General features: G+C 41.8%; 2 protein-coding genes across 6 annotated transcripts; one reads left to right on the forward strand and one right to left on the reverse strand.

The window, feature by feature from the left end:
- Positions 1–18,314: 18,314 nt before the first annotated feature.
- LOC106563753 (alpha-2Db adrenergic receptor) lies at positions 18,315–20,336 on the reverse strand. The gene has a single exon (XM_014129592.3). It carries the CDS (start codon positions 20,045–20,047, stop codon positions 18,692–18,694), a length of 1,356 nt encoding a protein of 451 aa, XP_013985067.3. The 5' UTR covers positions 20,048–20,336; the 3' UTR covers positions 18,315–18,691.
- A 22,960-nt stretch (positions 20,337–43,296) lies between these two features.
- Positions 43,297–60,059, forward strand: cnot6 (CCR4-NOT transcription complex, subunit 6). 5 transcript variants are annotated; one of them, XM_014129537.3, is made up of 13 exons: positions 43,297–43,548; positions 45,397–45,518; positions 46,314–46,397; positions 47,872–48,058; positions 48,801–48,886; positions 49,158–49,259; positions 49,475–49,543; positions 49,692–49,849; positions 50,104–50,258; positions 52,727–52,881; positions 53,789–54,022; positions 54,121–54,323; positions 54,520–60,059. In XM_014129537.3, exons 2-13 carry the CDS (start codon positions 45,407–45,409, stop codon positions 54,730–54,732), a joined length of 1,758 nt encoding a protein of 585 aa, XP_013985012.3. In that variant the 5' UTR covers positions 43,297–43,548; positions 45,397–45,406; the 3' UTR covers positions 54,733–60,059.
- The last annotated feature ends 12,030 nt before the right edge of the window (positions 60,060–72,089 follow it).

The following is a 72,089-nucleotide window of genomic DNA, read 5'->3' on the forward strand; positions in this document are numbered from 1 at the left end:
AAACTGGGACATGCTTAACACCCCGGCCATCCTACAATTTAAGCTTGATGCCCTCAATCTACCACACAAATGATCAATGAACCTACCAGGTACAACCCTAAATCTGTAAACACAGGCACCCTCATAGATATCATCCTAACTAACTCGCCCTCCAAATACACCTCTGCTGCTTTCAACCAAGATCTCAGCGATCACTGCCTCACTGCCTGCATCCGTAATGGGTCTGCGGTCAAACGACCACCCCTCATCACTGTCAAACGCTCCCTAAAACACTTCTGCGAGCAGGCCTTTCTAATCGACCTGGCCGGGGTATCCTGGAATGACATTGACCTCATCCCGTCAGTAGAGGATGCCTGGTTATTCTTTAAAAGTGCCTTCCTCACCATCTTAAATAAGCATCCCCCATTCAAAAAATGTAGAACTAGGAATAGATATAGTCCTTGGTTCACTCCAGACCTGTCTGCCCTTGACCAGCACAAAAACATCCTGTGGCGTTTTGCAATAGCATCGAATAGCCTCGTGATATGTAACTTTTCAGGGAAGTTAGGAACAAATACACACAGGCTGTTAGCAAAGCTACGGCTAGCTTTTTCAAACAGAAATTTGCATCCTGTAGTACAAACTCAAAAACGTTCTGGAACACTGTAAAGTCCATGGAGAATAAGAGCACCTCCTCCCAGCTGCCCACTGCTCTGAGGCTAGGAAACACTGTTACCACCGATTAATCCACTATAATTGAGAATTTCAACAAGCATTTCTCTACGGCTGGCCATGCTTTCCACCATCCCAGTCAACTGCCCGGCACTCTCCACAGCAACCCGTCAAAGCCCCCACCATTTCTCCTCTGAAAGAGCTGCAAAATCTGGACCCCTACAAATCAGCCGGGCTAGACAATCTGGACCCTTCCTTTCTAAAATTATCTGCCAAAATTGTTGCAACCCCTATTACTAGCCTGTTCAACCTCTCTTTCGTATCGTCTGAGAATCCCAAAGATTGGAAAGCTGCTGCAGTCATCCCCCTCTTCAAAGGGGGTGACACTCTAGACCCAAACTGCTACAGACCTATATCTATCCTACCCTGTCTTTCTAAGGTCTTCGAAAGCCAAGTTAACAAACAGATTACCGACCATTTCGAATCCCACCACACCTTCTCCGCTATGCAATCTGGTTTCAGAGCTGGTCATGGGTGCACCTCAGCCACGCTCAAAGTCCTAAACGACATCATAACCGCCATCGATAATAGACATTACTGTGCAGCCGTATTCATCGACCTGGCCAAGGCTTTCGACTCTGTCAATCACCACATTCTTATTGGCAGACTCGACAGCCTTGGTTTCTCAAATGATTGCCTCGCCTGGTTTACCAACTACTTCTCTGATAGAGTTCAGTGTGTCAAATCGGAGGGCCTGTTGTCCGGACCTCTGGCAGTCTCTATGGGGGTGCCACAGGGTTCAATTCTCGGGCCGACTCTCTTCTCTGTTTACATCAATGATGTCGCTCTTGCTACTGGTGATTCTTTGATCCACCTCTACGGCTAGCTTTTTCAAACAGAAATTTGCATCCTGTAGTACAAACTCAAAAACGTTCTGGGACACTGTAAAGTCCATGGAGAATAAGAGCACCTCCTCCCAGCTGCCCACTGCTCTGAGGCTAGGAAACACTGTTACCACCGATAAATCCACTATAATTGAGAATTTCAACAAGCATTTCTCTACGGCTGGCCATGCTTTCCACCATCCCAGTCAACTGCCCGGCACTCTCCACAGCAACCCGTCAAAGCCCCCACCATTTCTCCTCTGAAAGAGCTGCAAAATCTGGACCCCTACAAATCAGCCGGGCTAGACAATCTGGACCCTTCCTTTCTAAAATTATCTGCCAAAATTGTTGCAACCCCTATTACTAGCCTGTTCAACCTCTCTTTCGTATCGTCTGAGAATCCCAAAGATTGGAAAGCTGCTGCAGTCATCCCCCTCTTCAAAGGGGGTGACACTCTAGACCCAAACTGCTACAGACCTATATCTATCCTACCCTGTCTTTCTAAGGTCTTCGAAAGCCAAGTTAACAAACAGATTACCGACCATTTCGAATCCCACCATACCTTCTCCGCTATGCAATCTGGTTTCAGAGCTGGTCATGGGTGCACCTCAGCCACGCTCAAAGTCCTAAACGACATCATAACCGCCATCGATAATAGACATTACTGTGCAGCCGTATTCATCGACCTGGCCAAGGCTTTCGACTCTGTCAATCACCACATTCTTATTGGCAGACTCGACAGCCTTGGTTTCTCAAATGATTGCCTCGCCTGGTTTACCAACTACTTCTCTGATAGAGTTCAGTGTGTCAAATCGGAGGGCCTGTTGTCCGGACCTCTGGCAGTCTCTATGGGGGTGCCACAGGGTTCAATTCTCGGGCCGACTCTCTTCTCTGTATACATCAATGATGTCGCTCTTGCTACTGGTGATTCTTTGATCCACCTCTACGGCTAGCTTTTTCAAACAGAAATTTGCATCCTGTAGTACAAACTCAAAAATGTTCTGGGACACTGTAAAGTCCATGGAGAATAAGAGCACCTCCTCCCAGCTTCCCACTGCTCTGAGGCTAGGAAACACTGTTACCACCGATAAATCCACTATAATTGAGAATTTCAACAAGACACCATTCTGTATACTTCTGGCCCCTCTTTGGACACTGTGTTAACTAACCTCCAGACGAGCTTCAATGCCAAACAACTCTCCTTCCATGGCCTCCAACTGCTCTTAAATGCAAGTAAAACTAAATGCATGCTATTGAATCGATCACTGCCCGCACCTGCCCGCCCGTCCAGCATCACTACTCTGGACGGCTCTGACTTAGAATACTTGGGCAACTACAAATACCTAGGTGTCTGGTTAGACTCTAAACTCTCCTTCCAGACTCACATTAAGCATCTCCAATCCAAAATTAAATCTAGAATCGGCTTCCTATATCGCAACAAAGCATCCTTCACTTCTGCTGCCAAACATACCCTCGTAAAACTGACCATCCTACCGATCCTCGACTTCGGCGGTCATCTATAAAATAGCCTCCAACATTCTACTCAACAAATTGAATGCAGTCTATCACAGTGCCATCCGTTTTGTCACCAAAGCCCCATACACTACCCACCACTGCGACCTGTATGCTCTCGTTGGTTGGCCCTCGCTTCATACTCATCGCCAAACCCACTGGCTACAGGTTATCTACAAGTCTCTGCTAGGTAAAGCCCCGCCTTATCTCAGCTCACTGGTCACCATAGCAGCACCCACTCGTAGCACGCGCTCCAGCAGATATATTTCACTGGTCACCCCCAAAGCCAATTCCTCCTTTGGTCGCCTTTCCTTTCAGTTCTCTGCTGCCAATGACTGGAACGAACTGCAAAAATTACTGAAGCTGGAGACTCATATCTCCCTCACTAGCTTTAAGCACCAGCTGTCAGAGCAGCTCACAGATCACTGAACCTGTACATAGCTCATCTGTAAAGAGCCCATCTATCTACCTCATCCCTTTACTGTATTTATTTTATTTATCTTGCTCCTTTGCACCCCAGTATCTCTACTTGCACATTCATCTTCTGCACATGTACCATTCCAGTGTTTAATTGTTATATTGTAACTGCTTCGCCACCATGGCCTATTTATTGCCTTATCTCCCTTATCTTACCTCATTTGCACTCACTGTATATAGACTTTTTGTTTTATTTTTTCTACTGTATTATTGACTTATGTTTTGTTTATTCCATGTGTAACTCTGTGTTGTTGCATGTGTCGAGTTGATATGCTTTATCTTGGCCAGGTCGCAATTGCAAATGAGAACTTGTTTTTTTAAATGGTTTAAAACAGTGAACTGGTTTAATAACAGTTCTAGTGATGTGGATGTAATCGATCTCATACCATCCTAGTTCTTCTTCCACACTTTCAACAAATCATTCTTCCGATGAGAAATCTGATCCTTCTTGTTCATATTTCTCAAGACCAACACCATTTATGTGCTTGGATTGAAGAGATGAGCGCATTGGATCTTTCTGCGTTATTTCAGGCATATTGGAGACCTTGGGAGCACAAAAAGTGACCTGGTTATGGTCAGGTGCAGGAAGCTTTCATCTCTGCTGTCTGTCTGCTATCGTGTTTAGTTTTACTCTGGCTGGCTACCATGAACTGCAGGAAGTAAAGAGACTACTACCTGACTGACTGGTAGGATGACTGACTCTCTGGCTGACTGACTGGCTCACTGACTCACCCACTGGCTGACTAACTGGTTGACTGACTGACTGACTAGCTGTCTGACTTGTTGACTGGATGGTTGACTGACTGGCTACCTGGTTGACTGACTGGTTAACTGACTCGCTGTCTGACTAGCTGGCTGACTATGGTTGACTGGCTGTCTGACTGGTTGACTGACTGACTGACTGACTTGTTGACTGGATGGTAGACTGAATGGCTGACTGAATGGCTGGTTGACTGGCTGGCACTTTGACATCTGCTGACGTAAAAGGGGATTTATAAATACATTTGTTTTGAAAAGAGAATAGAGAGTGCAGGAATGTCTGAGTATGGAAGGAGGAGATGTGAAAACAATGGGATTCAGGGACACAACATTACCTTTCTAAGTTATTAATGTCATTTAATGCAGAGAGAAATGTCAACGGATGGATGAACTAAAGTAGGGCCTCAAAAACACTGCCTCTGTGAATATTGCAAGTGAAGATAAGTCTTTTCTCAATTAATGTTAGACAGGAAGAGGTGCAACGCTCGCTCACCATTAAATGTGTCTTGTTATTAGACAAGTTTAAAAGATTGATGTTTCGGACTACGATGGCCTTCCTCAGAATAATCACAAAGGGAATGGACAAGTTCATATAGGGCATGGGGAAGACAATTAATGTTAGTAAATATTAATGTTATTAAATATCCTGTGTGGGTTCAATTTGCAATTGCAAACAATTGATGCAGTGTAGTAAATAGGCAGGTGTGGTACAATGTTGTCAATGAGATGTGTCAAACCACGATGATATTAGACCTACAGTTGAAGTTGGAAGTTTACATACACCTTAGTCAAATACATTTAAACTCAGTTTTTCACAATTCCTGACATTTAGTCCTAGTGAAAATGTAACTTAAAATGATGTGTTTGCGCAAATTCTCTCATATCTTCAACTATATATTATTATTTGGACATCTTACCTAAAAAATTATGTGGAACAAATTACAAACAGTGCTTTTAACTTATGTTTTCAACTTAGTGCCTTCAGAAAGTATTCACACCCCTTTACTTTTTCACATTTTGTTGTGTTACAGCCTGAATTTAAAATTGATTAAGTTCAGATGTGTTTGTCACTAGCCTACACACAATACCCCATAATGTCAAGGTGGAATTATCTTTTTTTAATATATTATTAAAAATGAAAATCTGAAATGTCTTGAGTCAATAAGCATTAAACCCCTTTGTTATGGCAAGCCTAAATAAGTTCAGGAGAAATAAAGATGTGCTTAACAAGTCACAATAGTGTTTACCAAGATGTTTTAATAACTACCTCATCTCTGTACCCCACACATACAGTACCATTATCTGTAAGGGCCATCAGTCGAGCAGTGAATTTCAAACACAGATTCAACCAAAAAGACCAGGGAGGTTTTCCAATGCCTCCAAAAGAAGAGAACCTATTGGTAGATGGGTCAAAATAAAAAAGCATACATTGAATATCCCTTTGAGCATAGTGAAGTTAATTATACTTTGTATGGTGTATCAATACACCCTGTCAGTGTCAGTATAGTGGAGGTGAGGAATAAGTGCAGGACACCGAACTGAGTAAAATAACGTAATTTACTCTAGAAAAACTCATTAGTCAAAATCCACGCAGGGATAAACAATATAGACAAAACACAACTAACACGACAAACAATAACGCACAAAACATCATGAGTACCAGAGGGTTTAAAAAGGGAAATAATCATAACGAGATGGGAACTAGGTGTGAACAATCAAGACATAACAAATGGACAAAGAAACATGGATCGGTGGCAGCTAGAAAGCCGGTGACGATGACCGCCGAACGCCGCCCGAACAAGGAGAGGCACCAACTTCGGCAGAAGTCGTGACAGGGAATTTTGGGCCATCTCTGCCCAGGGGATAAACCCCGACCACTCCCCCGGCCGGTCCTGGCAATAAGACTGCAGAAACCTACCCACATCCTGGTTAACTCTCTCCACCTGCCCATTACTTTCGGGGTGAAAGACTAAGGATGTGGGTAGGTGGTGATTACTTTCGGGGCACTAACCACTCAGCGCCTTGGTCTACTCTCTTCAATGACGGCTGTTACAACTACATGATTCTTTTTGTGTCATTTCATAGTTTTCATAAATAAATAAATAAATAAATAAATAAAAAGAACAAGCACATCATTTTACATTGACTGCATTTTTGCCTGTGTTTTGTTTAGGCCAAGAATGTTTTATTTTCTTATGTTAACACTTTGACCCGAAAAGTTGAGTAAAAAAAAAAAGATTGCCATACCAAGGATAATATTTAGCTATTTGATTTATAATTTGAGAACCCCTTTAGGAATATAAAAAAATATATAATTAAATGAAACATTGAATTTGGCCTGACTGCTATTAGCCCATAGAAATGAATTGAATAACAGATTCATGCGTGGAAAAACAGTCATAAAATGAAAGGAAGTTTGTTTCCAAGTGTCTGTCCCATCCACCTAATTTTCAAATGTTGCTGTGGGCACATCCAAAGCCAATGACTATAGTGATACACTGTAGGCCACGTAACTATAAAATGTTGGTGAGCATCCAGACTAGAGGAAAGTCGATCATTTATCATTCTGCAGTCCTACACCTGTCAATCAACTGATTAACGCATCGTACTGCACGCTGCCTCTTAAAGGCGCTGCATGTCAATACGGTGTCTGCATTGGCCAGAGCCACACATCTTGCACTTCATTGTAATCAGAGGGATAATATTAACTCTATGCATGCCAGTCTCTTTTGGCTGAGAGTTGAGGAAAAACTGACTGTATCACTTCTTGTTCTTAAAAGAAATATTAATGTGTTGGAAATTCTAAATTGTCTGCATAGTTAACTTACACACAGCACTGACAAACACACTTACCCCACCAGACATGACACCGGGGTTGTTTTCAGTCTTATGGCTTGGGGGTAAAAGCCTCTTGGACCTAGACTTGGTGCTCCGGAACCGCTTCCTCTGAAACCGCCTGGTATAGAGGTCCTGGATGGCAGGAAGCTTGGCCCCGGTGATGTATTGGTTCACTACTGCCCCGTCGATGAGAATGGGGGCGTGCTCGGTCCTCCTTTTCCTGTAGTCCACAATCATCTGCTTTGTCTTGATCACGCTGAGGAAGAGGTTGTTGTCCTGGCACCACACAGGCAGGTCTCTGACCTCCTCCCTATACGCTGTCTCGTCGTTGTTGGTGATCAGGCCTACCACTGTTGTGTTGTCGGCAAAATGATGGTGTTGGAGTTGTGCCTGGCCGTGCAGTCATGAGTGAACAGGGAGTACAGGAGGGGACTGAGCACGCACCCCTGAGGGGCCCCTGTGTTAAGGATCAGCGTGGCAGATGTGTTGTTACCTACCCTTACCACTTGGGGGTGGCCCGTCAGGAAGTCCAGGATCCAGTTGCAGAGTGAGGCGTTTAGTCCCAGGGTCCTTAGCTTAGTGGTGAGCTTTGAGGGTACTATGGTGTGGAATGCTGAGCGGTAGTCAAGGAATAGCATTCTCACATACAGTTGAAGTCGGAAGTTTACATACACCTTAGCCAAATACATTTAAACTCAGTTTTTCACAATTCCTGACATTTAATCATAGTAAAAATTCCCTGTCTTAGGTCAGTTAGGATCACCAATTTATTTTAAGAATGTGAAATGTCAGAATAATAGTAGAGAGAATGATTTATTTCAGCTTTTGTTTCTTTCATCACATTCCCAGTGGGTCAGAAGTTTACATACACTCAATTAGTATTTGGTAGCATTGCCTTTCAATTATTTAACTTGGGTCAAACATTTCGGGTAGCTTCTCACAATAAGTTGGGTTCATTTTTGCCCATTGCTCCTGACAGAGCTGATGGTGTTCTTCACCTTGCAAGCGTCCCCCCTTTTCCTCCAAACATAACGATGGTCATTATGGCCAAACTGTTCTATTTCTGTTTCATAACAGATGAACGTGGTACCTTCAGGCATTTGGAAATTGCTCCCAAGGATGAACCAGACTTGTGGAGGTCTACAATTGTTTTGTCTGAGGTCTTGGCTGATTTCTTTAGATTTTCCCATGATGTCAAGCAAAGAGGCACTAAGTTTGAAGGTAGGCCTTGAAATACATCCACAGGTACACCTCCAATTGACTCAAATTATGTCAATTAGCCTATTAGAAGCTACTAAAGCCATGACATCATTTTCTGGAATTGTCCAAGCTGTATAAAGGCACAGTCAACTTAGTGCATGTAAACTTCTGACCCACTGGAATTGTGATACAGTGAATTATAAGTGAAATAGTCTGTCTGTAAGCAATTGTTGGAAAAATGTATTGTGTCATGCACAAAGTAGATGTCCTAACCGACTTGCCAAGACTATAGTTTGTTAACAAGAAATGTGTGGAGTCGTTGAAAAACAACTTTTAATGACTCCAACCTAAGTGTATTTAAACTTCCGACTTCAACTGTAAGTGCTTCTTTTGTCCAGGTGTGAAAGGGCAGTGTGGAGTGCAATAGAGATTGCATAATCTGTGGATCTGTTTGTACGGTATGCAAATTGGAGTGGGTCTTATGTTTCTGCGATAATAGTGTTGATGTGAGCCATGACCACCCTTTCAAAGCACTTTGTGGATACAGACGTGAGTGCTACGGGTCGGCTGTCATTTAGGCAGGTTACCTTAGTGTTCTTAGGCACAGAGGTCTGCTTGGAACATGTTGGTATTACAGACTCAGACAGGGAGAGATTGAAAATGTCAGTGAAGACACTTGCCAGTTGGTCAGCGCATGCTCGGAGTATACATCCTGGTAATCCGTCTGGCCCTGCGGCCCTGTGAATGTTGACCAGTTTAAAGGTCTTACTCACATTGCCGGCGGAGAGTGATCACACAGTCGTCCGGAACAGCTGGTGCTCTCATGCATGTTTCAGTGTTATTTGCCTCGAAGCTAGCATAGAAGTAGTTTAGCTCGTCTGGTAGGCTCGTGTCACTAGGCAGCTCTCGGCTTTGCTTTCCTTTGTAGTCTTTAATAGTTTGCAAGCCCTGCCACATCCGACAAGTGTCGGAGACGATGTAGTATGATGTGACTTACATGTTGTGTGTATGTACTGACATGTATGTGTAACTGATAGAGACACACACACACACACACACTTAAAAACATTAATGTGTGTGTAAGTAATTTGTTAAGTCCTTTTTTTGGGGTGTGTAATGTCTTTTTTATTATGTGTCTGACACCGGTAAGACTAGCTGTCACCATTAGCTTCAGCTAATGGGGATCCTAATACATCAAATAATTTTGCATTTACTGCAACGCGGCCTCCGCAGATGTCAGAGCAAACATATTTTTTTGCGCTTTGTGGAGCACCGCAGAGCTGTTGTGAAGGAAGTTGTCAAGGTTATGAGTGTGTTTATACAGGACTTCCCGCCCTCAACTTCCGTCAACAAATCATGTCAATGCAGAGCTAAACGGAGCCCTCCTAATTGTTACACAGTTTGCGAGGCGCAGGCGATGCGCTACGCAGCTCATTTGGCCTCTGCATGTCTTCGGAGGCTCCGCAATTGTGTCATACGGTGCCTCAAACCACATTTTCAGATGAAGCATAAATTGGCTCTTACACTGAACATAAATATAACATGTAAAGTGTTGTTCCCAAGTATGTCACTTCCCTCTCACTTGGTCATTGGTTAAAATAACTAATGTCAAGCCTGGCTCTTGACAAATTAGCTTTTTTTAGTGAAAAAGAAAGCCCCGGAGTTTATTGATATTTGGGGTCCGTTTTTTTGACTTTTTGCAAACCGGTGATATCGTATCTACATATTTTTTTTTATTTGAATATTGGCTTTAGCTGAAGCGTAATCTGCATTATATATATTCTGTATTATTATTGGAAATGTGAGGGCTTTATTATTTTTTTTCTATTAATGTTGGGTTGTTCTGTTTTTGTCTTTGGGGTGGGGGGACGAAAAACAAGAAAATGTCTGTTACTGTTGATTGTCCTATTTGGAACTAATAAATATGTGATTAAAAAAATAAAGCGTTGGTCCCATGTTTTATGAGTTGAAATAGATCCCAGAAATGTTCCATATGCACAAAAACCTTATTTCTCAAATTTTGTCCACAAATTTCAAAACATCCTTGTTAGTGAGCATTTCTCCTTTGCCAAGATAATATATCTACCTGACAGGTGTGATATATCAAGAAGCTGATTAAACAGCATGTTCATTACACAGGTGCACCTTGTGCTGCGGACAATAAAAGCCCACTCTAAAATGTGCAGTTCTGTCACACAAAATAATGCTACAGATGTCTCAAGTTGAGGGAGTGTGCAATTGGCATGATGACTGCAAGAATATCCACCACAGCTGTTGCCAGATAATTGAATGTTTACTGTCTACCATAAGCTGCTTCCGTCGTTGTTTTAGAGAATTTGTCAGTTCGTCCAACTGGCCTCATAACCGCAGACCATGTGTAACCACGCCAGCCCAGGACCTCCACATCCGGCTTTTTCACCTGCGGGATTGTCTAGACCAGCCACCCAAACAGCTGATAAAATTGTGGGTTTGCACAACTGTAGAATTTCTGCACAAACTGACAGAAACAGTCTCAGGGAAGCTCATCTGCGAGCTCGTCGTCCTCACCAGGGTCTTGACCTGACTGCAGTTCAGCATCAGGCAAATGCTCACCTTCGATGGCCACTGGTATGCTGGAGAAGTGTGCTCTTCATGGATGAATCCCAGTGTCAACTGTACCCGGTCAGATGGCAGACAGCGTGTATGGCGTCGTATGCAAAGAGATACCGTGAAGAGATCCTGAGGTACATTGTCGTGTCATTCATTCGTCGCCATTACCTCATGTTTCAGCATGATAATGCACTGCCCTATGTCGAAAGGATCTGTACACAATTCCTGGAAGCTGAAAATGTCCCAGTTCTTCCATGGCCTGCATACACAGACGTCACCCACTGAGCATGTTTAGGATGCCCTGGATTGACGTGTATGACAGAGTGTTCCAGTTCCCGACAATATCCAGCAACTTCACCCAGCCATTAAAGAGGAGTGGGAAAACATTCCACAGGCCACAATCAACAGCTTGATCAACTCTATGTGAAGGAGATGTGTAGCGTTAAATGAGGGAAATGATGGTCACATCAGATACTGACTGGTTCTGATCGACGCCCCTACCTTTTAAAAAAGGTCACCGATGCATATCTGCATTACCAGTCATGTGAAATCCATAGATTAGGGCCTAATGAATGATTTCCTTATATGAACTGTAACTCAGTAAAATCTTCGAAATTGTTGCATGTTGCATTTATATTTTTGTTTAGTGTAACACAAGACCATTCACGAGGTCTCTAACCCACAGATACTGGTTCAGACCATCAGTGCTTTCAGGGTGTGTTTGTTTACATGAACAGTAAAAATTCGATATTAAACTGATTATGGCAGTAGGCAGATTATGGCAATAGTCATGTAAAACACCTTACTCTGTTACTCAGGATTATCTTAATCTGTGTAAAGTCAAAATAGAAGTAAGCATATGCCGATTGAAACACATGGTTTTCTGAGAAATCTTTTGAATTATAGGACATGTAAACAGCTGTATATTTGATCTGTGATTTGCCAGCACCGGGTAGTGCAAGGCTGCCTATTTAGCACGAGTGAAGTGAGTTCGGAACAACTGAATGTATGCTTTTATATGTCCGAACTCAGAATCAAATAGTCTTCGCAAAAATACCAGTGGTGGAAAAAGTACTCAATATTCATACTAGAAAAGTAAAGATAACTTCATAGAAAATTACTCAAGTAAAAGTCACCCAGTAAAATACTACTTGAGTAAATGTCTAAAAGTATTTGGTTTTAAATATACTTAAGTACCAAAAGTAAATGTAGTTGCTAAAATTTACTTAAGTATCAAAAGTAAAAGTATGAATAATAAAAAAAATCCTTATTAAACAAACCAGATGGCACAGGTTCACACTCAAACACATAATTTAAAAACAAAGCATTTGTGTTTAGTGAGTCCGCCAGATCAGAGGCAGTATCGATGACCTGGGATGTTCTCTTGATAAGTGTGCGAATTGGACCATTTTCTGTCCTGCGAAGTATTCAAAATGTAACAAGTACTTTTGTGTGTCAGGCAAAATGTGTGGAGTAAAAAGTACAATTTTCTTTAGGAATGTAGTGAAGTAAAAGTAAAAGTTGTCATAAATATAAATAGTAAAGTACAGATACAAAAAAAATGACTTAAGTAAAATACTTTAAAGTACTACTTAAGTTCTACTTTATACTACTGAAAAATACAGTAACAGAGTCACTGTGGTAGAACGTTTATTTTGATTGCCGGTTTTCTGCATTTATCAAAAGTCCCATCAGTAGACTTATTTCAGATGTGTTCATGTAAACAGGATTATTAGGGAAATCATTCTTGCAAAACATGCAAACGTTTTAGACAAATTATTATATTAACCTGACTATCCACAATAAATCGCATTATTGTGTGTGTGTAACCGTGCTCATACTGTGTGACAACTGCAAATAATTATTCAACGTAGGCTATATGTAGCACTAATGAAAAATAATACATGAACTCATATTTAAGTTTAGCAATTCAACAACAAACGGCATTTAGCCGGCACGTCTTTTACACCAGGGTTTCCAAATCTCACTTTCTCTCCTCAACATTCCCCCACATGCATTTTCTATGCTGTAGGCCTGTTTTACAATTAGCAATTAGCAAGACCAAGCCTGCTTCTTTTCCCGAATAAGCTATTAGGCCTAGTGGCTATTAAAATAAATTATATTAAAAACATTTGTAAAAGTCCTATAGTTTTTCCTGGGATTTCACGATAAGAGGAATGGCTTGCGTTGCTCCAACTATGTACCACACCTGCACAATTTAGCTAATTGAGCCGTTCAATGATTTCCTAAATTCAACACATCTGGTCTTCCAAAAACATGAAGCGTCTGCGGCACTCCAGGACCAGGGTTGCCTACCCCTGCCTGTTGCGCACGGGGGACAGCTGGAAGAAAGAAGCTAGTGATGTGTAGCCGAAGTAAGAAGCTAAATATTAGGCCATTCATTAGCTGAATATTAAGCCATTCATTAGCTTAATAGTAGGCCTTAGGCTAAACATTTACCAGTCAAAGTGCAAGAAAAAAAGTTATCAGATGATGAAATGACCGATCTGAAGTGCGGTCCCGGGCACATGAACCTCCACTATTGATTAGGCCTACGTTTTTTAGACAAGACAATTATTATACATGGGCTACAACAGTGCAATGAGAAATGTATTTTTATTATCAAGTGAGTACATAATTATTGTTCATAGGCTGTCAATTGCAGTGATGTAGGCTAATTTGAATAACTGCTCAAACTTCCTGTTTTGTTTCAGGCCGAAATAACTGCATAGTCCTACAGCCAAGGCCTGATTATGCAACCATTTGGATCAGTTTGGGTCTATTCTTGACCGTTTAGAAGGTCCAGAAAGGTACATTAGCAGGCCACTCATATGGTGTATTATGTCAGGATGTAGCCCAGTGTAAGATTGGCCTACAGGAAAATATGGGCTTCTCCCTTCCACCTCCCCGAACGTTCTTAATGATGTAGCCTATTTCGCATTTAGCAAGCAATAGTAAGCATGCATCTTTCATCCAATAGGCTAAAGAAAATAAGTCGAAATATGTGTCCAACAAGCTTTTGTAGTCTGGCTTTTCCTGGGACTCCACAAGAGTGTGCAAAGCTGTCATCAAGGCAAAGGGTGGCTACTTTGAAGAATCTCAAATATAAAATATTTGTTTAACACTTTTTTTGGTTACTACATGATTAAATTTGTTATTACATAGTTGATGTCTTCACTATTATTCTACAATGTAGAAAATATTAGAAATAAATTCAAAACCCTTGAATGAGTGGGTGTGTCCAAACTTTTGACCGGTACTGTATACTTCCATAACTGATACCAGGCTACCTTCAGATTAGTCTTGAGGCTTGTGGACTTACTCTCCGGACCTACTCACTGCCACAGTCATACTCTGGACCTAGTTTTGTCCCATGGAAGAAATGTTGTGGATCTTAATATTTTTCCTCATAATCCTGGACTATCGGACCACCATTTTATTACGTTTGCAATCGCGACAAATAGTCTGCTCAGACCCCAACCAAGGAGCATCAAAAGTCGTGCTATAAATTCTCAGAAAACCCAAAGATTCCTTGATGCCCTTCCAGACTCCCTCTGCCTACCCAAGGACGTCAGAGGACAAAAATCAATTAACCACCTAACTGAGGAACTCAATTTAACCGTGCGCAATACCCTAGATTCAGTTGCACCCCTAAAAACTAAAAACATTTGCCATAAGAAACTAGCTCCCTGGTATACAGAAAATACCCGAGCTCTGAAGCAAGATTCCAGAAAATTGGAACGGAAATGGCGCCACACCAAACAGGAAGTCTTCCGACTAGCTTGGAAAGACAGTACCGTGCAGTATCGAAGAGCCCTAACTGCTGCTCGATCATCCTATTTTTCCAACTTAATTGAGGAAAATAAGAACAATCTGAAATGTCTTTTTGATACTGTCGCAAAGCTAACTAAAAAGCAGCATTCCCCAAGAGAGGATGGCTTTCACTTCAGCAGTAATAAATTCATGAACTTCTTTGAGGAAAAGATCATGATCATTAGAAAGCAAATTACGGACTCCTCTTTAAATCTGCGTATTCCTCCAAAGCTCAGTTGTCCTGAGTCTGCACAACTCTGCCAGGACCTAGGATCAAGGGAGACACTCATGTGTTTTAGTACTATATCTCTTGACACAATGATGAAAAAAATCATGGCCTCTAAACCTTCAAGCTGCATACTGGACCCTATTCCAACTAAACTGAAAGAGCTGCTTCCTGTGCTTGGCCCTCCTATGTTGAACATAATAAACGGCTCTCTATCCACCGGATGTGTACCAAACTCACTAAAAGTGGCAGTAATAAAGCCACTCTTGAAAAAGCCAAACCTTGACCCAGAAAATATAAAAAACTATCGGCCTATATCGAATCTCCCATTCCTCTCAAAAATGTTTGAAACAGCTGTTGCGCAGCAACTCACTGCCTTCCTGAAGACAAACAATGTATACGAAATGCTTCAGTCTGGTTTTAGACCCCATCATTGCACTGAGACTGCACTTCTGAAGGAGGTAAATGACCTTTTAATGGCATCAGACCGAGGCTCTGCATCTGTCCTCATGCTCCTAGACCTTAGTGTTGCTTTTGATACCATCGATCACCACATTTTTTTGGAGAGATTGGAAACTCAAATTGGTCTACATGGACAAGTTCTGGCCTGGTTTAGATCTTATCTGTCGGAAAGATATCAGTTTGTCTCTGTGAATGGTTTGTCCTCTGACAAATCAACTGTAAAATTTGGTGTTCCTCAAGGTTCTGTTGTAGGACCACTATTGTTTTCACTATATATTTTACCTCTTGGGGATGTCAATCAAAAACATAATGTTAACTTTCACTGCTATGCGGATGACACACAGCTGTACATTTCAATGAAACATGGTGAAGCCCCAAAATTGCCCTCGCTGGAAGCCTGTGTTTCAGACATAAGGAAGTGGATGGCTGCAAACTTTCTACTTTTAAACTCGGACAAAACAGAGATGCTTGTTCTAGGTCCCAAGAAACAAAGAGATCTTCTGTTGAATCTGACAATTAATCTTGATGGTTGTACAGTCGTCTCAAATAAAACTGTGAAGGACCTTGGCGTTACTCTGGACACTGATCTCTCTTTTGACGAACATATCAAGACTGTTTCAAGGACAGCTTTTTTCCATTTACTCAACATTGCAAAAATCTGAAATTTTCTGTCCAAAAATGATGCAGAAAAAGTAATCCATGCTTTTGTTACTTCTAGGTTAGACTACTGCAAAGCTCTACTTTCCGGCTACCCAGATAAAGCACTAAATAAACTTCAGTTAGTGCTAAATACGGCTGCTAGAATCCTGACTAGAACCAACAAAAATTGATCATATTACTCCAGTGCTAGCCTCCCTACACTGGCTTCCTGTTAAGGCAAGGGCTGATTTCAAGGTTTTACTGCTAACCTACAAAGCATTACATGGGCTTGCTCCTACCTATCTTTACGATTTGGTCCTGCCGTACATACCTACACGTACGCTACGGTCACAAGACACAGGCCTCCTAATTGTCCCTAGAATTTGTAAGCAAATAGCTGGAGGCAGGGTTTCTTTTATAGAGCTCAATTTTTATGGAATGGTCTGCCTACCCATGTGAGAGACGCAGACTCGGTCTCGACCTTTAAGTCTTTATTGAAGACTCATCTCTTCAGTAGGTCCTATGATTGAGTGTAGTCTGGCCCAGGAGTGTGAAGTTGAACGGAAAGGCACTGGAGCAACAAACCGCCCTTCCTGTCTCTGTCTGACCGGTTCCCCTCTCTCCACTGGGATTCTCTGCCTCTTACAGGGGCTGAGTCACTGGCTTACTGGTGCTCTTCCATGCCATCCCTAGGAGGGGTGCGTCACTTGAGTGGGTTGAGTCACTGACGGGGTCTTCCTGTCTGGGTTGGTGCCCCCCCTTGGGTTGTGCCGTGGCGGAGATCTTCGTGGGCTATACTCAGCCTTGTCTCAGGATGGTAAGTTGATGGTTGAAGATATCCCTCTAGTGGTGTGGGGGCTGTGCTTTGGCAAAGTGGGTGGGGTTATATCCTGCCTGTTTGGCCCTGTCCGGTGGTATCATCTAATGGGGCCACAGTGTCTCCTGACCCCTCCTGTCTCAGCCTCCAGTATTTATGCTGCAGTAGTTTGTGTCGGGGGGCTAGGGTTAGTCTGTTATATCTGGAGTATTTCTCCTGTCTTATCCGGTGTCCTGTGTGAGTAAGTATGCTCTCTCTAATTTAAGTATGCGCTCTCTAATTCTCTCTTTCTTTCTTTCTTTCTCTCACTCGGAGGACCTGAGCCCTAGGACCAAGCCTCAGGACAACCTGGCATGATGACTCCTTGTTGTCCCCAGTCCACCTGGCCGTGCTGCTACTCAAGTTTCGACTGTACTGCCTGCGGCTATGGAACCCTGACCTGTTCACTGTGATTACTATTATTTGACCATGCTGGTCATTTATGAACATTTGAAAATCTTGGCCATGTTCTGTTAAAATCTCCACCCGGCACAGCCAGAAGAGGACTGGTCACCCCTCATAGCCTGGTTCCTCTCTAGGTTTCTTCCTAGGTTTTGGCATTTCTAGGGAGTTTTTCCTAGCCACCGTGCTTCTATACCTGCATTGCTTGCTGTTTGGGGTTTTAGGCTGGGTTTCTGTACAGCACTTTGATATATCAGCTGATGTAAGAAGGGCTATATAAATACATTTGATTTTGATTTGTGAGCGTCCTAGAGCAAAACAACCAACATGAGTTTCATCTTTCTATAGAGGGGTCATATTAGCCTGTAGCTCAAACTGTCCGGAAGTTACAGACAGAAGTTGGCAGAAGAGGCTGTCAAATCAAAGGCACTCCTTTGATATAAAGATGTGTCCGTTTGTCACTTTCACAAGAGTAGTAACATGTTCACCTACTTAAGACATTGTCTCTAGTACAGAGTTTCCAAACTTAGAGGTGCACCATCGCAAGACTTCTGGGAACACTTGCAAAACAGACCAATCCGACCAGGCCGGGGTTTGGGGTTTGAGAAGTCAATGAGAGATTAAAAAAATTATTCCTTAGTAGTTCATTTTCTCGAAATCTAAAGGCACAACCTGGATTCGATTGTGTGATCAGGGATTTATTTTGGAGAAGCAGTTTCTGCCTATCTTCCTACTGTACTGTCTTTGTCTCTAGCCTCTGGTGGGTCAAACAAATTGTATGTTCCGGTTCAGGTGAAATAGAAAGAGAGCCTTTGACATGACTTCTGCTTTTGGACCGTAATAAGGCAACACTCCATCTTAACTCCTTCTCCACATTTACTGGATTGGTTGAACAGTGCAGAAGAGAACCTCCCCTGACAGTTTTTTTCTTCTCTTTCAGTTATCTGTTTTATGCCTGCTATAATAGGTTAGATATCTCAGAGAGTAACAAGTCATTAATTGCCGCTTTACATCAAAAGCCCTTTAATGTATTAATAACAGAACACTGCGAAATGTGATTAACAACATGGAGAAACATAACAGTGTAGTCTGACTCATGCTTCTCTAATATGTAGATTGGATACTGATAATTCTTTTTTTTAAAATAAATTATGCCGATTTGCAACCTGATGCATTCAAGTCCACAGAAACACCATCTGACGGTTACAAACTCACTAAATTTGAAGTCCATTTTTTACATGACATTAAATTATTATTATTTTAAAATCTCATCACATGATTCTACAAACACTTTTTACACGTTTCATAAGTACATATACTAAACGCAACAGAGCTTACCCACACGCACACATATATAGAGAGAGATACATTTTTTTTGTAAACCTATGTGTGTGAAGTCTGGCAAATGATCTTCATGAAAGATCTCCGAAAATCGCGATTAAATATTGTATAAATGATAGGATTCACTGAACTGTTACAGTAACCAATCCAGAAAAACAGATTAAAGAGAGCATCCGGAATTGGGCAACAATCTCTGCATATTGCGTGCAGACTGTATGTAAAAAAGAATGGGAACCAGCAGAGTACAAACACCCCCATCACCACTGCAAGGACAAACGTAAAGCGCTTTTCACGCATCTGCGCCAGTTTGGTCTTTGACAGTGACATCTGTCTAATCTTTTGCTCCTGAGAGAGCTTCGCGTTGCGGTTTGAAGCCCATGACACCCGGCAACTCTGTTTTGGGAAAGTGTTTGCGCCCTCCACTTTCCCTCTCTTGGCGAAGAGACAGTTCTTGGGTTTGCTGTCGGCGACGCAGCTCTCCTCCAGGTCAATATCATCGAGCTCTCCTTTCCGCATGTGGCCACCTAAACTGGGGCTGCTGGGGCTCTCCACCTCAAACTTCCTCCTGGGCACAAAGCACGTCTCCGACTGCGAAGGCTGTCTCTCCGTCCCGTTCTTTGCTGCAAACACAGTTGATGCGCGCTGCTTGGCCACTTTATATATTTTACAATACACCAGAATCATGATTAGTCCCGGGGCGAAAAATGATACCAGACAAGACGAGAGAATATACCATGTTTCGTTGTTGAGCAAACACTCATGCTCATTGTGTTTGGTCATAAGTAACGGTGGAAAAGAGATGACTGCTGATATGACCCAGACCACGGTGATCATACACTTAATACGCTTGGGCGTCCTCTTCCGATTGTAGCTAACAGCTTTGGTTACAGACCAGTACCTGTCCAGACTTATGGCACAGAGGTGCACAATGGAGGACGTGCAGAAGAGGACGTCAAGGGCCAAGTAGAAGGCGCACCAGGTGCTCCCAAAGTACCAGTAACCCATGATCTCATTGGCGAGGGAGAAAGGGATGACCAAGGTGGCCACTAATATATCTGCTGATGCCAAAGAGACAAGGAAGAGATTCTGCGGCGCACGGAGCGCGCGGCTGGTGAAAACGGCCACCACAACAAGTACATTCCCTACGATTGTCACCAGAATGATAACGGTGACTAGGAACACGATGAAGACGGCCACGCTCTGGGAGTGAGGCAGAGGTCTTTGGGCACTCGTGCCATTAGTATCCTCTGATGAGTTCGCTGCGGCAAAAGTTGTTGGGGTTATATCCATTCTAGATAGACACGTCTGTTCCTCCCCATTCTCGTCATGCATTCCAAGCAGAGATACACAAGGCGAGGGTGGCAAATTGCGCAATTTGATCAAAGTAGTAATTTTCATCTAAACAGTTGACCCATTATGTGGAAACATCACTGTTCAATCGAAATCACAGACGGAATGACCAGGAGAAGTAACATCCTGCAGTGTTTTGTTTTTAGTGCGTACGCACAAGATTGCCCGCGACTCCATCAATGCCTGGCCACGCTCTACAGTTTGTATTTGTGCAAGGAAAGAAAAATGATTTGAAAAATGAGTTGAATGTATGGTTCCCTCGCGCACGACGGCAGTCCAAGAAACAGGGTCAGATGGTAGCCTGACGTTCCTACTTGAATCTGGTCGTTGCGCATTGGCCGCGTTCATGCTAGTGGAGAGGAATGTTAGTTCGGAGAGAGAGAGAGAGAGAGAGAGAGAGAGAGAGAGAGAGAGCGAGAGAGAGAGAGAGATGGGGGGCGGTTACTGCGCAATTACGCACATGATTAAACCACGGGAATAGGGTAGTAATGGCAGTAAAGACAGGTGAATGTATTGTCAAATGAACACAACATCACCATTTGGAAATCTGTGCAAATGTTCTAGTTATCTTTAGAAGCGTAACATAACGTTAATTGTCAAACGCGGTGCGTTCAGTTAATTCGATCAATAATAAAATACACATTTAATTAGAACTGCATTATCTGAAGCCTGGAGGCTCAAATAAGTTGAAATTCTGCCCCACAGCCAACCAGCCAATAGTTTGTTGTGTCACACACACACACACACACACACACACACTTAAACTATGACACTTGTATTCACTATGAAACATGATGATGACCAAGCCACCTGATATTTTGATTTGTCGATACATATGCGGTGAGCTATAGAAGTACTGGGATAGTGACAGAATTTTTGTTGTTTTGTCTCTACTCCAGCACTTATAACATGACTATGAGGTTAAAGTGCAGACTGTCAGCTTTAACTTGAAGGCATTTTCATCCATGTCGGGTGAACCGTTCAGAAATTACAGCACTTTTGTACACAGTCCCCCCATTTTAGGGGACCAAAAGTATTGGGACAAATTCACTTATGTGTATTAAAGTAGTCAAACGTTTAGTATCTGGACCCATATTCCTAGAATTCCGAAACTTAGACACTTTTTCTGTTTGTTTTGGTTGTGTGTCCGATCATTTTGTGCACAATAGAATTGAATGGTAAATAATGCATTGTGTCATTTTCGAGTTAATTTTAAATAAGAATAGAATATGTTTCCAAAAACATCTACATTAATGTGGAATCTACCATGATTACAGATAGTCCTGAATAAAGTGAGAAGGTTAGACGCACAAATTTCATACCCCAAGACATAGTCTCTCACCATTACAATAACAGGGGAGGTTAGCATTTTTTGGCGGTGGGGTGATGATACTTGAGCATCTGTAACTTCCTCACTCACCATTATTAATGATTTATTCAGGACTATCTGTAATCATGGTAGCATCCACATTAATGTAGAAGTGTTTAGAAACAGTCTTATTTACCATAAAAGTGAATCCAAAATGACACAACACATCTTTTACCATTCATTTCTATTGGGCACAAAATGATCTGAAACACAACCATCACAAACAGTAAATGCATCCAACAAGTTTGTAGAGCCACAAGCTTGATGTAATCATTGTGTGCTAGGAATATGGGTCCAGATATTCAACTTTGACTACTTTATTACACATAAGTGAATTTGTCCCAATACTTTTGGTCCCCTAAAATGGGAGGACTATGTTCAAAAAGTGTTGTAACTTCTAAACGGTTCACCCGATATGGATGAAAATATTACATTATTGTAAGTACCACATGTGGAAATCCAGTACCTGACCTTTGTCATCTCTTCAATCTAAGCCTACAGGAAAGTGAATCCCCTCAGGCCTGGAGGGAAGCAAAGTCCTTCCGTTACTCAAGAATAACAAAGCACCTTTAACTGGCTGAAACAGCCGGCCAATCAGCCTGCTACCAACCCCCCAAAATGGTGTTTGACCAGATACAAAGCTATTTCACAGTAAACAAATTAACAACTAACTTTCAGCATGCTTATAGGGAAGGGCACTCAACATGTACGGCACTTACACAAATGACTGATGATTGGCTGAAACATATTTATAATAAGAAGCGTGCTGTTTTGTGAGACTTCAGTGCAGCTTTTGACATTATTGATCATAATCTGCTGCCGGACAAAGTACAGTACCAGTCAAAAGTACATTGCAGAATAATAGTGACGACATCAAAACTATGAAATAACACATATGGAATCATGTAGTAACCACAAAAGTGTTAAACAAATCAAAATATATTTTATATTTGAGATTCTTCAAAGTAGCTGTAAGGTTCTGTATTTATTTTCTTAGTGAACCTTGTGTTCTGTTTCGTTGTGTTCTTGAACGTAGCCCTGTTTCTTTGTATTTTTGAACGTAGCCCTGTCTTTCATTTTTGTTCATTGATTTCACCTGTGTTAGTTACTCACCTGGTCTCATCAGCTCCTTATTGAGTTCAGTTTATTCTGTTTGTGCCTTTGTGAGGTATTCTGTAATGAATATTCAGGGAGAAAAAGGTGTAGATTCACACGCAAAGTGAGGCAGGTGTTTATTTCGCCTTCACAGAAGGCAGAAATCGTAGTCACAGGTAGGCAAACAGGCAGGTGAATCAAAACTAGGACTGAAGGCTGTAACTGGTTCTCACAAACAAGCTAGGAAAAGGCTTAGTAGAGTCCAAACAAACAATACCTCACAAAGGTACAAACAGAATGAACTGAACTAAATAAGGAGCTGATGAGACCAGGTGAGTAACTAACGCAGTTGAAATCAATGAACAAAAATTAAAGACAGGGCTACGTTCAAGAACACAATGAAACAGAACACAAGGTTGACTAAGAAAATAAATACAGAACCTTACAGTAGCCACCCTTTGCCTTAATGACGCTTTGTACACTCTTCGTATTCTCTCAACCAGCTTAATGAAGTACTGTTCCAAGATCTTGGAATGAACAATGTGGAAATTGAGCACATTGATGAGACTAATGCTGCTTGTTGTGTAACCCTGGATTGTAAACTGTAATGGTCAAAACATATTGATGAAACGGTAGCTAAGATGGGGAGAGGTCTGTCCGTAATAAAGCGCTGCTCTGCTTTCTTGACATTGCTATTAACAAAACAAGTCCTACAGGCCCTGGTTTTGTCGCACCTGGACTACTGCCCAGACATATGGTCAAGTGCCACAAAGAGGGATATAGGCAAGTTACAGTTGGCCCAGAACAGAGCAGCACGGCTGCCCCTTAAATGTACACAGAGAGCTACGTAACATCATTGACATGCATGTCAATCTCTCCTGGCTCAAAGTAGAGACGAGATTGACTGCATCACTACTTGTCTTTGTGAGAGGTATTGACATGTTGAAAGCACCGAGCTGTCTTTTTATACGACTAGCACACAGCTCAGACACTCATGCATACCCCACAAGACATACCACCAGGGGTCCCTTCACAGTCCCCAAGTCCAAAACAGACTCTGGGAAACGCATAGTACTACATATAGTCATGACTACATGGAACTCTATTTCACATCAAGTAACTCATGCAAGGTGTAAAATCAGATTAAAAAAAACCCAGATCAAACAACACCCTATAGAAAAACGCGTGAAGAGATAAACACACACAGGCACACACACACCTTAGCACACGCAATCTACACACACGTACATTGTAATATTGTTGTATGGTGGTATTATACATGTTGCATTGTAGATATGCAGTGGTGTAATAATGTTATATAATGTACTGTTTTATTTTTTATTTGTCACAAGGATGGGACCAAAACGCAGCGGGAATGTGAATACTCATCTTCTTTATTATGAAGAAAACCAAAATAAAAACGTAATCAAAAACAACGACAAAAAACAGTCCTGTAAGGCACACAGCTTACACACAGAACAACTATCCACAAACACAGTGACAAAAACCCCTTACTTAAATATGGCCTCCAATTAAAAGCAACGAAGAACAGCTGCTTCTAATTGAAGGCCAAACCAAAAACCCTGAACATAGAAATAGACTAAATAGACACAGAAATATACTCACATAGAACATTGCCCAAAAAACCCTGAAACACACTAAACAAACACCCCCTGCCACGCCCTGACCAAACTACAATAACTGTCACGTCCTGGCCAGTATAAGGTCAATTGGTATTGTAGTTTGGTCAGGACGTGGCAGAGGGTATTTGTTTTATGTGGTTCGGGGTGGTGTTTTGGAAAATAGGGTGTTTGATTTAGTATTTCCGGGTTTTTGGTTTATGGTCTGTGTTTATGTATTTCTATGTGTTATCTAGTTAGTTGTATGTCTATGTTTGGTTAATTGGGGTTGGGACTCTCAGTTGAAGGCAGGTGTTGTCTATCTGCCTTTGATTGGAAGTCCTATATTAGTTGGGTGTGTTTGTTTGTCTAATTGTGGGAGATTGTTTTTGCATTGCGTGTTTTGTAGCCTGTAAAACTGTTGCACTATCATTGTTTTTTGTATCGTGTTCACGTTAGAGATTTATTAAATTCAAAGATGAACACGACCTCCGCTGCGTATTGGTCTACCTTTTCTGACAAGGACTTTTCTATTTCTTCTGAAGACGATGAATGCTGTGACAATAACAAACAACCCCTTTTACTGGTCAGGACATGACATTATTTTTTTGTGTGATGTAAGTGCCTTAATGTGTTTGGACCCAGGAAGAGTAGCTGCTGCCTTGGCAGGAAATAATGGGGATCCTTAATGAATACATATACGAAAACTAGGTCAAAGGGAGGTTGCTTTATAAAACTGGCCTGCTGTCTTTGATGATAGTGTTATTTACTGCAAGGTTACTGTGCTCTGTGGAAACACACTTTATTATGTTATCCAACCACATCTGTCTCTTTCAGTTTAAGCAGTTGAGAAAATGATGTGCTATGAAAATCCTAGTGAAGTACGCCCGTGAATAACATCATTTTTTAACACCAATTATTGGTTATTATTGGCCTTGTTGGTAATTTCACTCACATGCGGATGTCGAGGAAGGCTTTTCTATACAGATCTTGAGGCAGAGGGAAATTAGATTATTATTTTTTGTATTTTTTTTATTGTCTCTTCATATAGATGATGATTATTCCATTTGGGATTGGCACTATATGTTTTCTTCATTAGTTCTAAGTCCCCTGTGCCACCCATAAAAACAGGCTGACTGTGGAGAGGCACGGATGGTGGAGCTGGGAGTTCTAAGTCCCCTGTACCACCCATAAAAACAGGCTGACTGTGGAGAGGCACGGATGGTGGAGCTGGGAGTTCTAAGTCCCCTGTACCACCCATAAAAACAGGCTGACTGTGGAGAGGCACGGATGGTGGAGCTGGGAGTTCTAAGTCCCCTGTGCCACCCATAAAAACAGGCTGACTGTGGAGAGGCACGGATGGTGGAGCTGTGAGTTCTAAGTCCCCTGTGCCACCCATAAAAACAGGCTGACTGTGGAGAGGCACGGATGGTGGAGCTGGGAGTTCTAAGTCCCCTGTGCCACCCATAAAAACAGGCTGACTGTGGAGAGGCACGGATGGTGGAGCTGGGAGTTCTAAGTCCCCTGTGCCACCCATAAAAACAGGCTGACTGTGGAGAGGCTGGGAGGGATGTTAATACCCTTTGTGCGTGTGAAGCACCGCTGGGGGAGGCAGGCTGTCCCTGCTGGTGTTGTGTGCTTGTAATTACGCTTTAAATGTGGGTGATCAAACAGCCAGAGAAGGAGAGAGCTGGAGGGGATGTTGTGTGTGCGGGGGACAGTCTTCCCAATGACTGGATTACGCTCATCCGACTCCTCTCTTCCCATCTTCTCTTTGCTCCTTCTAAACCTGTTCTTCCTTGTGCCATATGCCTCGTTTTACACTTAAAAGAGAGCATGCCCTATACTTAAGCAATAAGGCTCGAGGGGGTGGTGTGCAGTGCCTTGCAAAATATTCATCCCCCTTGGCGTTTTTCCTATTTTGTTGCATTACAAACTGTAATTTGAATGGACTTTTATTTGGATTTCGTGTAATGGACATACCCAAAATAGTCCAAATTGGTGAAGAAAATTTTAAACAATTATTGTTTAAAAAAAAAAAAGTTTTAAACGGAAAAGTGGTGCATGCATATGTATTCACCTCCTTTGCTATGAAGCCCCTAAATAAGATCTGGTGCAACCAATTACCTTCATAAGTCACATAATTAGTTAGATTGCACACAGGTGGACTTTATTTAAGTGTCACATGATCTCAGTATATATACACCTAGTTCTGAAAGTCCCCAGAGTCTGCAACACCACTAAGCAAGGGGCACCACCAAGCAAGCGGCACCATGAAGACCAATGAGCTCTCCAAACAGGTCGGGGACAAAGTTGGGGCGGCAGGTAGCCTAGTGGTTAGAGCTTGTAACCGACTTGTAACTGAAAGGTTGCAAGATCAAATCCCAGAGCTGACAAGGTAAAAACATCAGTTGTTCTGCCCCTGAACAAGGCAGTTAACCCACTGTTCCTAGGCCGTCATTGAAAATAAGAATTTGTTCTTAACTGACTTGCCTAGTTAAATAAAATAAAAGGTTGTGGAGAAGTACAGATCAGGGTTGGGTTATAAAAAAATATCAGAAACTTTGAACACCATTATTAAATATTTTAAGTAAGATGGCACCACAACACACCTGCCAAGAGAGGGCTGCCCACCAAAACTCACGAACCAGGCAAGGAGGGCATTAATCAGAGAGGCAGTAAAGAGACCAAAGATAACCCTGAAGGAGCTGCAAAGCTCCACAGCAGAGATTGGATTATCTGTCCATAGGACCCCTTTAAGATGTACTCCACAGAGCTGGGCTTAAGGAAGAGTGGCTAGAAAAAAAACATTGCTTAAAGAAAAATATGTTTGGTGTTTGCCAAAAGGCATGTGGGAGACTCCCCAAACATATGGATGAAGGTACTCTGGTCAGATGAGACTAAAACTGAGCTTTTTGGCCATCAAGGAAAATGCTATGTCTGGCGCAAACCCAACACTTCTCATCACCCCGAGAACACCATCCCCACAGTGAAACATGGTGGTGGCATCATCATGCTGTGGGGATGTTTTTCATCGCCAGGGACTGGGAAACTGGTCAGAATTGAAGGAATGATGGATGGCGCTAAATATAGGGAAATTCTTGAGGGAAACCTATTTCAGTCTTCCAGAGATTTGAGACTGGGATGGAGGTTCACCTTACAGCAGGACAATGACCCTAAGCATACTACTAAAGCAACACTCGAGTGGTTTAAGGGGAAACATTTAAATGTCTTGGAATGGCCTAGTCAAAGCCCTGACCTCAATCCAATTGAGAGTCTGTGGTATGACTTAAAGATTGCAGTATACCTGCGAAACCCATCCAACTTGAAGGAGCTGGAGCAGTTTTGCCTTGAATAATGGGCAAAAATCCCAGTGGCTAGATGTGCCAAGCTTATAGAGACATACTCCAAGAGACTTGCATCTGTAATTGCTGCAAAAGGTGGCTTTACAAAGTATTGACTTTGTGGGGGGGGTGAATAGTTATGCACACTCAAGTTCTGTTTTTTTTGTCTTATTTCTTGTTTCACCCCCCAAAATATTTTGCATCTTCAAAGTGGTAGGCATGTTGTGTAATTCAAATGATACAAACCCCCCAAAAATCTATTTTAATTACAGGTTGTAAGGCAACAAAATAGGAAAAATGCCAAGGGGGTGAATAATTTCACAAGCCACTGTATATTGCCAATATACCATGGCTAAGCCATGGCTAAGGGCTGTTCTTATGCACGACACAAAGCGCAGTGTCTGGATACAGCCCTTAGCCGTGGTATATTAGCAATATACCACAAACCCACGAGGTGCCTTATTGCTATTATAAAGTGGTTACCAACATAATTAGAACAGTACAAATACATGTTTTGTCATACCCATGGAATACGGTCTGATATACGACGGCTGGTTGTCAGCCAATCAGCATTCTGGGCTCAAACCACCCAGTTTATAATTTTGAATAATGCATATCTCCAGTGGACACAACAGAACCCAAATAACAGAGAATGGAAACCTACAGAGGTAATCCAGAATGGATGACTGTGGGTACACAACCGCCGAGGAGTGTCAGTTCCTCTCTAATGAAGAGAGATAGAGGACCATATGGCACCACTCTTCAACCTGCTTCAGATGTTATCCATGGCATGAGTGGTTTACCGGACCAGATGGATGAGTAGCAGGCCACATTAGTGATGGGCATTCTGAGTCTTTTTTGATGAGCCTGATCTTTTAACTCCACTCACCTAAATGAGCTGTTCATTTGGCTCCTAAAGGGCTCTTTGTTCAGTAGTGCTGAAATTTCATACAAAAACATTAACATATAACATTTCTAAATTTGCCTATCATTTTGTCAGATCGTGAAATGTGAGTTCAAAAACATTTTTTGGGACCAGAATGAGTCTCTCTCCTCCCTACCTATTGTTCCTGGAGAGAGGGATTACCGTATAACATTTTATAATTTATCTACAGATAATGTTTTATGACTTATAATGGTGGTCTAGAGCTCGTCAAGCAGCAGTGGTAGCAGTGTGCAAATCAGGGAGCCAAATAAATGTCTCTTTCACAGATGCGATTCGCTTCCTGACGTTCACCAAAAACATATGTTCAAAAAGAGACGCTTGTACTCGAAAGACCCGTCACTACATCACGTGTCATAAACACTGGCTGTGGTGACATTACTGTTTGTAGTCAAGGCCTTTTGTGGGCCCTAAGCGAAATGTTTACTACAAGTTTAGATAGCTGGCTAGACTAACCAATCTAAAAGATGTTAGCTGACATGGGCTAATTGAGTGACTGTCATTGACTGACATAACAAGAGAAAAACTGCTGATGCACAACCAAATGTCAAAAAATTGCACCTTGTGTATTCTACTATTCTAACTCTCAACAGTAAGTTGAGACCCCGATTGAGTTCCTAGAAAATGGAAAGAAATAAAAAACATAGGTCGCTTAATGGTAAGAGCTGGCCTTGTTTGTGATGGTCCATTGTGATTGCTATTACAATACACAGCATCAGATACTCAGAGTACAATGAGCATCTGAGCTGAATAAAACAAACAACATTTGCTTTACTGTAATGTTTTCAATCATCTCTGCTTTGAACCATCCATACTGCCATCACCCCTCTATAAGGAGAACGAAGGTTAATGTCGTGTGTGTGTGTGTGTGTGTGTGTGTGTGTGTGTGTGTGTGTGTGTGTGTGTGTGTGTGTGTGTGTGTGTGTGTGTGTGTGTGTGTGTGTGTGTGTGTGTGTGTGTGTGTGTGTGTGTGTGTGTGTGAGAGACAGAGATATGGGGGCAGAGTTTTATCAATCCCAAGCAATTAAGATTGTTTGACCACATAAACTAGAAACGGCTTACACTCAGCCTTCAGAACTGATTTAGTTGACTGCAAGCTTATCTGTCTGACACTTAAAACTTGAAATAGTAAATGAGATGACAACGCGCTGGAATATTAATATTTTGAAAACCAGAGTTATCTTTTCCTGCACTCAGGCCACGTTTTACAGGAGACCCGTTTCTTATCAACTTCATAAAGTCTAACAAACAATTTAAGCAAATTCACCACTTTAGCAAGACAGTTAGATGTTGAATACGGTAGGGTACTACACAGGTATTCATAAAGTATTCAAACTGAACTATGGTGATAAGAGTAATATGAATGAACAGGACTGATCTCAATATTCCCTTTCTTTGCCTCCTACGAACAACATGTCTGCCCTCTCACAGACCCAGCAACGTTAGTCCCCCCCCCCCCCCCCCCCCCGTGTGCATTAAAGACTGCTTTGGCGGTGTCTCCTGCGAGGATATTTCAGGAATCTCTTTGTATGCTTTTCACGTCCATAAGCTGTTTTTGTTCTGTTGGCAATGCTGAATCCTGCTTGTGATTTCATTCACTGTCAGAGCAGCTACAGACAGAGCCAGGCTGAAGAATCCATTGAGTCCCTTTGATCCGAGAAGCAGCAGGGCGAGGAAAGCACAGACAGAGAGACCATGAGGCAGGCTGAAAAGAGAGACACGGATGGAGGATGAAAATAATAGCAGAGGCTGTACAGTTGCATTCTCGAGAAGTGTTTGTCTTTCCTGTGCAAGCCTAGCAGCATATGTAAAGTACCCACTGGGCACAAACTGGTTAAATCAAAGTTGTTTCAAATTAATTTGTCAACGCATTGTGACGTGTGATCTTTGAGGAAAATACATTGGATTTGAAAGAAGTAATCTGTTGTTTTTAGGGTACAATTTTAACCACAGTATTGTGGTATTGCCCAGCCTAGCTTTGATATTTGTCACTGACTATAAACAATGTGCTATTGTGAGAATGATAATTGAGAAATCCATGTAATAGAGTCACTGTTGGTTCAACAGAGCAAATGAAATGTAACCATATTTGATCAATCATATATCATCATTGATGCTATTTAGGCCTATATACAGTAGCATTTGGGAAGTCATCAACAGCTATTGTTTAAATTCAGCCCAGGATTCAACTAAAAACAGACAGTACATATACTGTAGGCCTGGGGTTTCAAGCTTCAGTTGATTCTAATGGAATCTACAAGTTAATAATAAATATGTGGATTCACGTCTCCATCTCAAACAAAATAAGAGTAGGATTAAATCAAATCAAACTGAATTTATAGTGAATTTAAAGTTTGATTTGACTTAGTCCTATTATTTAACTTCAATTTTTGGTTGAAATGGAGACGTGAATCCAACATATAAATTATTAATTTGTAGACAAACTGGAGTTAAAGCCAGAGTCAGTGCTACCGATGGAGCTATACAAGCAGAAGAAACATCTCCTTCAAATGTTGATATTTGGTTGCGTTAACAACCAAACACAATTCAATATCAATTTTGCAATACGGCAAATAGTCTATTAACTTGTCTACGAGTTAACAAATTATAGGTTGGATTCGTGTCTCCATCGCGAGCAGAAATAAAATAAAAGGATGAAGCCAGTGGCTCAGATCTAACTATCTAAGCAGTAGATACATCTCCTTGCCAACAAAACACAATTCAATATTACTTTTGTGAAACAGTGAATAGCCTAATGTTAAGGCCATCGTACAAACTAATATAACAGTATTTATTCAACTGTAACATGAGTAACACATCCATGGCCATGTTTTGAGGTTACTGTAACAGTAAAGGTCTTCTTATGTAATTATAGAAAGCCTGTATGTTCAGGGTCGTGGGTCTATGGAAATCTTCACAATTACTGTAATAATCTGCACCGAGTCTCAAACAGCATTGATCACTTGCACCATGTACTTTAATGTAATCTCAACTACAATCCAGGACATTTGGTTGTGCTATTAGAAGAAGCACAGTGATAACACATTAAGTGTGTTACAAGCATTTTGCTACACTCGCATTAACATCTGCTAACCATGTGTATGTGACCAATAAAATGTTATTTGATTTGAGTTTTTAAACAGTAAAATATCTGACATTGTATTCCCATTTGAATTTTGTTGTGCTTTTAGATGGTTGAAAGCATAGTAATAACACAATGGGAATTCAACAAACTATCGTCTGTCTTTTTGAGTGGGTGAAAATAGGTTGGAATCTCATTGATCAAGCATCTCAACCAAATATTACCCAATTCTCCACATTGAAATAACGTGGTGTGCCCAGTGGGCATTTTGTTTTAGTCATGATTACATATTGTCATATCAAAGAGATATTGTATAAGATATGACATTTTAATTTGTTCAAAGAGATATGACAAAGAGATATGACAAAATATATTTGACACTGATGGATAAAGGTTTAATAAAAGAAAGTGAGGAAGTTGTAGTTGAATAAACAAGGGTAATTTTTACGTTACATGGTTTGTTTTTAAAGCATATCATTCCACTCACTCATTCCTGCAATCATGACATGAATATGCATTGCACAAAGAAGGAGAAAGGAATGGTTTGGAAATGTCACTGAATAAAAGAGAAGCTACAATGTTAAACTTATCCTGAATCATCAGATGGCTGTGAGCTGCTGAGACGGAGGGAAGACAGCAGAAAATACTAACTTTTTCCTCTTTCGCTCTGTACATTTTGTCTCTGTTCCTATTAAAACAGGGGACACTCATCTTTCCACCTAAACTGCTTAAAACTTCTTCGGGATCGCTGTCCCTTCCATGGGACAAGATTATATTGTAGGTTCTGATAAGGGTACGAAAATGGAATTAAGCTAATAAGGCATTTATAAGTTATATTCTTCAATTGGAAAGGGAATACCTAGTCAGTTGCACAACTGAATCAGAAAGGTGCGGGGGGCTGCCTTAAATCGACGTCAATGGCACCTAGAGAGAGTTGTTGTTGGGGTTAACTGCCTTGCTCAAGGGCAGAACGGCAGATTTTTCCACCTTGCTGGCTCGGGGATTTGAACCAGCAACCTTTCAGTTACTGGCCCAATGCTTTTAACCGCTAGGCTACCTGCTTAAAATGTAAAAGTCCAAAAAGGAATATTGCAATTGAAGATGGCACCTTTAAGGATTTAAAACCTCCACCTGGATCTCATGCAATCACATGAAATACTGGGATCAATCAATCAATCAAATGTTTTTATAAAGCCCTTTTACATCACACCAAGTGCTATACAGAAATCCAGCCTAAAACCCCAAACAGCAAGCAATGCAGATGTAGAAACATGGTGGCTAGGAAAAACTCCCTAGAAAGACTGGAAACAACAAAGAAACCCAGAGAAGAACCAGGCTCTGCGGGGTGGCCAGTCCTCTTCTGGCTGTGCCGGGTGGAGATTATAACAGTACATGGCCAAGATGTTCAAACGTTCATAGATGACCAGCAGGGCCAAATAATAATAATCATAGTGGTTGTAGAGGGTGCAACAGGTCAGTACCTCAGGAGTAAATGTCAGTTAGCTTTTCATATCCAACCATTCAGAGTTAGAGACAGCAGGTGCGGTAGAGAGAGGGAGTCGTAAACAGTAGGTCCGGGACAAGGTAGCACGTCTGGTGAACAGGTCAGGGTTCCATAGCCGCAGGCAGAACAGTTGAAACTGGACTAGCAACACGACTAGGTGGACTGGGGACAGCAAGGAGTCATCAGGCCAGGTAGTCCTGAGGCATGGTCCTAGGGTTCAGGTCCTCCGGTGAGGAGGGAGAGAGAATTAGAGGGAGCATACTTAAATTCACACAGGACACCGGATAAGACAGGAGAATTACACCAGACATAACAGACTGACCTTAGCCCCCCGACACAAACTATTGCAGCATAGATACTGGAGGCTGAGACAGGAGGGGTCGGGAGACACTGTGGCCCTGTCCAACGACACCCCCGGACAGGGCTGAGTATAGCACACAGAGCTCTCATCCACGGCACGAACCCAAGGGGGCGCCAACCCGGACAGGAAGATCACGTCAGTGACTCAACCCACTTAAGTTACGCACACCCCTCCTAGGGATGGCATGGAAGAGCACCAGTAAGCCAGTGACTCAGCCCTCGTAATAGAGTTAGAGGAAAATAATCCCAGTGGAGAGAGGGGAACCGGCCAGGCAGAGACAGCAAGGGTGGTTCATCACTCCAGTGCCTTTCCGTTCAACTTCGCACTCCTGGACCAGACTACACTCAATCATAGGACCTACTGAAGAGATGAGTCTTCAATAAAGACTTAAAGGTCGAGACCAAGTCTGCGTCTCTCACATGGATAGGCAGACCATTCCATAAAAATTGAGCTCTATAGGAGAAAGCCCTGCCTCCAGCTGTTTGCTTAGAAATTCTAGGGACAATAAGGAGGCCTGCATCTTGTGAACGTAGCATACGTGTAGGTATGTATGGCAGGACCAAATCGGAGAGATAGGTAGGAGCAAGCCCATGTAATGCTTTGTCGGTTAGCAGTAAAACCTTGAAATCAGTCCTAGCCTTAACAGGAAGCCAGTGCAGAGAGGCTAGCACTGGAGTAATAAGATCACATTTTTAGGTTCTAGTCAAGATTCTAGAAGCCGTGTTTAGCACTAACTGAAGTTTAATTAGTGCTTTATCCGGGTAGCCGGAAGGTAGAGCATTGCAGAGTCTAATCTATAAATGACAAAAGCATGGATTTGCTTTTCTGCATAATTTTTGGACAAAAAGATTCTGGTTTTTGCAACATTATGAAGATGGAAAAAAGCTGTCCTTGAAATATGATTGATATGAAAGAGAGATCAGGGTCCAGAGTAATGCCGAGGTCTTTCACAGTTTCATTTCAGATGACTGTACAAACATCAAGATTAATTGTCAGATCCAACAGAAGTTCTCTTTGTTTCTTGGGACCTAGAACTAGCGTCTCTGTTTTGTCAGTTCAAATGTAAAAAATCCACTTCCTTATGTCTGAAACTCAGGCCTCCACGGAGGGCAATTTTGGTCCTTCACCATGTTTCATGGAAATGTACAGCTGTGCATCGTCCACGTAGCAGTGAAAGTTACAACTATGTTTCCGAATGACATCACCAAGAGGTAAAATATGTAGTGAAAACTATAGTGGTCCTAAAACTGAACCTTGAGGAACACAGAAACTTACAATTGATTTGTCAGAGGACAAAACATCCACAGAGACGAACCGATATCTTTACGACAGATAAGATCTAAACCAGGCCAGAACTTGTCCGTGTAGAATAATTAGGGTTTCCAATCTCTCCAAAAGATAGTGGTGATCGATGGTGTCAAAAGCAGTACTAAGGTCTAGGAGCACGAGGACAGATGCAGAGTCTTGGTCTGATGCCGTTAAAAGGTCATTTACTACGTTCACGAGTGCAGTCTCAGTGCTATGATAGGGTCTAAAACCAGACTGAAGCATTTTGTATCCATTATTTGTCTTTAGGAAGGCAGTGAGCTTGGTACACATCCGGTGGATAGGGAGCCATTTATTATGTTCAACATAGGAGAGCCAAGCACTGGAAGCAGCTCTTTCAGTAGTTTAGTTGGAACAGCTTGACGGTTTAGAGGCCATGACTATTTTCATGAAGGTGTCAAGAGATATATGATTAAAAAACTTGAGTGACTCCATTGATCCTAGGTCCTGACAGTGTTGTGCAGACTCAGGACAAATGAGCTTTGGAGAAATACGCAGAATCAAAGAGGATTCCATAATTTGCTTTCTAATGATCAGAATCTTTTTGTCGAAGAAGTTCATTGTTCTTATTCTCCTCAAATAAGTTGGAAAAATAGGATGATCAAGCAGCAGTGAGGGCTCTTTGATGGTACTGTCTTTCCAGTACTGGGAGAAGAACTAACTTGCCTCTGATTCAAGATTCTGTTGTTCTATGTCTGATTTTCATGTTTTTTATTATTTAACTAGGCAAGTCAGTTAAGAACAAATTCTTATTTACAATGAAGGCCTACCCCAGACAAACCCGGACGACACTAGGCCAATTGTGCGCCGCCCTATGGGACTCTCAATGAAGGCCGGTTGTGATAAAGCCAGGAATCGAGCCAGGGTCTGTAGTGACGCCTCTAGCACTGAGATGCAGTGCCTTAGACTGCTGCGCCACTCAGGAGCCCATGTGACGGTTATTATTGCACACATCATTATCCACAATCTAACTTCATTGTTTTTAGAGGGCTGTGGATTGATCCTTCTGTAAAAATCACCAAGTCACAGACTAAATGTAATGAAAAAGGTGACTCTTTTCTCAAAAACTTTAGCAACTCTAAAAAGTACTTAATCCCAAACTCACAACAGATCCATGAGTAACCTTGTTTATTAATGAAAGGCTGAGTAAAGCCTGAGTCGAGAGGGAGGAGAGAAGCCCTAATATTCTGACTTTTTTATCCGCATCTAACAGAAGAATTTGTGGAGGATCAGAGGCTTAGAGTGGTGCCTAGAGATGAGCAAACTGAAAAATAGATGCTGTGCTACAGTCAGTCTGGGTGATATTGAGGCTTTTGTATCCTGCTTTACTGGCAATGTGTGCTGCTGTAGGATGATATGACAGACGGCCCAGAGACAATCTCCTTCACATTGAGAGAGAGAGAGAGAGAGAGAGAGAGAGAGGCGAGAGAGAGAGAGAAAGAGAGAGAGAGAGAGAGATGCCTGAGGAATTAAAAGAGCACTTGAGTAGGCTCAACAGTCCCACACATGAGTCGTTGCACCTTACCGAAATCCCAGAATCAAAACATGTATCACATGTCATGTATCAGATGTCATGTATCAGATCGCTATGAAACGTTCCTGTGTAACTCACTACTCTTGTAATTAGGAATTATGAGTTAGACATCACAGACTTTGCTGAGCATGTATCAGACATTATGTAAAAGGTGTATGTGCGCATGGGCTTGTAACTTGACAGGGCTTGTAATTAACTCATCATTATGTTGCAGTTAAATATGCAGAATATTCGTACATCACTTATGTTTTTCTCTTGATGGAAGCTCTTGGATATTGCACAGCAGTGCCAGTTAAACCATCTGCTATTTTCTGCTGCCCCCCACTGGGGCCATAAAATATTGCACTGCTCATGAGAATTAGGAATTGTACATTTGCACTGATTTGGTAGACTAGCCAACGATGGTGGATAAATGAAGACAACTCACTCAGGCTGTTAACCATTGGAAATAAATGTCAGTTCCGGTCTACCTAACTGGGTGTTACTCCCATAGACACCAATGGAATATCAGCTGGGTCTGGTCTACTTAGTTCACTGACCTTCATTGAACCAGAAAATAACAGAAAAAAACAGCAAGTTGGGGTGTCTCGCTTCCTAATCCGTCTAATATGGTGGGAAAATGAAGATAGTTCAAGCAGACCTTGAAATAAAAGTAATTTCTGAGTTTCCGACATGACATGAATGCAGCATAAGTAGGTTAGACCCAGCTGCTATTGTATTGGTGTCTAACACCAATACAATTGCAGCTGGGTCTAAACTACTTATGCTGCGTTCATGTCATGTCGGAAACTCGGAAATGTCCGACTTGCTAACCTAGGAGGATGAGTCGGATCCCGAGTTTCACACTTGGGAGGTATCGGAATCAACCATTAGGAAGCTCTACCCAAATACCGTATGTTAATTTTATGTCAGAGATCCCGGGTTTCCGACATGATATGAACGCAGCATTTCATTGAACCAAAAAAACGGAGTGTTGTCGCCATAGAGAATCATAGAGGCCTTTAGTGGCCAAAGACCGTTTTATCATGGGCAGTGCCATTGAGTGCAAATTATACAATGATTACGCCATTTTAAAGTAGTCAAAGTAGAACTGGGTGGGGATTCCTATGGGTTGTAGCCTCAGTGGCGCTGCCATTGCTGTCACAGACACTATAATTGCACAGATATAAAGACGAGTCCTCTTTCTATCTCTATCGGTGTAGCTTGCTTTCTCTTCTGTGTCTGGCCACATTTTTGTCTGCATTACTTTGGCTTTTTGACGCCTTTTCCCTATTCTCTCTAGCCATCCGCGTTGCCTCATACAGTTTTCAACTTTTGGCTAGGCTCTGGTTTTTGAGAGGAGTACCTTTTGCTTGCGAAGAGGACTATGAAACTTATTACAAGTTGAACATGTATTATGCTTTAATAACATTTATGATTCTTGAGAAAATCATGTTGAAGTTTCAGTACCTGTAAACTCTTACATTGTATAGGATGGCCACGAGTTCCAATGAATTTGTTCAACATGATCACATTCACGATCCAGTTTGATGGAGAAGCCCTCGACTGCAGTGTGCAGTTCGGGGCCGGTCTCAATGTGGGCGGAGTCAAACACGTTTAACCCAAACCCTTCCTGTCTCCTTCAAGATCACTCAAATTGAGGTTCAGGTCGAAGGTATCAATGTCAACAAAAGCGAATCTTAATCAAACCTAACCTATATGGATAAAAATATAAACCATGGAAGTGAGACTGCCACGTTCGACCAGTAAAGGGGTCATTTGTTATTGTAGTTTGGTCAGGACGTGGCAGGGGGTGTTTGTTTTATGTGGTTCGGGGTTTGTTGGGCTATGTACTTATGTAGAGGGGTGTTTGTTTAGAGTGTTCCGGGGTTTTGGTTAGTGTTCTATGTTAGCATATTTCTATGTTCTAGTCTAGTCTTTCTATTTCTATGTTTAGTTGATGGGGTTGACCTTCAATTGGAAGCAGCTGCTCTTCATTGCTTCTAATTGAAGGTCTTATTTAAGAGGGGTGTTTTTGTCATGGGATTTGTGGGTAGTTGTCTCCTTGTTTAGTGTCTGAGCACAGCACAGCACAGCACAGCACAGCACAGCACAGCACAGCACAGCACAGCACAGCACAGCACAGCACAGCACAGCACAGCACAGCACAGCACAGCACAGCACAGCACAGCATAGCACAGCACAGCACAGTTAGTGTCAGTCGTTGTGCTTGTATACATGTTTTGTTTGTTTTTTCCTTCTTTTTACCAATTAAAGAAGATGAGTATACACGTTCCCGCTGCACCTTGGTCCAATCATTACGACACCCGTTACAGAGACTGTCATTATGCATAATGTACTTTGTAATATTCACGTTATAACAGTGAGTGCAGTAGTATATTTTTATATAACCAACTACCACACCGATGTTAGCATAGCATTAATTAGCACCCATTTCCACGTGAGTTAGCTAATTAGCAATAGCACCCTTTTGCACATGAGCTAGCTAATTGCTTACAGTGAGGAAATCTTATTTGGACAAATTTGCCTACTTGAGCAGTAAGCCTAGGTTTACATGTATAGTTATGTAATCGATTTGATCGCTGATTTTCTATGTTTCTTCAATGTATGCCTTGTTGTGTTTGGCTGGCTCTAAATGTGTATCGTTGATGCCGACGGCCATTCCCTAAGTTACATATAGCGAGTCTACACAGCCTACACATAGTATATACAATAATGAAATTAAATGCCTATTGCTTATTTTATATCTTTCTAATTATCATGCTTTTTATGTCTGCTTATTTTCTTTGATGTATAGAGACAAATTAGTGAGTTATTGGAGGGTGAGTGTCCCAAAATGTTAAAATGCAGCAGCAGTTAACTTCATCACTGCCCCTGTAACAGGGTTATATTGGTGATTCCCCTTGCCACTTTATTGTTAAGCCAATGGGTTTTGGGTTTTATTTTTGCCTTGCCTTCACCTACTCAACATGGCATCTTATTGGCTGGTTTGCGTAGCTTGGTTACGACGGAGGATGTTTCAGTTAGAATCATCCCAGTGAACAAGCACCAAACCAGCGGTAAGTTGTTGGTTGCAAAGCACTGTACGTCAAAGGTGATTTTTTTATACTCCCAAGTGATGATTTAAATGTACAATTTATATCAATTTGTTTGTAAATGTTATTCGAACATCACACATAAGATGCAGTGTTTTTTGGTGAATATGTGTTGTGCATTTTGTTGTAGAGAATTCCAGCTAATACTAGCTAGCAACTTACTGTGTCTGGTGGAGGGGTTTGTATATTTTGTACAGTGCCTGAGTGCAGAGTTGGATGGTGAGCCGTGCATTGCATGACGTGCAATTTTGTGCTGTTCCTATCAGAATAAAGCTCCATGACTGGCGTTACAAGTTGGAGTTCGTGTCGATGATTGATTGTACACAACGCAAGAAGAGTACTGTTACACCCCTTCTGCACAAAAACTCAGCAAAAAAAGAAACGTCAATTTTTCAGGACCCTGTCTTTCAAAGATAATTCGTAAAAATCCAAATAACTTCACAGATCTTCATTGTAAAGGGTTTAAACACTGTTTCCCATGCTTGTTCAATGAACCATAAACAATGAATGAACATGCACCTGTTGAACGGTTGTTAAGACGCTAACAGCTTACAGACGGTAGGCAATTAAGGTCACAGTTATGAAAACATAGGACACTAAACAGGCCTTTCTACTGACTCTGAAAAACACCAAAAGAAAGATGCTCAGAGTCCCTGCTCATCTGCGTGAACGTGCCTTAGGCATGCTGCAAGGAGGCATGAGGACTACAAATGTGTCCAGGGCAATAAATTGCAATGTCCGTACTGTGAGACGCCTAAGACAGAGCAACAGGGAGACAGGATGGACAGCTGATCATCCTCGCAATGGCAGACCACGTGTAACAACACCTGCACAGGATCGGTACATCCGAACATCACACCTGCGGGACAGGTACAGGATGGCAACAACAACTGCCCGAGTTACACCAGGAACGCACAATGCCTCCATCAGTACTCAGACTGTCCGCAATAGGCTGAGAGAGGCTGGACTGAGGGTTTGTAGGCCTGTTGTAAGGCAGGTCCTCACCAGACATCACCGGCAACAACTGGACCAGACAGGATTGGAAAAAATGCTCTTCACTGACGAGTCGCGGTTTTGGACTGAGCTTGTTGTCATTGCAGGCAATCTCAACGCTGTGCGTTACAGGGAAGACATCCTACTCCCTCATGTGGTACCCTTCCTACATGCTCATCCTGACATGACCCTCCAGCATGACAATGTCACCAGCCATACTGCTCATTCTGTGCAGGATTTCCTGCAAGACAGGAATGTCAGTGTTCTGCCATGGCCAGCGAAGAGCCCGGATCTCAATCCCATTGAGCACGTATCTGGGACCTGTTGAATCGGAGGATGAGGGCTAGGGCCATTCCCCCCAGAAATGTCTTGCAGGTACCTTGGTGGAAGAGTGAGGTAACATCGCACAGCAAGAACTGGCAAACCTGGTGCAGATCATGAGGAGGAGATGCACTGCAGTACTTAACGCAGCCGGTGGCCACACCAGATACTGACTGTTAATTTTTATTTTGACCCCCCCTTTGTTCAGGGACACATTATTCCATAAATAAACGCAGTTGACAGTGAGAGGACGTTTCTTTTTTTTTGCTGAGTTTATAAGGCTGAACACTATATGGTCAACAACCACATCAAAGGTCATGCTTCAGTGAGGCACAGAGGTACTATTTCTTTCTTTGCTTATTGAATATATTTGACGTTCACGTTTTTGATTTGCCCTATTTTTTTTCAGCTACATCAGTGTATTTAATTTAATTGTATAACTTGTTACTTTACTCTTATTCCTCTCTTTCAGAGTTCACAATCATAAAGTGTGGCTTTCGTTGTAGAAATGTGACACACTTTCATTAATGCTATTGCACGACAACAATAATTAACAGAACACAGGTTCTGAAGCACCTGACTAACCATCAGCATCCAGTGGCCCCTCAAGAGCACACAGAGGCCCTTAAACAGTCCCCAGAGGCCCCTCAAGAGCTTCGCCCCTCAAGATCTTGTCCCCTGGACCTTGGAGGACTTTTGGTGTGGATGATGATCAGGTGAGATATTTCTTTAAATTAAATTATTATTCTGTACCATTTGATTGTCATTCCTTTATTGAAAATTGTACCTTGTTCACACCACAGGGCCTACCAAAGCAAGGTTTGGGGTGTTTGTTTTGATGGTAAGATGCTGGCTATTCTTTATATTATATTAGTCCTATTTTCTGTGGTTATAACATATGAAAAGTTATTATTTCTGTGCTTGCAGCATGCAAAGCACACTATTGTTATTGCTCATACTTTTTTTTGTTTATTTATCTTGACACTTTTTGGGACCTATTTCCTACAGTTTTTACACTACATACACAATTCATACATCAAACTCCTGCAGAGCTGGATGCTGGTGTGACATGCTGTGACTTCTTGGGGGGTCACGTCTTCTACATCATCCTGAAATACATTGCCTGGGGGGGTGGGGTTAAGTCTTTAAACATTGGTTTAAGACTATACCACTCATCATATGACACCTTCAAACATTTCGAATTAATCCTCAGGTACTCTAATATCTAAATAAACGATCATATTTAAGACGGAGAATAGTATGTTCAATAGGGAAGATAAATAACGAAGAGCGCGCACCTCATTCACGCACGCAACAAGACTACTTTTCTAATGAAGGACACCTTGGAAAAACTTCAACTACTTGTTTATTTTTCAAGAAACAAGCCTGAAACCCTGTCTAAAGCCTGTTGACATCTAGTGGTAGCCATAGGAACTGCAATCTGGGTCCTATTTATTTGTCTATCCCGTAGGCTAGCGTTGAAATGGCCTGTGACCTCAAAAACAAATTCTGGAAGGATTTCCCTTGGGTTTTTGCCTGCCATATCAGTTCTGTCATACTCACAGACATTATTTTAACAGTTCCAGAAACTCCAGAGTGTTTTCTATCCAATGCCACCAATTATATGCATATCCTAGCTTCTGGGCCTGAGTAAAAGGCAGTTTACTTTGGGCACGTCAGTCATCCGAACTTCCGAACACTGCCCCCTACCCTTAAGAAGTGTACAAAGCACATTCAGTTTGTCAGTATGTCTATATCACAGACAAACTGAAATGGTCCACCCACGCAGACAGTGTGGTGAAGAAGCGCAACAGTGCCTCTTCAACCTCAGGAGGCTGAAAAAATTTGGCTTGTCACCCAAAACCCTGACAAAGTTATACAGATGCACAATCGAGAGCATCCTGTCGGGCTGTATCACAGCCTGGTACGGCAACTGCTCCGCCCTCAACAGCAAGGCTCTCCAGAGGGTGATGCGGTCTGCACAACACATCACCAGGGAGAAAATATTTGCCCTCCATGACACCTACAGCACCCGATGTCACAGGAAGGCCAAAAAGATCATCAAGGACAACAACCACTCGAGCCACTGCCTGTTCACACCGCTATCATCCAAAAGGCGAGGTCAGTACAGGTGCATCAAAGCTGGGACCGAGAGATTGGGAAACAGCTTCTATCTCAAGGCCATCAGACTGCTAAACAGCAGTCACTAACTCAGAGAGGCTGCTGCCCACACACTTTAATAAATGGATCACAAGTCACTTTAAACAATGCCACTCTAAATAATGCCACTTCAATAATGTTTACATATCTTACATTATTCATATTACATGTATATACTGTATTTTATACCATCTACTGGATTTTGCCTATGCCGCTCGGCCATCGCTCATCCATATACTTATATGCACTTATTCTCATTCCCCCTTTAGATTTATGTGCATTAGGTAGTTGTTGGGGAATTGTTAGATTACTTGTTAGATTTGTGTCTATTAGGTAGTTTTGGGGAATTGTTAGATTATTTGTTAGATATTACTGCACTGTTGGAACTAGAAGCACAAGCGCAAGTACCGCTTTATATAATATTTCTTACGATCTTCAAAAATGAAATACGTTGGCATTCAACGTGTGCCTTGCACAAACGTGTGTGTTTTGTATTCAGTGTGTCAAACCTTAGATGGACCAACAAAAAACGGTGGGCGGGGTCAAAGAGCCCAGCCCCGAACTGCACACTACAGTCAGGGTACTTGGTTTGATGCGAACAACATATTGTTTTGTACCAGCAGACACACTTTGGAGGCGTTGTACGAGTAAATGTCCAATTATGACAAGCGTTATCACAGACCAAAATTGTGACGGACGCCATGATTCTTGTTTTCCTTCAGTGGGTAACAGCTGACCCAAAGTGAATTAGAAACAAAGGAAACGTAACGTACTCGCCATCGCTGATTGGTATGCTCATACAGGTAGCTAAACCACCACATTCTCAGTCATAGATACGCATTTGTTTGTTTACGAAAACGTTACTTTTTACGAGACGTATTAGCTAGATAGCTAATACCAGTCAGCTAACCAACACGAATGCTAACCAAGTTAGCTAACAATAAAAATGGGTAGCTAGCTAGAACCCTAACGCTAGTTGTCAAACTAAATAAGCTAGTTAGCCAGCTATATAGCAAAACGTGCTAATCCATGAGGGATAGCCACATTTCTTTGTTGCTACTTTAACTATTGGTTTCTGTTTTTCTAACTAGCGTTAGCTAGCTAACTAGACTCTGAAGTCAATCTAGAAGTCGAGGGAGGCTGAAGTATTTGATAGCTGATATCTGGTTAGTTATGTAAATGTACTCGAAAGGCTAGCTAACTAAAATAGCTACCTCTGAAGCTCATACGGCTCAATGTAATTAAGCCAATTTATATAAACTGTACCCAGTATTCAAATCAAGCCGAATGGCAAAGATAGCTGCATTTGTGTTGAACTAACAAAGTTAGATGGGTCAGTTAACTATCTGTCATAGTTGCTAGTTATCATTAAATGTTGGTTTGGATGGCATGTGGTTATTAACGTTAGGTAGCATATGCTACGACATTAGTTAACATTAGCTTACCAGCTAACGTTAGCTACCAACTTGTTCAGCTAGTTAGCTAATGATATCAAGTGTTTACTTAGTAGTTTACCTAACCAGTAACCACTGTCAAAAATGAACTATTATAGAAGTTAGCAAGATGCAATCCACTAGTCTTTGACTTCAATTTGTCAAAAGAGGTTTGTGAACGTGTTAGCCACACTGTCAACGTGATGGAAAGTTATTTTATGTATCAGAATAATTAACGTTAGCAAGGTATGTGTGTTTATGCTTATTGGCAGCACAGCACAACCCCCTCCCAAACTGGCCTGAAGTTAAAATTTGATTTACAGGAAGGTCTTGTTTTTGTCATTAAGATAGCTAGGCTAGCTATTGTATCAAGTCTTTGCTTTTGTTGTGCTTTTGTGGTAGCTCCTAAACGCAACACGTGGATTTTGCTGTTTGTACAATCGTGACACGTCCCCTACAGTGTCAATCTGTTCATAACCCTCTGTTTTTCTGATTGTGTTAAGATGTTACTTGATTTTAGAATTGGATCAAAATTATTTGTGTATACGTGTTTTTTCTATGGCTCTCTTTTCTCTCTTTTCTCTCTTTTCTATGGTTTTTCGAGTGCTCATTCAATAGCCTCTTGTTTTTTATGGCACTGTTTCCACTAGTTACCACAGCCATAAAGTCAAAATTGGCTATATCGTAAAAAATATATAAAAACAAAATGTGCTTTTTGATCTTAATTTAAGGTTAGTATTAGCCATAAGGTTAGCAGTGTGGTTAAGGTTAGGATGAGATTTAATCAGATTGTAAGAGAAATTGTAGAAATGGTTCATGACTTTGGCTGTGGTAACTACTGACGACCATTTGGCACAGGGTCTGAATCTGTGGCGCTGAATGAATGGCAGGTTGAAGCAGCTGTCTACGGAGTGGTTTTACTAGAGGTGTACATTTAGTTTCTGAAAAAACCCCTGTTGTCTACTGCTTTGTATTTTTGGAGATGGCCTCGTGGAATAAGTGGTGAATTGTAATTCCTTTAGGCTAGAGGCTTGCAAAGTACTGTATTGAAGTTGCATTATCTTAGACTGTCATGTTGTTTTTTTCCCTCACGGGTTTGTGAATATTAGGTGTCCTAGGAATTCATGTGTTAGGCTATTTGCCTATGAGCCAAAATCTCTAGGATAGCTCTTTGAGGGAATGGTTTAAAATGGATCATGCAATGTATTTTTGTGTTAGTATTACAGGGATGCCCAAGGAAAAATATGATCCGCCCGACCCGAGGCGGATGTACACGATAATGTCCACTGAGGAGGCAGCCAACGGGAAGAAGTCATACTGGGCTGAGCTCGAAATCAGTGGTGAGGACCGGTTGGGGCGGCATCACATGCTATAGCATTCAATACAGATGAAACTGTTTGGCTTGGCGCATGCCAAAAAGCTCATTGGGTGACGGCGTTAGTCACTTCACCCCTAACTACATGTACAAATGACCTTGACTAACCTGTACCCCCTGTATATAGCCTCATAATTGTTTGTGTTACTATTTTTTTTAAATTGTTTTAGTAAATGTTTCCTTAACTATTTTCTTAACTGCGTTTTTGGTTAAGGGCTTGTAAGTAAGCATTTCACGGTAAAGTCTACTAGAGGTCGACCGATTTATGATTTTTCCCGATACCGATTTATTGGAGGACCAAAAAAAGCCGATACCGATTAATCAGTCTTCTTTTTTTAATTTTTATTATTATTATTTTTAACATTTATTTGTAATGATGACAATTACAGCAATACTGAATGAACACTTAACTTAATATAATACATCAATAAAATCAATTTAGCCTCAAATAAATAATGAAACCTGTTCAATTTGGTTTAAATAATGCAAAAACAAAGTGTTGGAGAAGAAAGTAAAAGTGCAATATGTGCCATGTAAGAAAGCTAACGTTTAAGTGCCTTGCTCAGAACATGGGAACATATGAAAGCTAGTGGTTCCTTTTAACATGAGACTTCAATATTCCCAGGTAAGAAGTTTTTTAAGTTGTAGTTATTGATGTATATACCTTTGACTATTGGATGTTCTTATAGGCACTTTAGTATTGCCAGTGTAACAGTATAGCTTCTGTCCCTCTCCTCGCTCCTACCTGGGCTCAAACCAGGAACACATCGACAACCGCCACCCTCGAAGCAGCGTTACCCATGCAGAGCAAGGGGAAGAACAACTACTCCAAGTCTCAGAGCAGGTGACGTTTGAAACGCTATTAGCGCGTACCCGGCTAACTAGCTAGCCATTTCACATCAGTTACACCAGCCTAATCTTGGGAGTTGACAGGCTTGAAGTCATAAACAGCGCAATGAAGAGCTGCTGGCAAAACGCACAAATGCTGTTTGAGTGAATGCTTACGAGCCTGCTGGTGCCTACCACCGCTCAGTCAGACTGCTCTATCAAATCATAGACTTAATTATAATAAACACAAAGAAAAACGAGCCTTAGGTCATTAATATGGTCGAATCCGGAAACTATCATCTCGAAAACAAAACGTTTTTTCCTTTCAGTGAAATACGGATGGCATCCCTAAGTCTAAATATTCCTGTTACATTGCACAACCTTCAATGTTATGTCATAATTATGTAAAATTCTGTCAAATTAGTTCGCAACGAGCCAGGCGGCCCAAACTGTTGCATGTACCCTGACTCTGCGTGCAATGAACGCTAGAGATGTGACACAATTTCATGTTAGCAGGCAATATTAACTAAATATGCAGGTTTAAAAATATATACTTGTGTATTGATTTTAAAGAAAGGCATTGATGTTTATGGTTAGGTACATTGGTGCAACGACAGTGCTTTTTTCACAAATGCACTTGTTAAATCATCACCCGTTTATTGAAGTAGGCTGTGATTTGATGAGAAATTAACAGGCACCGCATCGATTATATGCAACGCAGGACACGTTAAATAAACTAGTAATATCGTCAACCATGTGTAGTTAACTAGTGATTATGTTAAGATTGATGTTTTTTTATAAGATAAGTTTAATGCTAGCTAGCAACTTACCTTGGCTTCTTGCTGCCCTCGCGTAACAGGTAGTCAGCCTGCCATGCAGGCTCCTCGTGGAGTGCAATGTAAGGCAGGTGGTTAGAGCGTTGGACTAGTAACCAGAAGGTTGCAAAAACGAATCCCCCCTGAACAAGGCAGTTAACCCCCATTCCTAGGCCGTCATTGAAAATAAGAATGTGTTCTTAATCTGACTTGCCTAGTTAAATAAAGGTGTAAAAAAAATATATATATCGGCAAATCGGTGGCCAAAAATGCCGATTACCGATTGTTATGAAAACTTGAAATCGGAGTTAATTAATCGGCCATTCCGATTAATCGGTCGACCTCTAAAGTCTACACCTGTTGTATTCGGTGCATGTGACAAAATACAAATTGATTTGAAGGCTTCCACACGTAAGCCTATGCACAGGAGGTTGGTGGCACCTTAATTGGGGCGAATGGGCTCGGGGTAATGACTGGAGTCGGTGCAAACACATGGTTTCCAGGTGTTTGATGCCATTCCCTTTGCTCTGTTCATTATGTGCCGTTCTCCCCTCAGCAACCTCCCGTGGCCTAGTAGGTGTGTTCTTTATTTCTATTTAAATTACTGTACTGTATTTCTGTGCACCTGTTTTCACTGACTCTCTTGTCCCCTCATTCCCCCACTCGCCTGGACAGGTAAAGTGAGGAGTCTGAGCACCTCGTTATGGACATTGACTCACCTCACTGCTCTTCATATCGGCGATAACTCCCTCTGTCGTATCCCGCCCGATATTGCCAAACTTCAAAACCTGGTGTACCTGGACCTCTCATCCAACAAGATCAGGAGCCTGCCTGGCGAGCTTGGCAACATGGTGTCTCTCAGGTCTGTCAGTCTACAGTGGCGACATAGTGTCTGTCAGTCTATGTTGGCGACAATTCAACGTGAACTAAGTGATGCTAGTTTGGAGAACTAAAATCCAGATTACTGTTATTGTCTTCCACATTAGAAATGATATGCACTAACAGCTGTTGATATGGTCTGTTAAAGAGAAGAGTTTGCTGTTCCTCTTTTACAAAATAGCATTGGAATTAACCTGGTTTCTGTTTAATTGAACCCCTTTCTACAATTCTCATGCTTCAACCCCTGTTTTGAGCTGTTTCCATTATAATTGGAAATGTTAAGTGTGTTTGTTCATTCAGTCAACATTGCCATTTCAGAGTCTCTAGGGAATTTAGACTTAGAGCACATTCCATAAAGGAGATGGATGAAGAGACATTTCAGGCTCCCATGTGTGGTATTGCATATCCTTATTCCTCATTATGATTGAAATTGGTAATAGCTAGTTCCTCTGTTTCAAGGAAATTTATATTTTTGTTTGTATTGCTCCTGTGTATTCCCTCTTCTGCACCTGACCCTCAATGAAACATTGCTCAGTAGCGGGCTGAGCAGACATGGAAATGACCTAAACAGATACTTATTGATTGACAGATGATCGTTATGTGTTTCTTCAGAGGGATTTCTACAGCCCTGGTGACTTGACAAAAGCCTTCACTTCTTTGATTACTTTCTGAATCTTATTCTGTCCCTAGCATCCTAAAACGTGTCTGTCTTACCTCTTCTACAGGGAACTTCTTTTAAACAACAACCAGTTGAGGGTTCTACCTTTTGAGCTTGGAAAACTGTTTCAGTTACAAACACTGGGATTAAAAGGTAAGCTTCGCTTCATAATCATTTACATTTTGGTTGTTTGGGTTATCTAAGTTCATAGGGATTTGAAATCTTGCATGGGTTTTTTCTAAGGATTCCCTTGTGTAGTTTTAGCTCTAATAATAATCTGTGTATGCCTATTTGGTTGCTCAGCCAAGTGATTTCCAGAGTAGAGGTCACAGAATGCGATGTGGCATTGTTTTCATTCTGCATCCTTGAACCTGTGTAATATCTTCTGTGTAGTGTCTTCATTTTCTTTCTGTTTCCTCCTCAGGAAACCCACTTGCACAAGAAATATTGAACCTCTACCAGGAACATGATGGCACAAGGAAACTGCTCAACTACCTTCTGGGCAATCTGTCAGGAACTAAACTAGGTGAGTCCAAATACAAGAAAATGATCTTGTTGCTCCTGTGTTGTTGAATTGTGAGTGTGTTAGTTAGCAGGTATTAAATAAGTTGTGTTTTTCTTTGACATTGGGTGAATGGAATGACTTGGCTCTGTCAGTTGATCTTGATGATCCTATTCAAGTGGTCACTTCTCCTTGAGGAGCAGTGTAAGGATGACTCATGTTCCCCCTATCTGTCCCAGTCAGCTCAGAGCAGCCCCCACCCAGATCATGGATTGTTCAGGCCGAGCCGGACCGGGCAAGAACAGCAGGTAACAAACTCATCCACCCTTACAAATCACTTGCATTGCCTATTGAAAGCCACATATCAACACACACATCGTTGTGTGTGTTGATCATATTCAGAGCCCAAATGAGACTAGGATAATGTCCTGTGTACGTCCCTCTGTCCTTTGCTAGCCCTGTTCTCAGTGATGTGCTACAACGTGCTGTGTGATAAGTACGCCACGCGCCAGCTGTACGGCTACTGCCCCTCTTGGGCCCTCAACTGGGAGTACAGGAAGAAGTCCATCATGCAGGAGATCCTGAACTGCAGCGCTGACATCATCAGCCTGCAGGTGGGCAGACGGACACACTGGGATTTAATACTGACTTTTGCAATGAATTATGACACGTACATGTACAATCGGTCTAGCATTTAGGGCATAGATCATCGTCTTTCAGCAGATAGCAGGACAACCGTGTCACGTTAGAATGACATCTGTCGGAAGAGAATGGAGTTTTGATTTCCATAGGTTACAGGTCCTATACTTTGAATAATGCACCTTCAAAATGTACACTAACTGGAATTGTCCTGGTTTTTCCTTAACAGGAAGTGGAAACAGTTCAGTACTACAGCTATTTCCTGCCAGAGCTGAAGGAGCAAGGTTACGAGAGCTTCTTTAGCCCTAAGTCCCGTGCCAGGACCATGTCAGACTGTGACCGCAAGCATGTGGACGGCTGCGCCATATTTTACAGAACCGAAAAGTGAGTTGACACCATCCTGCCAACTGTCAGTCCTAATTAGATTGTGAGCTCACGTATGTATTAAGGATGTTAATCGGTTAACCGCCAAAAATACATTTGACCAGTCATGCTTATCGGGCCATAGTTTAATTTGCATAATTTAGTGGAATTAAATTGTCACTTGTGTTATTTTTGTTAGTCATCATGTATCTTATTTATCACACACTCACAGCATACAGAGACTAGTTTGAGGAGAGGAATGTCCTATCAGCTCTTCACTGGAGTGAAACATGCTTTTATAAGCCCAGTCATTGCGCAACAAATAACAATTCTAAATGCAATCGTGTATAAAATAAAATTGATAGTCACAATTTTAAAAGGAGCTTTTTTTATTTGTCAATCTCAACTTGTAAATCAAGCGCGCCTCCCTCTTGCCAATTGAGTGCGTAGGCTATAGTCAACGGTAGGGAGGCTATCAGCGCGTCACCCACCACTTCGCAATCTGAGCTTGAGGTAGTAATTGTCTGAATGCTGAACGTTTTACTTTACTTCAAATAATGAGGCATGTCTTAAAATCTCTCCATAGAAACGTGGAGGCAATTATTTTATAAAGACTTCTTGATGCCATTAACCAGCATTTCTCTCCTGTTTTATTGGTTTCCATATCAGCTGTCTTTTGTTGTCCTGGAGCCGAAGGCACGATCCTGGTCATATTAGCAACACAGCCTAGTTGTTGTAGAATCCCAATCTAAGTTTCTAGTGAAGAGTTTCATCTCTGTCACATTTTGGTCTGCTGTTTAGAACTGTGTTTTCCAGCTAATTTCATTTTGGTAAATGTTTGAAAATGACTTAGCTGCTTCATTACAGCAGTTGCATGTTCAATAATAGACTATAGCTTTTTGACTGTAAGTCGATAGGCTTGCTATTGTTGCATGGTTCCATTTTTAAGCTCTTAACTTCTCTAGGGTAGGGGGCAGTATTTGGACGTCCGGATGAAAGGCGTGCCCATAGTAAACTGCCTGCTACTCAGGCTCAGAAGGTAGGATATGCATATAGAAAAGACTCTGAAGTTTCTAAAACTGTTTGAATGATGTCTGTGAGTATAACAGAACTCATATGTGAGTATAACAGAACTCATATGGCAGGCAAAAACCTGAGAAAAATCTAACCAGGAAGTGTGGAAATCCTGAGGTTTGTAGTTTTTCAAGTGATTGCCTATACAGTGACTTAGGGTTCATTTTGCACTTCCTAAGGCTTCCACTAGATGTCAACCGTCGTTAGAACGTTGTTTCATGCTTTTACTGTGACTGGGGGGAGAATAAGAGCTCCTGGAAGTAGATGAGTGAGAAAATGACATGAGCTCAAAGGTGCGCGCTCACGTGAGAGTTAGCTGTGTTCCTTTTCTTTTTTGAAGACATTGGAATTGTCCGGTTGGAATATTACTGAAGATTTATGATAAAAACATCCTAAAGATTGATGCTATACATCGTTTGACATGTTTCTACGAACGTAAATATAACTTTTTTTGACTTTTCGTCGTGACATTTTGTGCTCGCTTCCTGCATTTGGAGTAGTGGACTAAACGAGCGAACGAAAAGGAGGTATTTGGACATAAATGATGGACTTTATCGAACAAAACAAACATTTATTGTGGAACTGGGATTCCTGCGAGTGCATTCTGATGAAGATCATCAAAATATTTATTATGTAATTTTTGTCATTTCTGTTGACTCCAAAATGGCGGGTATCTGTATGGCTTGTTTTGATTTCTGAGCGCTGTACTCAGATTATTGCAAAATTTGCTTTCGCCGTAAAGCTTTTTTGAAATCTGACACAGCGGTTGCATTAAGGAGAAGTGTATCTATAAAATGGGATATAATAGTTGTATGTTTGAGAAATTTGAATTATGAGGTTTTTGTTGTTTTGAATTTGCTGCCCTGCTATTTCACTGGCTGTTGAATAGTGTGTCCCACATACCCCAGAGGTTAATTAAAAATGTCCGGTCCTTATAAGCATGCATAGTATAAGAGAGGAAGCGGGAGGTTTCACTCTCGCCAAAATCTGTCCAAAACAAGCCCAATGTGTTTCTGTCGCCTGCCTTCCAGCCTTGGGATGACTACCATTTATTAGGGGGCAGAAATAAACATCTCTTTTATTATTATATACAGATCTCTATAAGTATTTTCTGTTGGTCATGTCATTTTACTGTTTGATAAAAATGTAACCTTATCTGGATGAGGGTCAGTTAGTTGGCAGGAAAATTTACTGAAATGTGCATCCTTAGTGTGTGTGTGTGTGTGTGTGTGTATACTGTATGTATGACATTTACTGTGTGTGTGTGTGTTTCAGAGGTGTAAGGATTCCAAGTTCAGCCATTGCAGAATAGCCTTTTTAAGCTGTCCCATAGGCAGCACATTGCACTCACCTTTCTGTTCTGCCTCTCCTCCTCTCACTGGTCTGTTCTGCCTCTCCTCCTCTCTAATGTATAGATTCAGCCTGGTACAGAAACACACAGTGGAATTCAACCAGCTGGCTATGGCCAACTCTGAGGGCTCTGAGGCCATGCTCAACAGAGTCATGACTAAGGACAACATTGGTGTGGCTGCGCTTCTAGAGGTGCGCAAGGAGATGATGGAGCAGTCTGGTAGGTCTCACCACACAAGAAAGAAGCGGGAATTCCATAGGGTTTAAATTAGAGGTCGACCGATTATGATTTTAACGCCGATACCGATTTATTGGAGGACCAAAAAAAAAAGTATACATTTTTATTTATTTTTTATTTGTAATAATGACAATTACAACAATACTGAATGAACACTTATTTTAACTTAATATAATACATAAATACTATCAATTTAGCCTCAAATAAATAATGAAACATGTTCAATTTGGTTTAAATAATGCAAAAACAAAGTGTTGGAGAAGAAAGTAAAAGTGCAATATGTGCCATGTAAGAAAGCTAACGTTTAAGTTCCTTGCTCAGAACATGGGAACATATGAAAGCTGGTGGTTCCTTTTAACATGAGTCTTCAATATTCCCAGGTAAGAAGTTTTAGGTTGTAGGAATTATAGGACTATTTCTCTCTATACGATTTGTATTTCATATACCTTTGACTATTGGATGTTCTTATAGACACTTTAGTATTGCCACTGTAACAGTATAGCTTCCGTCCCTCTCCTCGCTCCTACCTGGGCTCAAACCAGGAACACATCGACAACAGCCACCCTCGAAGCAGCGTTACCCATGTAGAGCAAAGGGAACAACTACTCCAAGTCTCAGAGCGAGTGACATTTGAAACGCTATTAGCGTGCACCCGGCTAACTAGCTAGCCATTTCACATCGGTTACACCAGCCTAATCTTGGGAGTTGATAGGCTTGAAGTCATAAACAGCGCAATGCTTGAAGAATTGCGAAGGGCTGCTGGCAAAACGCACGAAAGTGCTGTTTGAATGAATGCTTACGAGCCTGCTGGTGCCTACCACCGCTCAGTCAGACTGCTCTAAATGTTTCCCATGTAGAAACGCTGCTGTTATGCTGTGTGTTTGTCCAGCGGGGAAGTCTCTGCACGGCATGAAGAAACAGCTCCTCCTGGTGGCCAACGCCCACATGCACTGGGACCCGGCGTACTCGGACGTGAAGTTGGTCCAGACCGTCATGTTCCTGTCTGAGGTGAAGAACATCGTAGACAAGGCCACACGCAGCCTCAAGCTCGCCTCCATCTCCGGGGAGACCAACGCTGTCCCACTCGTCCTGTGTGCTGACCTCAACTCACTGCCTGACTCTGGTGAGTGGACGACTGGACTGGCTCAGTTGAATAGTGAGCGTGCTCTACTGTAGTGACATTTGTAATGCCTGGTGGTATGTGTGTTTGCGGGCTTGCAGGTGTGGTGGAGTTCCTGAGCTCGGGTGGAGTGGACAGCACCCACAAAGACTTTCAGGAGCTGCGCTACATCGACAGCTTGACGAACTTCAACTGCAACGGAAAGAACGGCGTGTCCAACGGCAGGATCACCCACGACTTCAAGCTGAAGAGTGCCTATAAAAACGTCCTGATGCCTTACACCAACTATACTTTCGACTTCAAGGTGAGACTGTCACGGTCACGTCTTCCCTCTTCTGTGTAGCACGTTCTTTTTGCGTTGGTGTAAATTTAGTGTCAAGCTGTCTGGAATGTTCTAAAAGCCTGGGCTATTATGAAGGCTTGGGCCACACTGATAAATCTTCTCCAGCCCGGGTGATGTGAATGTATTGCCATCTAACGTGCTTTTCCTCTCTGTGCAGGGCATCATTGACTACATCTTCTACTCTCAGCCTACGCTCAATGTGTTGGGGGTTCTGGGTCCTCTGGATCCTCACTGGCTCCATGAGAACAATATCAGTGGCTGTCCCCACCCCCACATCCCCTCCGATCACTTCTCCCTGTTTGCACAACTGGAGCTACTCTTTCCCAACCCGTCGTCAGTCAACGGAATCCACCTGCCAGGGCGCAGGTAGTTTTCGGAGCCACGAGGGAGCTGATGCTCTAATCTTGTTCTATTTTTCCTGCAAAGTCAATTAAGAATATTCTGGATAAATCTATGTACAATCAGAGGGGGAGGTGGGGTACGGCCATCATTCCCCCCAAGGATTTTAACTGAAGCAACAGCTCACGGCAAGCTCAACGATAAGTCTTTACCTCCTTTCCTGGGCACAATTTGATGTAGAATTTTTTTTCACACCTTATCACACTTTGCAGTCCTTGGTGTTATAGTTTTTACATCACCTACAGATTAGTTGTTGAATTGTATTGTGTGGCAAATGGTAAAATCTAAAAGTGAGACATTTTGATAGGGAAGGAGTCGTGTCACCACACTCCAGCGAACAGGTACATCTCAAGTTGCCACCGATCAACTAGATAAACCCACGAGGCCGATATACCTGTTTTTAGCCAGAGTCTGTCTCAGCCTCTACAACTCCAAATCCATTCCCTTGCATTGCTGTATCTTGCCATAAAGGTGTGTTGAATAGTGTAGCAGGTTTGAAGGTTCTGGAGAGAGCAGGCCAAACGTTCTGCTTTTTCCACTCGCTGATGCGGACACCACCTCTCCAGTTGCTAAAAGCCTGTCCTCTAACTCAGCGGCTCCATTTTATACTGAGTGGCGCAATCGCTCTGTGCAGCTAAGGCACAACAGCATTTCCAAACCTCTTTGAAATACTGCTGTAAAATATCTATTACAGTGGAATGGGGACGTAACAGTGATGATACATGTACACATTCCGGCTTGTAGCGTATCTAGACACACAGGATTAACACCTCACTCCTGCTCTGTTTTTATAGCCTAATATGAACAGAGCAAAATTAAGGGACCACCTTTTTAATATTTCAAAGCATTTTTACCTTCTAATCACACATCATGTGCCATACAGAGCCATCATTTGAATCTAGCGTCAGATATTCAAATATTACGACAACCACCTGTTATTCACTCAGTGACCATTAGTGGTTCTTAGTGACGGGGCTTAGGGATTTAGAAAAGGGAAAATGGTCAGTCTGACTTGACAGAGCCCATCTCTGACCACATAGCTGTGTAGCCATATGGAATTGGTCAGGGGCCAAGTTGTGTTAAGTTTACGGTTTAAAGCTGGGTGGACAGCCCCCTAAAAACACGCTCCAACAGACAGAGCTGTAGCACTGTCTTAGAGGCAGGTAGCAAACGTCCATGTTTGAAGACATCCACGCTCTAAACACTTATTCCTTTCCATTACTAATAGCTATTTGTTTGATACAGAAACTTGGACTCAACTTGATTGTATATGAACTGCAGAAGTCATAATACGCTGCGTTTTGTACCTGTAAGTATGGTCAGTTTTTGCAAAAAGGATTTGTATTGTACATTTTAAGGCAACATTTGTCTCCATTTTAATGGTAAAGAAATGTAAAAGTCCAGCTTGAATAATTGTTTTTTTCAGGTTTCCGCTGTTGAAATTTGCACTCGACCAGGTTCCATTTCCCCGATGAACCACTTGTTTTTCTTTTTTCAAATATATATTGAATGCATTTCACAGAGGCTGGTTTCTGGCATTGTTGCCACATCTCTTTTGGCATTTGGGGTAAAACCTTAAACCTTTAGCCTCACTGATTCTGTTCCCAAAATGGCACTGCCAGTGCTATCAGTGAACACCTGAACTGTCTCCTATTTCTCTCTGAAGTGTTTAAACATTGTTAGTCGTTGGTTTACTAGATATTAGACTTTAGTTTTTTTTCCCCCCCTTGTCTTAGTTATTGTTATTTAGAGTTCGGGAAAGTATATATATATATTTTTTTTGGAGATGACACTATAAACCACTTGTCTCTAACGCATTTAGTTCTGTTTTCATCATGTCCTCTTTATTGTTTTCAGAGGAAGCCGATCATGAAGAAGCCTCAGTCTTATGTAAAATGGTTCTATCTGACTCAACTCAGGCCATTCTCTTTTTAAGTTTTGTTTCATGTTATGTTTATGTCTACTGCCAGACCTACAGCGTTGATGCATTCTACTTCAAGGCCATGTGTGAAGTCCACTTACATACAGTAACAAAAATACCAAGGTAAAAATGGGGGCAGAATGTGCTATTCTGAAATATTGCTCTGAGTCTGTTGTGACCCAGAAGGGTGGTGTGACCCAGAAGGGTGGTGTGACCCAGCAGGGTGGCGTGTTCCGGAACGGTGGCGTGTTCCGGAACGGTGGCGTGGTCCAGTCCGTTGTGACCCGGAACGGTGGCGTGGTCAAGCTCTTTTCCAAATCACAGTGGAAATACAGTTGAAGTCGGGAGTTTACATACACTTAGGTTGGAGTCATTAACTCGTTTTTTCAACCACTCCACAAATTTCTTGTTAACAAACTATAGTTTTGGCAAGTCGGGTAGGACATCTACTTCGTGCATGACACAAGTCATTTTTCCAACAATTGTTTACAGACAGATTATTTCACTTATAATTCACTGTATCACAACTCCAGTGGGTCAGACGTTTACATACAGTTGACTGTGCCTTTAAACAGCTTGAAAAATTCCTAAAAATGTCATGGCGTTAGAAGCTTCTGATAGGCTAATTGACATCATGTGAGTCAATTGGAGTTGTACCTGTGGATGTATTTCAAGGCCTACCTTCAAGCTCAGTGCCTCTTTGCTTGACATCATGGGAAAATCAAAAGAAATCAGCCAAGAACTCAGAAAAAAGACCTCCACAAGTTTGGTTCATCCTTGGGAGCAATTTCCAAACGCCTGAAGGTACCACGTTCGTCTGTACAAACAATAGTACGCAAGTATAAACACCATGGGACCACGCAGCCGCCATACCGCTCGGGAAGAAGACGCGTTCTGTCTCCTAGAGATGAACGTACTTTGGTGCGAAAAGTGCAAATCAATCCGAGAACAACAGCAAAGGACCTTGTGAAGATGCTGGAGGAAACAGGTACAAAGTATCTCTATCCACAGTAAAACGAGTCCTATATCGACATAACCTGAAAGAACGCTCAGCAAGGAAGAAGCCACTGCTCCAAACTGCCATAAAAAAGCCAGACTACAGTTTGCAACTGCACATGGGGTCAAAGATCGTACTTTTTGGAGAAATATCCTCTAGTCTGATGAAACAAAAATAGAACTGTTTGGCCAAGACATCAGTCAGGAAGTTAAAGCTTGGTTGCAAATGGGTCTTCCAAATGGACAATGACCCCAAGCATACTTCCAAAGTTGAAAAACCATGTGCGAGCAAGGAGGCTTACAAACCTAACTCAGTTACACCAGCTCTGTCAGGAGGAATGGGCCAAAATTCACTCAACTTATTGTGGGAAGCTTGTGGAAGGCTACCCAAAACGTTTGACCCAAGTTAAACAACTTAAAGGCAACACACTCAATTAGTATTTGGTAGCATGTAAACTTCTGACCCACTGGGAATGTGATGAAATAAATAAAAGCAGAAATAAATCATTCTCTACTCTTCTGACATTTCACATTGTTAAAATAAAGTGGTGATCCTAACTGACCAAAGACAGGGAGTTTTTACTATGATTAAATGTCAGGAATTGTGAAAAACTGAGTTTAAATGTATTTGGCTAAGGTATATGTAAACTTCCGACTTCAACTGTATAACATATGATCTGTTTAAATCATGGATATTTTCTCACAAGGCCAATTTTCTTGTTTGTTTTGTTCTGCTCTCCTGAAGTTTTTTATTTTATTCAAAGGATTGATGAGCACTTTATTCTAGAACACTAGCTACTCGTATGGCTTTTTTAAATGACGCAAAGCATATATTTTTTTATTAATTTTACCAAGCAGGAGAAAACAGATGGAAAGGGGTCTGTCTTGGTTCTTTTCTGTTGTCCCTTTAACAACCAGAATTATTATTATTTTTTTTTTCAACAAAAGCAATGTATCTGGTTAATTATTTTGGATTGCTGATGGTGTTGTAACTAAGAGATTTTTTTGCGTGTAAAATGTTCATGATGCATCACGTTTGCTTTCTTTGACATGAAGTGTGTGTGTTTACATATGTATAGGCGTAGTATGATTCGTTTCTTTCTTTGCTCATTGTTTTACTTTTGTGTATTTCTTAAACCAAATGGCGTTTTGTTAAAATGTTGGCACACCGAATTCTAGAGTTGTATGGATGATATAAAGTCTTTTTAAAGAAGAAAAACAATTGGTAAATATCTACAGAAAATAATCACCGATAAAGATTTGTCACCGAATGAGATTCTCCAACTTTTAGCTTTGTAAAATCTTATCGGATGCTGGTACTGGGTAGGGGATGTCTGCTAGTAGCTGAAGAGATGGCTGTCGTAAAAGGCTATTTGCTTGTAGATGTGCAGCATTTTGAGGTTCCACTGATTTTAGCCAACATTTATCAGACTATTTGTTTCCCTTGGCAGACCCTAGAGCAGGGCTCTCCAACCCTGTTCCTGGAGAGCTACCCTCCTGTAGGTTTTCACTCCAACCCCAGTTGTAACTAACCTGATTCAGCTTATCGACCATCTAATTATTAGTCATGCATGCTAGATAACTTACAGGACGGTAGCTCTCTAGGAACAGAATTGGAGAGCCCTGCTCTAGGGGGACTGGAGATGTTTGGCGGGTGCCACTGTTAGCACAACCTATTTGACAACTTTAGCTACTCCCTGGCACTACTTTAGGTGTCTTGACTTCATCTCCAGCCATTTCTCTTACGTTTGATAACCGGTGCATGTATGGCCACCACCGTCGTTGGCAAAATATGAATTTGATGTGACTGACAGATTTGTGGCGCGCCTCATCCGTCCTTATGAATAGTTGACCAGAACTTGCCAATAATAATAATTCTTTAAACTCAACTTTTTGCTAGAGTTTCCAGTTTTGTAATGCTTTTGCAGAAGTATTTGGCTGAAATTACAATATCCCTGTCTTTTCAGTTTTGTTGTCTTTTCCATGCCATTTCCCAATCCATTTACCTTTCTTTCTGAAAGTAGAGGTAGAAATGCAGTGGTTAGGCTTGTGGCCAGCTGAAAGTGAACTGTATAGAGGTAATGCACTGGACCAAATCTTGTTGACCATTTCTATGGAATACCAGCAACAAACTTGCACAATGTTTTATATATATATATATACACACACACACACACAACATAATGGCAGCTGTTTTTAATTAAACAATTAAATACATATTATGTAAAGCAACCTAAGTGAAATAAACACCTTGTTTACCATGTCATTCTCCAGTCTTCTTGGTTCGCTTCACTAGTTGTTTATAACTGGGTCAGTTTGCTTCCTTTACACCTGTATTTTTCCTACTTCTGGTTGAAAATAAATCCTATATCTGTTTTAAATCCATGTGTATTGTATTTGTGTGTTGTAGTACGTGAGTCCAGGACTCGGACGCAACTCCCGATTTTCATGACTTGACCAGTATGACTTTGTCAGAAAATCTCCCTCCTTTGCGTAATTCAACATGCTAGCTACAACAGCATATGTTTGGATAGACTGCTAATACAGCAGCTAACGTTGCTTATCTGTATACATATCGAAATATACTGTAGCTTCAAAGATCGTTGGACTGCAGCTTTTAGCGCTACCAAGGCTCGTGACTCCTAACACTTGGACTTGAGCGACTTGAATGCTAGGGACTTGGACTTGGACTTGAGTTCAGTGACTTGACTACAACACTTGTGTGTTGTTGTACACCGGAGTGAATCTGTGACTCTGGTAATGTGTGTTATGTCTTGTTCTAGTTGCAGATCCCTATGGGGACAGGTGTGACATTAGAAGACTATTTCAAGGTACATCTCAACTGATATTTAACAACATTCCCTTCAGGACCATGCAGTGCAACTGTCTGAATAAATAAGCAGTGAATTGTTTCTCCAATTACATCCCACAGAGGGGACTTCTCCAATCAGAAAATTGTGACTGTCACAGTCAGCCAGCAGATGGTGTCTATGTACCATCGGTTAGAAAGCTCAATCTGATTTGAGGTGTTTTATGAATGGTTTGATTTCCAATAATTCAGCAAAGATGAAAGACTGTTGTCTCTGGACACCGTTGAATACATTGATTGAGGTTCTGTCTTGTGGATGTGATACTCAACTGGATCCCAGATTAAACTCTCTATTGACTGTTGTTTCTTCTCACAGATGGCCGCTGTATCTCCCTGAGTCTGGCGAGAGAGACTACTGATTGTAGCTGCTGCATCGGCATCGTCTTCTGTCTGAGCAGCATCTGTTGCTGTGGGTTAGGAGGCGAGCTGGGAGGAGGGGCCAAGAAATGGAAAGAGACATCTACATTTCTTGGGAGGGGCATGCGAGTATGAACTTGATATCAGCTCTAGACCCAGCCCCTTCTCCATGCTAGGAGAGGGGGTTATTTCCTATACGCAGGCGAACATTCACAGCAGATGTTACTAATGGCTTTGCTGTAAACTGCGTGAAATCAATCCATTAGCAGGTCCTCACAATTGGCATGCTCTCAACACTCTCTCTTGCCTTGTCTCTGGCATGTCATTCTGTCACCAGAACAGTTAGTATTGTCAGTACTTGAGCTGGGAAACTGCCACTTTGATCTACTTGCCAGATTGGTATGAGGAGAGGCTCAGAGAGCGAGTTTAGAGCTGCTAGCATTAAGCCCTCAGGACAGAGCAACAGTTTGATTTCAGCTCTGTGTAGTTAATCAACGCTGCCACGAGTCTTGATAAGGACAGATTCCACTCAGCAAACCAAGGAATGTTCTCACTGGAGCATGCCGTTGGCCCACAGAAACACAGATTGCCTCTGGTGGAGCTGTACATGGCTGGTGAAGGAGTGCTTTGCTAAAGTTGTATTTTTTTTCTAACATTCCCAGGAGATAAAATGTTTTCATTAGAAAATATTTAGAAAAAAAAACGTTTTTGTTCATCTATAAAGTAGAAAATAAAGTTTGCATCTCAAGGCCAATAGTGGCAGGGTTTGATACAAATGTTATTGTTGCACAGTGCTCTACGAGAGCTGTCCGTGGGAGTACTGACACCTATCTGCCTCTCTGGCCTGTACTGAAGTTCATTCACCTTGAAACACCAATACCTTGACCCAAAGTTGGTTAAAAGAGGACTGGCTAGGAACACAGTGGATTGCACATTTATCTTTTTCCCAGAAAGCACTCTCCCTATGTTAGTAATGTCAGTGTTCAGCTTTCCTCAAATTACATGGCTTCAGATTATTGGGAGATTACGGTCCACGGTTGGTTTGGGTCAGAGAAGGCCAATGCAGACAAATCAAATCAAAGTTTATTGGTCGCATACACAGATTTGCAGGTTCAGCGAAATGCTTGTGTTTCTATCTCCAACAGTGCAGTAATACCTAGCAATAAAAAAAACAATTCACACAATCCAGAAAAAATTAAATTAAGAAATATCAGAACGAGCAATGTCAGAGGCCGGAATATATATATATATATATATATATATACATATATACATATATATATATATATATACATATACATATACATATATATATATATATATATATATATATATATATATATATATATATATATACTATATATATATATATATATATATATATATATATATATATATATATATATATATATATATATATACACACACACACACACACAGTACCAGTCAAAAGTTTGGACACACCTACTCATTCAAGGGTTTTTCTTTATTTTACTATTTTCTACATTGTAGAAAAATAGTGAAGACATCAAAACTATGAAATAATTATATTTGAGATTCTTCAAAGTATTCACCCTTTGCCTTGATGACAGCTTTTTCACACTCTTGGCATTCTCTCAACCAGCTTCATGAGCAATGCTTTACCAACAGTCTTGGAGTTTCCACATGTGCTGAGCACTTGTTGGTTGCTTTTCCTTCACTCTGCGGTCCAACTCATCCCAAACCATCTCAATTGGGTTGAGGTCAGGTGATTGTGGAGGCCAGGTCATCTGATGCAGCACTCAATCCCTCCTTCTTGGTCAAATAGCCCTTATGCAGCCTGGAGGTGTTTTGGGTCATTGTCCTGTTGAAAAACATGATAGTCCCACTAAGCGCAAACCAGATGGGATGACGTATCGCTGCATAATGCTGTGGTAGCCATGCTGTTTAAGTGTGCCTTGAATTCTAAATAAATCACTGACAGTATCACCAGCAAAGCACCATCACACCTCCTCCATGCTTCACTGTGGGAACCACACATGCGGAGATCATCCGTTCACCTGCTCTGGGTCTCAATAAGACGCGGTGGTTGGAACCAAAAATCTGAAATTTGGACTCATCAGACCAAAGGACAGATTTCCACCGGTCTAATGTCCATTGCTTGTGTTTCTTGGCCAAAGCAAATCTCTTCTTCTTATTGGTATCCTTTAGTAGCAATTTGACCATGGAGGCCTGACTCATACAGTCTCCTCTGAACAGTTGATGTTGAGATGTGTCTGTTACTTGAACTCACTGAAGCATTTATTTGGGCTGCAATCTGAGGTGCAGTTAACTCTAATAAAAGTATCCTCTGCAGCAGAGATAACTCTGGGTCTTCCTTTCCTGTGACGGTCCTCATGAGAGCCATTTTCATCATAGAGCTTGATGGTTTTTGCGACTGCACTTGAGGAAACTTTCAAAGTTCTTGAAAAGTTCTGTATTGACTGACCTTCATGTCTTAATAATGATGGACTGTCACTTCTCTCTCCTTATTTGAGCTGTTCTTTCCATAATATGGACTTGGTCTTTTACCAAATAGGGCTATCTTTTGTTTACAACCACTACCTGGTCACAACACAACTGATTGGCTCTAATGCATTAAGAAGGAAAGAAATTGCACAAATTCGCTTTTAACAAGGCACACCTGTAGATTTAGATGCATTCCAGGTGACTACCTCATGAAGCTGGTTGAGAGAATGCCAAGGGTGTGCAAAGCTGTCATCAAAGCCGTGAAGGGTAGCTACTTTGAAGAATCTAAAATATATTTTGATTTGTTTAACACTTTTTTTGGTTACTACATGATTCCGTATGTGTTATTTAATAGTTTTGATATCTTCACTATTATTCTACAATGTAAAAAATAAAGGAAAAACCCTTGAATGAGTAGGTGTGTCCAAACTTTGGACTGGTACTGTATATATAATCATCGAATGACAATATAACGGTCTGTAAAGACAGTATATGAATAGAAACGGTGTGTACATCCGTATATAGGATGAGCCATGGCTAGAATACAGTATATACATATAAAGTGATTGCATTGGAGACGTATGGCCACGCAGTAATGGGTGAATAGGGAGTACAGGAGAGGACTAAGCACACACCCCTGTGGCAGCCCGTGTCTCGGATCAGGGTGGTGGAGGTGTTGTTGCCTGCCTTCACTTGCGGTCGGCACATCAGGAAGTCTAGGACCAAGATGCACAGGGAGAGGTTCATACCTAGGGCCCTGAGCTTAGTGGTGAGCTTGGAGGGCACTATGGTGTTGAATGCTGAGCTGTAGTCGATGAACAACATTCTTACATAGGTATTTCTCTTGTCCAGGTGGGATAGGGCAGTGTGTAGTGCAATGGCGATTACGTTGTCAGTGGATCTGTTGGAGCGATATGTGAATTGTAGTGGGTCTAGGGTATCGGGTAAGATGGAGGTGATATGGTCCTTTACTAGCCTCTCAAAGCACTTCATGATGACAGAAATGGGTGCGTTGGGCGATAGTCATTTAGTTAAGTTACCTTCACTTTCTTGGGTACAGGAACAATGGTGGACATCTTGAAGCAAGTGGGTACAACAGACTGGGATAGGTAGAGATTGTATATGTCTTTAAACACTCCAACCAACTGGTATGCACATGCTCTGAGGACGTGGCTTAGGATGTCGTCTGCAAGGGTTACAGTGGCGATTTTAGCATGTAAATCTTGGTGGGGCAAGCTCAACCATCTTTTTTTTTTTTATGCATGCCTGCAAAGCCTCTACACAACACAAACTACCTGAACAATACATTAATTGCACTATAACAGTGACGAACGGTGCCCACAAACTGTTAGAGCCTACACAAAGCTGTCACAACAGCAGAGCTTTGTTTCAGCACCAAATTATTAGGGTGATGCACATGGGCAACTAACAGTTTACTACACAATATACACTTAGTATTGATTTCTTAGCTACAGTATACATACTGTGTTCCTGGCATATTATATAATTTATGCAGCAGCATACAAGACATTTTTGGACTCACTGTTGTGCTGTGCTCACTTGAACAGGAAGGTGGTGCGGCAGTCCTTCTTGTGGGCAAATTTTGTCATTTTCTGGTGCTTTCAAGACAACTGGGAACTCTTTAAAAAAATAAAAAAAAAATGTATACCAGGTAAGTTGACTGAGAACACATTCTCATTTACAGCAACAACCTGGGGAATAGTTTCAGCAGAGAGGGATGAATGAGCCAATTGCAAGCTGGGGATGATTAGGTGGCCATGATGGTCAGATTGGGAATTTAGCCAGGACACCAGGGTTAACACCCCTACTCTTGCAATGGGATCTTTAATGATCTCAGAGAGTCAGGACACCTGTTTAACGTCCCGTCTGAAAGACAGCACCCTACACAGGGCAGTGTCCCCAATCACTACCCTGGTGCCTCCTACTGGCCCTCCAACACCACTTCCAGCAGCATCTGGTCTCCCATCCAGGGACTGACAAGGACCAACCCTGCTTAGCTTCAGAAGCAAGCCAGCAGTGGGATGCAGGGTGGTATGCTGCTGGCTAGGTTGAATCATGACATCAGTGATCTTCAGCCCGGAGCCCTAGAAAGAGGCCCAAGTGTCCGACATGGAATTCCGAGTTGGATGACCGTTCAACATTTTCCCAGTTTGTTTTCAGAATTCACAGTTGTCTTGAACTCACTGAAGTCTGAGATTTCCCAGTTCCCGAGTTTCCAGTTGTTTTAATTGCAGCAAAAGTCATGCTGGATTGACAGCATGGCCAATGTATTCAACCTTTTTTTGCCCACTGTGAATGTTTATTCTTTTAAGCCTGGAAAAGAGACCCATAAACCCAGACCTGGACCACACACCCTCTCCACTAAATATAAGGCAGAGGAAGGTCATGGAAGTGATTGCAAACGCTTGCAGTTAGCCACTGATTCCTTCCAAACCACTCATTGTTGAATTTGTGATTTCCAAGTTGTCTAATGTTTATGTCCAACGGGCGATGAGCACCGATACGTTTTATCTTGAAAAGGATTTGTATTTTCCGTACTACAAAAAGCACTGAACAAGGCTGAAACTCCAGTATTTTGAAGCTGCTTCACTCAAGAAAGCAAAAAAGAGACCATGTTTGTGTGCGGCTTTATTAACTATGCGGCTCTGCCCTTCCTGCCCTGAATGACGGGTCGCCACTGGAGGCACGCGTAAATGACTTACTCACGTCGGCCATGGAGAACGAGAGTGCACAGTCCTCAAGCATCGAGGGCCGCGTCGGGGGCTGGATGTTTTCCTCGAAGTGGGCAAAGAAGGTGTTTAGCTCGTCCGAGAGTGAGGCATTGGTATAATCACCACAGAGTACAAAATCAAGCTCCTTACTATCCGGGATGTCCCAACTCTGATGTTACCCCATTGAAGTTGGGTTAGGGTCACATTACATTTTTATCATACGCTCTAATCCAGAGCGACTTACAGTAGTGAATTCATACATTCCATTTCACGCATTTTTTGTTTTACTGGCCCCCCGTGGGAATCAAACCCACAACCCTGGCGTTGCACACACCATGCTTTACCAACTGAGCCACAGGGAAGTCACGGTTAAGGTTAGGTTAGGGTTAGGGTTAGGATTTAGGGTAGGGACGTCCCAAGGATCCCAGATAGCACAAATCACAAAATCAATGTTCGCTCTTGAAGGGGCATTAGCCTACATTGGTGTAAAATGTTCAATGGTGATGTTGCATAAAGATGGAGGCTCCCATGTGCTTATCTCAACGCCTCATTTGCTAAGTTCGCCGTATTGTATATTGCTGTCCGTTATTCTTTTTTTTTTGTATTGCCATTAGCACAATATACAGTGCATTCGGAAAGTACCCCTTGACTTTTTCCATTTTGTTTTACGTTACAGCCTTATTCTAAAATTCATTCTTCCCTCATCAATCTACACACAATACCCCATAAGGACAAAGCAAAAACAGGTTTTTAGAAATGTTTGCAAAAACTGAAATATCACATTTACAGTATTCAGACCCTTTACTCAGTACTTTGTTCACACCTTTGGCACCGATTACATCCTTGAGTCTTTTTGGTATGACACTATAAGCTTGGCACACCTGTATTTGGGGAGTTTCTCCAATGTTTTTCTGCAGATCCTCTCAAGCTCTGTCAGGTTGGATGGGGAGTGTCGCTGCACAGCTATTTTCAGGTCTCTCCAAAGATGTTCGATCGGGTTCATGTCCGGGCTCTGGCTAGGGCACTCAAGGACATTCAAAGACTTGTCCCGAAGCCACTCCTGCGTTGGCTTGGCTGTGTGCTTAGGGTTGTTGTCCTGTTGGAAAGTGAACCTTTGCCTCAGTCTGAGGTCCTGAGCGCTCTGGAGCAGGCAGCCAGCTCTGGGCAGAGTTTTGGTGGTTACAAACTTCTTCCATTTACAAATGATGGAGCCCACTGTGTTCTTGGGGACCTTCAATGCTGCAGACATTTTTTGGTTCCCTTCCCCAGATCTGTGCCTCGACACAATCCTGTCTCAGAGCTCTACGGACAATTCCTTTGACCTCATGGCTTGGTTTTTGCTCTGACATGCACTGTCAACAGTGGGACCTTATAAAGACAGGTGTGTTTTTTTCCAAATCATGTCCAATCAATTTAATTTACCACAGTTGGACTAAGTTGTAGAAAGAGCTCAACGATGATCCATGGAAACAGGATGCACCTGAGCTCAATTTCAAGTCTCATAGCAAAGGGTCTGAATATTTATGTAAATAAGGTATTTATGTTTTTTATTTATTAGTACATTTTTAGTAAATGATAACACTTTCTAAGGTATTATACATTTTGTATTGTAGATATGAAGTGGTGTAATAATGTTATATGATGTACTGTTTTATCTTTTGTTTCTATTGTAATGTAAGTTTTTTTAATGTGTTTGGACCCCAGGAAGAGTAGCTGCTGCCTTGGCAGCATCTAATGGGGATTCCTAATAAATACAAATACAAAATACAAATGTACAAGGTATGATAGCAATACGCTTTGGTTTAGTTTCCCTGACAGTGCCAGGCACTCTTTCCAAATGCTAACGTTTTAGCATTTGTGGCACAAATCCTATTCGTCATGGGACCGATATTAGCATTTTTTACGCATCATGTTCAAATGATCTATTGCTGAACTTCACAATCAATATCAGATACTTTTGGATGATTTGGACATGATGCACAAAAAGTTCTAATGTTGGTCCCATAACTTGAATGGAATTTGTGTCATGAATTCTAAAATGTTAGCATTTAGAAACCAAACCAAATCATGGATTGCTGTCATACCTTGTACTTTTGTATTTGTATTTATTATAATATCACCATACAACATTATTTCAATGTACGTGTGTGTAGAGTGCTAGCGTTTGTGTGAGTATGCGTGTGCCTGTACCTGTGTGTGTCTCTTCACAGTCCCCACTGTTCCATAAGGTGTATTTTTATCTGTTTTTTAAATCTGATTATATTGCTTGCATCAGTTACCTGATGTTGAATAGAGTTCCATGTAGTCATGGCTCTATGTAGTACTGTGCGCATCCCATAGTCTGTTCTGGACTTGGGCATTGTGAAGAGACCTCTGGTGACATGTCTTGTGGGGTATGCATGGGTCTCCGAGCTGTGTGCTATTAGTTTAAACAGACAGCTCGGTACATGCAGCTTGTCAACACCTCTTACAAAAACAAGTAGTGATGAAGTCAATCTCTCCTCCACTTTGAGCCATGAGAGATTGACATGCATATCATTAATGCTAGCTCCCCGTGTACATTTAAGGGCCAGCCGTGCTGCCGTGTTCTGAGCCAATTGTAATTTTCCTAAGTTCCTCTTTGTGGCACCTGACCACATGACTGAACAGTAGTCCAGGTGTTACAAAACTAGGGCCTGTAGGACCTGCCTTGTTGATAGTGTTGTTAAAAAGGCAGAGCAGTGCTTTGTTATGGACAGACTTCTCTCCATCTTAGCTACTGTTGAATCAACATGTTTGACCATGATATTTTACAATACAGGGTTGCTCCAAGCAGTTTAGACACCTTAACTTGCTTAATTTTCACATTATTCATTTCAAAATTTAGTTGACTTTTAGGGTTTAGTGAATGATTTGTCCCAAATACAGTGCTTTATTTTTTGAAATATTTAGGACTAACTTATTCCTTTCCACCCATTCTGAAACTATCTCAAATCAAATCAAATTTTATTTGTCACGTGCTGAATACAACAAAATTAAACACCCACTGAACCTTCTTAAACACAGTCCTGCTTATCATGCAGAGAAACTCCTCAAACAAGAGGGAGTTGGTGTGGTTGAATTTGTACATTTGCTTAACTTAACTTAAGCACAAGTAAAAGTGTTTTGACACACAATTTCAGCACCTTGTATCCTTAAAAAGTAATTTCGTATTTCATAATTTTCACTAAATTAAAATGAAGTAACAAACCAACGTTCTCTCACTCAAAAGAGCATGGTCATCACCACTGGCTCACGGAATTGTCCCAGTTAGAAACACACTACATCTGGTGTTGAAGTCGCATATCTTTTTTTGAAGTCGCATACCTTACCATGAAATGCTTACTTACAAGCCCTTAACCAATAATGTTTTAAGAAAATAGAGTTAAAATATTTATTAAATAAACTCAAGTAAAAAAAATACATAAATAAACACAATAAAATAACATATAGCTTTATTCAAAACCAGTGGCATAGTAAAGATTAGTAAAGTAAAGATTGAAAAACGTAAGGGGCCTAGAGAGCTGCCCTGGGGAATTCCTGATTCTACCTGGATTATCTTTCAGAGGATTCCATTAAATAACACCCTCTGTGTTCTTTTTGACAGGCAACTCTTTATCCACAATATAGCATTGTTGACAGACAACAATACATTTTTCACCTCTTCCACACTCACTTTACAGAATTGAAAATGACTATGCTTGCCTTTCATAATTTGGTCAGATATACTTGGATTTGTAGTGTCAGCATTTGTTGCTGGCATGTCATGCCTAAATTTGCTAATCTTTCCAATTAAAAAATTATTTAAGTAGTTGGTTTTGTCATGAATGAGTACATACAGTGCCTTCAGAAATTATTCACACCCTTTGACTTTTTCCATTGAATGCGTAAGGAAACCAACATGTCATTCTGTAATTTGGGTGAACTATCCCTTTGATGCTGATTTTAGAGCTTCAGAGGGTAGGGTTAGGGTCAAGGCCGTTATTAGAGATTCAGAGGGTAGGGTTAGGGTCAAGGCCGTTATTAGAGCTTCAGAGGGTAGGGTTAGGGTCAAGGCCGTTATTAGCGCCTGAGGACAACACGATTCCAGACTGACAGACGGACCCCTTTGGGGATGTGGCACACCCTCCCCCAGTGGCGGTTCTAGACCATTTCAACTGGGGGGGCCAAGCTGGGGCCAGTTGTACTGTTAGAGGGGCCAGTTACATTAGATGTTATTGTTGTCATATCGTTTTCTTCACTGCATTAGCAGGCAAAAGTCTATGTTCATAATCATTAGTGTTCCGCGTTGCCACTGTCTAATAACGGATGTAAAAAAAGAACGATAGCAAAATTTGTTATGTAAAAATATTTTCATACTCCACATTTAGGAGGGCCACAAGGGGGTCCAAAATTGTTGTCACAGGGGCACTGCTCCCCCCCCCCAGAACCGCCCCTGCCCTCCCCCTCCCCCTGTATCCACCCAGCAAGGGCGGTGGATTGAGGTGTTTCAAATCAACTCCAAGGACAGGCCATGTCAGTCTGATGAATAGGGAGCGTTGATTTTTGTTTGAGCGAAAGAGCGCAGGCTGTAAATCACTCTGTAAAGGCTTTCTGCTGCCATGGGGCTGCCATGATAGTAAATCATCTGTCCTATTTTCCATGGAGTCCATTAGTATTAGACGTGTCCTCGCTTGTCTCGGCCTGATACAGTAGCTCTTTCTACTTTCTACTTTTAAACTCGGACAAAACAGAGATGCTTGTTCTAGGTCCCAAGAAACAAAGAGATCTTCTGTTGAATCTGACAATTAATCTGGATGGTTGTACAGTCGTCTCAAATAAAACTGTGAAGGACCTCGGCGTTACTCTGGACCCTGATCTCTCTTTTGAAGAACATATCAAGACTGTTTCAAGGACAGCTTTTTTCCATCTACGTAACATTGCAAAAATCAGAAATTTTCTGTCCAAAAATGACGCAGAAAAATTAATCCATGCTTTTGTTACTTCTAGGCTGGACTACTGCAATGCTCTACTTTCCGGCTACCCGGATAAAGCACTAAATAAACTTCAGTTAGTGCTAAATACGGCTGCTAGAATCCTGACTAGAACCAAAAAATTTGATCATATTACTCCAGTGTTAGCCTCCCTACACTGGCTTCCTGTTAAGGCAAGGGCTGATTTCAAGGTTTTACTGCTAACCTACAAAGCATTACATGGGCTTGCTCCTACCTATCTTTCCGATTTGGTCCTGCCGTACATACCTACACGTACGCTACGGTCACAAGACGCAGGCCTCCTAATTGTCCCTAGAATTTCTAAGCAAACGGCTGGAGGTAGGGCTTTCTCCTATAGAGCTCCATTTTTATGGAATGGTCTGCCTACCAATGTGAGAGACGCAGACTCAGTCTCAACCTTTAAGTCTTTACTGAAGACTTATCTCTTCAGTAGGTCCTATGATTAAGTATAGTCTGGCCCAGGAGTGTGAAGGTGAACGGAAAGGCTGGAGCAACGAACCGCCCTTGCTGTCTCTGCCTTGCCGGTTCCCCTCTTTCCACTGGGATTCTCTGCCTCTAACCCTTTTACAGAGGCTGAGTCACTGGCCTACTGGTGTTCTTCCATGCCGTCCATGGGAGGGGTGCGTCACTTGAGTGGGTTGAGTCACTGACGTGGTCTTCCTGTCTGGGTTGGCGCCCCCCCCCCCCCCCCCCTTGGGTTGTGCCATGGCGGAGATCGTTGTGGGCTATACTCGGCCTTGTCTTAGGACGGTAAGTTGGTGGTTGGAGACATCCCTCTAGTGGTGTGGGGGCTGTGCTTTGGCAAAGTGGGTGGGGTTATATCCTGCCTGTTTGGCCCTGTCCGGGGGTATCATCGGATGGGGCCACAGTGTCTTCTGATCCCTCCTGTCTCAGCCTCCAGTATTTATGCTGCAGTAGTTTATGTGTCGGGGGGCTAGGGTCAGTCTGTTACAT

This window comes from Salmo salar, chromosome 11, assembly GCF_965601325.2.
Source record: "Salmo salar chromosome 11, fSalSal1, whole genome shotgun sequence".
Taxonomy (NCBI): Eukaryota; Metazoa; Chordata; class Actinopteri; order Salmoniformes; family Salmonidae; genus Salmo; species Salmo salar.

Coding starts and splice junctions, on each gene's coding strand:
- LOC106563753 (XM_014129592.3), bottom strand. CDS start 20,047: ATGAAAATTACTACTTTGATCAAATTGCGCAATTTGCCACCCTCGCCT.
- cnot6 (XM_014129537.3), top strand. CDS start 45,407: ATGCCCAAGGAAAAATATGATCCGCCCGACCCGAGGCGGATGTACACG. Junction 48,059..48,800: donor GGCAACATGGTGTCTCTCAG/GTCTGTCAGTCT, acceptor CCTCTTCTACAG/GGAACTTCTTTTAAACAACA. Junction 54,324..54,519: donor ACTATACTTTCGACTTCAAG/GTGAGACTGTCA, acceptor CTCTCTGTGCAG/GGCATCATTGACTACATCTT.